This window comes from Meriones unguiculatus, chromosome 20, assembly GCF_030254825.1.
Source record: "Meriones unguiculatus strain TT.TT164.6M chromosome 20, Bangor_MerUng_6.1, whole genome shotgun sequence".
In the NCBI taxonomy this organism is placed as follows: domain Eukaryota; kingdom Metazoa; phylum Chordata; class Mammalia; order Rodentia; family Muridae; genus Meriones; species Meriones unguiculatus.
In genome coordinates this window covers 38,226,200-38,293,147 of record NC_083367.1, presented here as the reverse complement: position 1 = coordinate 38,293,147, position 66,948 = coordinate 38,226,200, and the positions used below count along the sequence as shown (strand labels likewise).

Below are 66,948 nucleotides of genomic sequence, written 5' to 3'. Positions count from 1 at the left end.
ATGACCTTTGCTTCCAGATTTGAAAATGATTTTTAATGTCCACTCTCTTAAGCAGAAACACACTATCATTTAGATATGCAAGCTTTCTTTGTAAGTGGTTTTTGTTATTTTTGAAGATGAAATAAGGGTTAAGATTAGTTAAAATGTGGGAGAAAAAAAAAAGTAGATGTTTCACATTTTGAAACAACTTGTGTTTTAGTCCGAATCCTAGGCAAATAATGTCAAATAAAATTATCATGTAATCAACTTCCTACAAATAGAGTAATTCATTTTACCAAATAATTGTTGACATTTTTAATATGAAGCAGCTACTAATGGCCTACACTACAAACTTCTACTATAAGCAACAAAAGCAGACTGACCAAGTGCAAAAGAACTTACTAGAACAATTCATAGAAATTCACAGAATCAAAGGAAAAACTGACAAGTTTGGTGAGAACAGTGTTGTAGTAATATAAAAAGACTGTTTAGCTATATAATGTTTATTATTAGTATTTTACCTATGATTATCTAACCCTCTATCACAAATAATAAGAAGCACCTGTTAGATTTTATAATTGCATTATTTACAGGCAGATACCTGAATCACCTCATCATCCATCACCCAGCCCCCATCCAATGCCATTCTCCTTAACCATCCTATATTCCATCCATAACCTTATAAATATTTGCTTTTATTCTTTGTCTGGGCCTCTTCATGCCATTATTGGAGTCCTTCCTCCCATGCCCCACGTGTTTTTTTCTCCAGGCGAACCTATCTTGGCATCCTCCTTCTTCCTCTCTCCCAGTCCCTCAGTTTCCTGTGATTCTCTCAGAAGCCCAGGAATCTTAGCCACCCCTACTCCATTTTGCCTTGTCCAGGTATAGGCCATTTAAGGAACCAATCAGGTATAATATTTTAGGCAGGTTTTCACAAACAAGGATGGGTGTATCCTGCGGGCAGTATCCAGATCTTGAGTGCCAATAATTAGCAATTGACCAACCTCCAAAAGAACAGTGTGTTACCTTCCTCGCAGTAGAATGAAATACCTAGGAGATGAACAAATAATCAGCTGGGAAGGTTTGTTTGGTTCATGGTTTCTGAGCCATGATCGAATGGTTATTTGGTGTGAGCATGTAGTGGAGGAGACCTTGTTCACCTCTTGGCAACCAGGAAGGAGAGAGAGAAGGAAGCCAACTAACTTGACATATTTTCAACTAACCTCCAACCAGCTAACTTCCTTCATCTACTCTCCACTGCTTCAGAGTTCCATCATTTCAACAGTGGCATAGTGGGTGGGGGTGGGTGGGTGAGGCTTTCAGGAGCTATTTCAGTTCCAAAGATGGGAGCCGGGGGTCAGAACTACTTAAGGGCCTTACACAGAAGTATGCAATGGAGATACCCTTAGCTTGTCCACAGCTCTCCTCTCTCTTGAGAATAAAGTGCCTTGTAATACTTTTAGAGTCTGTGTTCCTCCCCTTAAAATCTCTATCTTTGGGAGTGGTGGGGAAAGAAGACATTTGGCTTAGTTTGACATATATATTTGACTAGAGGACAGAAGGTCTTGAGAGTCCTACAAAATCCGAAAGAAAAGTAGAAGAGGAAGTGGAAATGAGTGCTGTGTTATCACAGATGTCTCTGCACAGTGCTTTGAGTTACATCCCTCAGTTTCTCCAAGTTAGCCACAGTCTGCGCTGTGCTTGCCTTCTGGTTTGCTGCACGCTCTTGAGGGTTGCTTGCCTGTGTATTGAGAAGCACCAGATGGCAGAATAGTTCTTTTCTGTCAGTTCATTTCTGGGTATAATTTGATTGTAAATGCAGTCGAAACCCCATTCAAGGTTAGCTTTTGCTCTCAGAGAAAATTTCTGTGCAATAGTTAAGGAAGTTTTTCATCAAATACCCCTCATGGCAGATAAGATAAATAGTAGGGATCATGAAGTTGAGCAAGGAAGCCACCAAAGATAGAACTTTTTTTCCACTGGCATGTTTTAAATTAAAATTTCACACAGATTAATACATAATTTAATTTACATTTATATTTTCTTTCTTCAAAATATTTATAAAAATTGAAATTCTTTGAGAGGAGTCCTATGTATATTTTGGTTTCTGAGACAACCCAGCACAGACGTTTCTTTCCCCAATGCAGAAATACATAAATAAGAGAATTTATGCACAATTTTCCTTACTATTACACAAGCTGGATCTATAGTTCTCTCCAAAGAAGATTACTTATGTGTGATGTGTAATCAGTTATGCGTTCTAACTCCTCCTGGGTATTTATTCTCAGTTCCCAAGCTGCAAGGGCTTGAGAATGAAGCTGGTCTTTTGCACATGGGGGAGCTGGCCTGGAGGGGTTCACAGACAGGGAGAGGCAGAGCCAGGGCTTGGTCACACTTGGGTTGTTTGTTTTCAGGGCTCCCCAGCACTGAGCCCAGAGTAGGATGCATGCTGACTAACGGCTTTACGGGGACACACCCCAAACCTGCATTGGCTTTTTGTCTGAGTGTGCCCTTCCACCATAGCATTTATTGCTGTGTGTGTGTGTGTGTGTGTGTGTGTGTGTGTGTAGAAACTGAACCTAGGGCCTTGCAGATTTTAGGCAAGTTGTCTCCTATTTATCAATTTCCCCATATCTTTTGAAATATTTTTTATTCAGAATCAAGATCTTATGTTGACCAAGTTAGTCTTAAACTCACACCGTAGTCCAGGCATGGTTTGAACTTGTGATCTTCTTGCCTACGCTTCTTGAGCTGGGATTACAAGCTTGCACAACCAAGCCCAGCTTACTTCTAAGGCTCTTATATAAGTTACATAAATTTTACCAGTGCTGAGAATTAATATATATATATATATACACACATATAACCCTTCCCACCTCTACACACACATATACACAGACACACTTTGTCAAGGATGATAGTTCAGTTATGTCTAACATCATTTAGTTAATTAGATAATTTACTCAGGAAAATTTGCTTAACCAAAAATACACATATCAATGAATCAATTACTATGCTTGTAAGTGACCCAGAAATTCCACATTTTTCTATCATATACTTGTAGTTTGGTGAATATTAAAAGCTGAATCGTTGCAAGAGTATTAACCCAAAAACTAGAGGGAATGGCACAAGTGGCCCAAAGCACAATTTATGAAAATAAACTTTATGTTACTGGTGACAACCCAGTCCTCATAATGGATTATCTTACCAGTTTGATGCACAGATTTTGTACTACTTCTGAGCCCTTGGTTTGCCTTCATTCTAGATGTATCTGTTTTTGACAAAGAATAACTCATATGGTAGATTTTTCTCTAAGGCAAAATATTATTTTAATATATTTCCACCAAACACTGTTCTTAGGAATCCAATATAGGGGACTTGATGTAATAACCATTATTCGAATTTCCAGGTAAGTCATCTTGATGACTAATGCTCAATGTCAGCTTGACGGGATTTAAAATTGTGTAGGAGCTCAAGCCGAAGGCATTTCCAAGAAGGATTAATTGGAGAGAGATTCATGCTGAATGTGGGTGGTTCAATCTCACGGTCTGGGTGGGACTCCAAAAAAGGAAGAAAGACCAAGAAAGGGCACCCCTTTCCTCTGCTTCCTGATCCCCCCAGATGTGAACAAGCCCCTGCCCCTTTGTTCCAGCTGTTGGACCACCATGAGGGTTATGCTCAGCTACAGCTGAAGTATACCCTTTCATTCATTTTCATATAAGCTGTTTCTTGTCTGGTCCTCAGTTACAGAAAAAAGAGAAGTAACTGAGACTGTCACTGACCAATGTCTGTACAATGTGGATGTTCATACCGGATCTAGCATAGGTTCAGAAAATACTTTATGGTCATTTGGCCTCAGCCATTTTCTTCCTAATAACTCCCACCCCTGTGCCTGGACTGGGTCACTGCTTCTACAGCTTATGCTAGTCATTTCTCCTCAGCCACTCTATTATTATTATTATTATTATTATTATTATTATTGTTATTATTATTATTACTGTTGGGTATTGAGCTCAAGACCTTGGGCAAATTGGGCAGGTGCTCCACTTCTGAGTTAATCCCCCAGCACTAACTCTTTTAATTAATCACAAAAGCTACTGCAAGCAACTTGAAGACACTGTAAGTGTCCATGAGTTATTTAAAATGTAGCTCATGGGCTGGAGAGATGGCTCAGCCAGTAAAGGCTAGGCTCACAACCATGAATATAAAATGTAGTTCATGATAATGATTCATCTGGCAATATGATGAAATTATGAAAAAGCTATTTACTTTACAGGCTGTGTATTGTTAATTTAATTGATTAAAGGTTATATTTATTAATTGTTTTTAGGTGCTATACAAAGTAAGGGGTTTTGATGTGAAATTTTCATACACATTCGTTATTATACTTGATACAATATTTATCTCTCTCCCAGACGTTCTACCCCTCTTGTTGGTCCTATTCTTCCCCCAGTGTCTCTCTCCCATATTCATGTCACATGTATCCCACTACCCTCTCTTAATTGCTATCTTTTTCCTGTTAGACTTTTTCTTGCCCTTTCACGGTTTCCTTTCTACAAGAGTTATATTTTGAAAGAAAATCTTACAAAAATTTTTTTCTCCCACGGTTATATTCATTCCTAAGGGGTGAATGTTAAGCTGTTTCCTCATCATTTCCTTTGTTTAGGGATGTAAAGAGTGAGTACTCACTATACCACTGTGCTTTTGGCTTACATATTGGTTGCATATGTCATTATGATAAAATATGGTTTAAGAGTTTTCATGAACATATCTTCCAGGCAACTCCATTTTGAGGAATGGATTCTATCAATATACTTATCTACTTAAGAAGCAGGCTATACACAAAGATATTAATTTGGTGATAGTAATAAAGTAAAAAGTTTATTGACAGAAAACTAAATAAATGTATAGGTATAGAGTGAGATTAACTAAAAAAAAAACAAAAACAAAAACAACCAAGGTGTAAAGTATGTGAATGATAACTCCATTACACACACGGACATACACACACACACACACACACACACACACACAGCCAAACAGCTGGGTCTTCATGAGGATTCCCTAGCAATTGGAGTGTCTGATATGGACTCTGTTGCCTGCCTTTGGATCACTTTCCCCTAGCCGGGCTGCCTTGTTTGGCAGTGGGGGAGGCATGAAACTGTCCTGATGAGACTTGATGTGCTGGGGCAGGTAGGGGGCTCCCCTTTACTGAAGAGAAGAGGAGGGGGGAAAGGGGGAAAGAAGATGGGAGGGTGGGACCGGGAGGAAAAGAGGGAGGGGGCTGTAATCTGGATATAAAGTGAATAAGTTAATTAATGAGAAAAATAATTGACTAATATCTCTCATTAACACAGATGTAAGCATTTCGAGAAAACGTTACTAAGTCAAATATAAGAATGTAAAGAAAGAATCATATATCTTGACCATATAAGGCTTAGTCTAGGGAAACAGCTGGTTTAGAATTCAAAAATCAACTAATGTGCCAGGTGTAGTGATGACTCCTGCAATTCCAACACTTGGGAGTTAGAAACAGGGGGGTCAGGGGTTCAAGACTACTTCGGGCTACATAGTGAATTGGAGGACAGCCTGAACTCCATGTGATCCTTTCACAAAACAAAAACAGAAAACCCCACAAAAAGTCAACAGATGTAATTGGTTATATCATTAAGATAAGGAAGAAAAACTAAAAACTCTTTTATACTGGCACATCGTGAAATTCCTTCCTGTGTCAAAGTCAAGCATCACATTTCCTTTTCCTTTTTCTTTCTTTCTTTTTGAGACAGGGTTTCTCTGTGTAGCCTTGACTGTGCTGGACTCACTTTGTAGACCAGGCTGGCCTCGAACTCACAGATATCCTCCTCTGCCTCTTGAGTACTGGGATTATAGGTACGCACCACTGCACCCTGCTAAGTATTATACACCAAATCTACTGAGATTTTTGGAAAACAACTTTTCCTCCTGCTACGGGTATGATCATAAATGGCTGCTAGAGTAGGACTTTAGTAAAAAAAATAACAATGTCAAGGTAATAAAAGTCAATCATTTTACATTAAACACAACCAATGTTTATAGGTTACATTGGGTTTATAAAGTTTAAGTTGTGAATCTAAAGGCTAATCAACTAATTTAAATATGTAAATCAATACTAGATGTCCTTAAAGAGTGCCAAAGATCGATCCAAAGTGTTTATTCCATACCTACATAATTTTAGGAATTCATCAAGTATACTGGGAAAGCAAAAATATTTCAAAAGTTGCATAATTTTTTTTAAAAAGTTCAAAGTTGACAAGAAGACATTTTTATCAAAAATAATTTTGCCTGGAATGAAATGTACTTGCAGCTCTCTTTTTTTTAATTTAATTTAATTTTTTTATTATTAGTTACATTTTATTAACTCTGTATCCCAGCTGTATCCCGCTCCCTCATTCCCTCCCAATCCCACCCTCCCTTCCTCATTTCCTCCCTGCCCCTTTCCAAGTCCACTCCTCCCCTTTCATCTGACCCTGTTTTATCAGGTATCTTCAGGACTGGCTCTTGCAGCTCTCTTAATGGTTATACTCACAGGTCTGTTCTCTTTTAGGGATGGGGGAAAAAGGCTCAAGAGAAAAAGAACCACATATTACATTGAATATTGAAAACACACTACACAGTCATGAATAAAATCACTTATGAATTGTTAATCTAGAAACAAAAAGAACAAAACTGCAAAGAAACACATTTCAGGATAGCTTTTTCTCTAAGGTCAGGACTGAGGCTGTCGTTTTCTCTTGTCACTTTTTTTTTTTCCCTCAAAATCATGTTGAAAGTGCTAGCTAATGCAATAAGACAGGAAATGAAAGCAGAACGAAGGCAGACATTGTGGATGACAGGGTTGAAGAGAGGTTGTGGAGAAAGGGGAACCCTCCTCCACTGCTGGTGGGAATGTAAACTGGTACAACCACTCTGGAAATCACTCTGGCGCTTTCTCAGACAACTAGGAATAGCGCTTCCTCAAGATCCAGCCATACCACTCCTAGGCATATATCCAAAAGAGGCTCAAGTACACAATAAGGACATTTGCTCAACCATGTTTGTAGCAGCTTTATTTGTAATAGCCAGAAGCTGGAAACAGCCCAGATGCCCCTCAACTGAAGAATGGATGCAGAAATTGTGGTACATCTACATAATGGACTATTACTCAGCAATGAAAAATAAGGAAATTATGAAATTTGCAGGTAAATGGTGGGACCTAGAAAGGATCATCCTGAGTGAGCTGTCCCAGAAGCAGAAAAAAACACACAGTATTACTCATATAGACATATAACATAAGATAAACCTACTAAAATCTGTACATCTAAAGAAACTAATCAAGAGAGAGGACCCTGACTAAAACGCTCAATCCCCATCCTGAAAGGCAAAGAGGATGGACATCAGAAGAAGAAGAAAACAGGAAACAACCTACGAACCTGCCACAGAGGGTCTCTGAAAGCCTCTGCCCTGCAGATTATCAAAGCAGACACAGACTTATGGCCAACTGTTGGGCAGAGTGCATGGAATCTTATGTAAGAAGTGGGAAATAGTAAGATCTGGAGAGGATGGGAACCCCACAAGGAGAGCAACAGAACCAGAAAATTTGAACACAGGGAACTTCCCAGAGACTCATACTCCAACCAAGGACTATTCATGGAGATAACCTAGAACCCCTGCACAGATGTAGCCCATGGCAGTTCAGTGTCCAAGTGGGTTACATAGTAATGGAAAGAGGGACTGCCTCTGACATAATCTGATTGGCCTGCTCTTTGATCGCCTCCCCCTGATGGGGGAGCAGCCTTACCAGGCCACAGAAGATGACAATGTAGCCACTCCTGATGTGATCTGATAGACTAAGATCAGAAGGAAGGAGAAGAGGACCTCCCCTATCTTGGGGAGGGGCATGCATGAAGAAGGGGGAGGGAGGATGGGATCAGCAAGGGAAGAGGGAGGGGCTTATGGGGGGGATACAAAGTGAATAAAGTGTAATTAATAAAAATAAAAAAATTTAAAAAAATCATGTTGAAAGTGCTAGCTAATGCAGTAAGACAGGAAATGAAAGCAGAACGAAGGAAGACATTTTGGATGGCAGAGTTGAGGGTATAGGGCATCCACAAAGCTATTACCGGAATAAGAAGGCACTGTAGCAGGGTTAACAGAGAAAGCTGGTCACTTCTTTATGTACCAGTGACAAAGAAGCGGGATTTGAAATTCACAACACAACACTGTTCATATTGGAATCCCAGTGAAATATTTAGGTATAAGCCCGGTGATGATGCCTGCTCCTTCTGGGTAGCAGAACTATAGCCATTTCTATAGGCCTAACAGCCACATAATCTCAGCTTGTTGCTCATATAGAAAAAAGAAAATCTCTGTACAAGGTCAGGTTGACCAAAAACTAGGTTTATGTTCAACATACTCTGTGACCTTGTTGTTCCCAGAAATTCCCCAACCATAAGCCCAGCTGGCCCTAACAATAAACTTTAATTGGGACCAAACTAAAGGTCAGCTACAACTGCTTTGTCTAGTTAGTTAGCAAAAATAACTTGAGTCAGAGATGACTATCCTGTTCCACTGTGCTCCCCGTCCCCCTACCCCCATGAGAGCTAATTGTGGTTTTCGCTCTTTAAATATGCAATACAGCTTCCCCTTGGAGACGTGCTTCAGATCCCAAACTGACCATCTCAGAAAATAAAGCTTTCATTTTAAGCTTCTGTATCTGAAGTGAGTTTTCTCAGCTTCCACTCTGAACCAATATGTTCATTGTCTGAAAGTGGATGAAGGAATGTAAAGGAGAGGGCTTGGGATTGTGGCTCAGTGGTGGAGCTCTTGCCCAGAAACTGCAACTCTCCAGCTCTCTGTCTCCTCCAAAAGATTATTCATCACAATGAGTTAAAAAAAAAAAACTTAAAAAGAAATTAGAGAAAAACTTACTGAAAAAAGAGATGGCTAATGATCTTGTAAAGGAAGACAATTTTGTCAAGAGCTGGAATTTTTTCTCAACCTGGTCTATAAATTCAACGATTTGATTCCCAATCGAAAATCTCACCAAATTATTTAATGGGTATTGACATTTTCCTCAAAAATAATCCTATCCTGGCCACATGACCTACCAGTTTAGTTGAGCAAGGATTGAGCTCTTTTTGTATTTACTCAAATAGGTTTGAATAATAGCTTTATCTATGAGTATCCTAATTTGGAAGTGATGAAGATGCTCTTCAGCAGGTGAACAGATACATCCATTCAGACCATGGACATTAACACTATAAAGAAATGAGTTATGGAATCATGGAAAATCAAGAACAACCTTAATCCATATTAAGCATATTAAGAAGGCACTATGAAAGCCTGTGCGACTTTAACTGCAGAACATTCTGGAAAAGAGACAACTGTGGAAACAGTAAAAGGATTAGTGGTTGCCAGAATTTAGATGGAAAGGGCTGGAATAGGTTGAGTACCATGAACTTTTAGGACAAAAGATGTTCCCTATTATAATACAATGATGGAAACATTGTATAGTTTTCAAAACCCAAGAGGGAGTCCTTAAGTCAACTGTAGCTTGTGGGAAACAATTATGTGTCAATACATAGTCATTTGCTGTGCTTAAGAAACTAAAGCTGAAGCCGGTGGAGCACTGGGGAGAAGCAGAGGCAGTCAGATCTCTGTGAGTTCCAGGCCAGCCTGTTCGGCTGTCCAGGACAGCCATGGCTACACAGGGAAACTCTGTCTCAACAAAACAACAACAACAAAGATATTGAAGCTGTGTCCGGCAGTGGTTACATGGGAGCTGTATGTACTGTGCGTCATTTTTATTTTCAAGAATTTTTTTGACAACCTCAGTATGTTGCTTCCATGCATTTTTTTTTCATTTTCACTTTCTTTTGAAAATTTTAAGTTTTCATTACCAAGGCTGTCATTACAAATATTAATTAAAACTCTCAGTTTTACTATGGGCACTGGCACGTTTGAAAAATTTCGTTTTAAAAATAATCTTCATTGTATTTATTTGTTTGTTTTTATTCTGGTTTCAACAAGAAAACAGGTGGTGGCTGGAAAGATGGCTCTGTGGTTAAGAGCACTATCTGCTCTTCCAGAGGTTCTGAGTTCAATTCCCAGCAACCAATGGCTCACAGTCATCTATAATGTGACTGATGCCTTCTTCTGGCATGTGGGTGTGCATGCAAAGAAAGCACTCATATACATAAAATAAATAAATAAATCTTAAAATAAAAAAATGAGAAAGAAAACAGGCGACTACTTAGAAACAAGAAGAGTGTTTCCCGGAGCAGTGGCCAAGGAGGGAGGAAGTGTGTGGGTTTACTCCCTTGTCAAAGCAGAAGCAGGACCCTCAGAGAAAGGACCAACTTCTCTCCTTTCAGAGAGAAGCCCAGACACCACCCACACTTAGGCAACTTTAGGACAGCAGCTGAGGGCGAGGTGAAGGCGCCAAAGGCTCGGCCAGAGAAAAGGTGGGTAGGAGTCCAGGAACCAGGCCCTCTAGGTGACATCACCATAGAGCATCATGGGCTGAGGACTCTGTAGACAAGGGCATCAGGAGAGCATAAAGCCGCTCAACACATGCCTGGTCTCCTCCGAATTCTGGGAGCTGGCAGAGCTGGCCACCCAAGCACACCTCTTCAGCTTAAGCATGAAGCTACATACACCAAAGAACATGGCAAAGAGATTGCATTAGTTGGGTCTTCTGAAGCTGGTTTGCACTCGCTGGGCCAGGCCAGGCTTATAACTCATCACTTTGTTGGGCCTCTGTGGGTCTGACATACTGTTGGTGGACATAGCAAACTGAAGAGGACGCTGCTCCTCTCTCACTTCGTAGTGCTTCTTTATTTTTACTAAGAGGTTTTTAACCACCTAGTGGGAGGGGAAAAAATTCATGTTAAAGGTTATTTGCAGGCATTCAGCCATAAGGTTACAGTTCTCTACAATAGATATTATGTAGATTGAAATTCAGTTTCTCTCTCTCCATTTTTTTTATTTTTATTTTTATTTTTTTTTTTTGCAGCTGATTAAATTACTGAGCACTCACCACAGATCAGACACAGGACACATTCTAAGCTCCCCATTACTTGAGTTCTAGGGACAATCAGAAGAAGCCAGGAGCACCATTAACCAGAAACCAGGAACATCATTAGGAACCTTCCCAGTGCTGTCTCTACTTTAACAAGGTTGAAGAAAAGAGTGTAAGGAGCTAAGTGGGCTGAATCAGGCCTGTCGAATCAGAGCTTGGCTCCATAGTCATCGTTCTTCGATTTCTAAACAAATATTTTTCAACATTTTATTTCTCACTTTTATGTGTGTGGGGTGTTTCGCCTGCATGTATGTCTCTGTACCACATTCATGCAGTACCCACAGAGGCCAGAAGACAGTGTCTGATCCCCTGGGACTGGAGTCACAGAAGGTTATGAGTGCCTGTGTGGGTGCTGGGAATAGAACCTTGGTTTTCTGGATGAACAGCCAGTGCTCTTGGCTACTGATCCATCTCTCCATCCCTTTGTTAACTATTCTTAGTTATCTGTAAACTGTAGGCAAAAAAAAATGCTTCCATCTGGTGTATACAGATTATTTGTTTATTGTGATAATTAAGTTAAGCAACACATCTTATAACTGAAAGGTAAAAAACACCGCTGTAATATTTGGAACTTCAGGCCTGTCTGAGGCTACATAACTCTACATCATCATTTATTTTTGCTCCTTGTCCAATTTAGGGTGTGTGAGGTTAAGTAAAGACTTTATTTTTTGAAATGTGAATTTCCTTAAAAGGTGACATTACAATAACAAAATAAAACATAAAAATATTAGAAAAAAGAAAACAATGCAGCATGAGGCATTCACTGTGGCTTTTCTGATATTTCAGAATATCAGCTGAGAGTGAAAAATATTCTCTGAGTGGAGAGATGAGCCGGGGCATGGGAATCACTGCCTGATGTAGAGTCACAGTGCTTTGGCCATGCCATACTACTGTGTCTTGGATGTACTTTTACTATTGCCCAAGTCTAATGAGGCAGAATGTACCCACACATCCAGTTACACAAGTCGCTTTTATTACAGGTAGGTAAGAGGCAACAGCAGAAGTCTAGGACTCATGATGTCTATCCCAAAAAGCTGTCCAGAGAGGATAGAATTTTACTTTCACTGCAGATGAGGCACTGCAGAAGGTGGCCTGTGCTGGATTTTATAACCTGTCCCACTTGCTAGGTTATATAGTACTGAAGGACATCATTTCTAGGGGACTATTAGAACAAAGGGCCAAGTGTTGAGACCTCAGTATCTCAAGATAATGTAACCAAACACATCTACAGTTATTTCTTAGAACTCTAGGGAAGAGGGAGAACTATGCCAGTGCAAAGTTACACAGAGAGCTGTCCTGCATAAGACAACTTCATCCCTTGTCTACTGAGAGGCACAAAAGCAGAACAGTGGTCCTCCTCTGCTGCAGGGTATTTGCTCACACTGGGAACCCGGAAGATTATAGTCTGGAAAAACCTGTTTCTAGTTGTGCTGTAGTTCAGCCCTAGCATACACCTTTATTCCAAAAACTCTGTTTAGTGTAAACAGGTAGTTGTGGTATGGCTCAGCCCTGGCACACAACTTTAATTCAAGAGCTTTCTGTAAACAGGATTAAATCAACACAACCGTCAGTCAAGAGGCAGAGCAATCAACCAGTGGACAGGGAGGGTACTCGGGGAAAAAAACCATAGATAGTGAGAGGTCTGGAGGACAGAGGGAGAAATACATAGGAAGTAGAAAGGAGGGACATTCAGTTTGAAGGGTTTTTAAAGACATCATGGAGAAGTAGAAAGAGCTTTCTCCTGCTAGGATGTCCACTGAGTAGGGAAGTCAGCTGAGTGCTTTCTCTGCCTCTCTGAACTAGTAGGCTTTCACCCCAGCATCTGGCTCCTGAGTCTTTATTAGTAAAATCAGACATTTGGGATTTTGTTTAAAAACAACACTCTGCCACTCTATCCCTTTAGGAGGCTGACCATCCCTAATATGGAGGAATCCTCAACTGGCTTCTGCTATTTTAGGAGGAAAACAGTTGCCAACAGGTGAAGGATGCACACATCAGAGGGTGATATCAGATGGAGACATGATGAGGACCCTCTTGCTTGAGTTTGTAATCCAGGGCAGTAGAGCTCCCATGCTGTGACAGATCTGAGAACTGCCCAACAGGATATGAGATCGATGGCTTTAATCTTGCCGCAGTAGCAAGCACAGGGAGCAAAGAACGGAGTACATCAGAGGAACATGAAGGGTGTTCAGGCTCAGTGAGAAATCAGAGATCATCTGGGCAGAAGAACATTAAGTGGCAGCCAGTTCACAAGACCACCTCTTGCTTTCCTCTCCCCCACTTCTTTATCTACTCTCAGAAGAGCTGTGCCTAGCTGACTAAGAGGGAGAGAAGTGTGCAGGGTATGCCTCAGACCTAGCTGGCACTTCCTCAGGTGGAGCTGCCAAACTCAGGAAAAACTTACAGATGGATATGAGATTCAAGTTTTAAACTAAAGCAAATCTTACGAACAGAAATGAAACCAATTGAAAAAGGTGACGATGTTTCCCAGTGGGAATAGAGGGGTATACAGAACATAAACTGGCTCTATTATGCAGATTCAAACATGTATGTCTATACATTGGTGTGAAAATGTAATACATACATATGCTATAGGAACACAAAGTAAGCCTAGAGAAATGGGTTGGGATTTGAATAACACCAAGCTGGGAAATGGGAATTCAGAAGGAAGAACCTAGGCAAAAGAGGCAGTAATTGCCCAGAACTGCTACAACGGAAGCTCAGAGCATCCTGAAGGATTAGTTTAAGTGACGACTGGCTAGAACTTAGGCCTCTAAAATAACAGAGCTGGAGGTCACTTTACATTAGGTGGTCATGGTGCCTGAGCTCAGGCATCGTTCCCATTTCCCCATCCACTGACAACCTAGTTCTTAACTGGAGGTCGGAATTAGTTTAGTGAATAAAGCGCCTGGGCCATCAGGTGGCAGGCCGCCTTTTGCGTACAAGCTGTGGCCAGCCAGTAAGGATTCCGTAATTAAGCTTTTCTGAGACACTTCTCTCCGACCTTGGCTGTTAGATTATTGAAACAAAATGGACCGCACAAAATTGGAATTTCCATAAGGGTCTTATGTTGAGAGAAGCAAAAGGCTGGAACTTGGAGCCAGAAGGGGCCTTGTCTCGGGGTGGGGGGGGAGGGGGAAGACTTCACACAACTTGCCAAACTCTTTTTTGGACTGGGTCTGCTGTGATGGATGGGTGGTACACCACCTTGACCAGGATTGCTTAGCTATACCTATCTCTTGTTTTCTAGCTGGGATGAAACTTCATTTAAGGATTGTGAAGATAAACACCACGTGCATAAGTTCTCGTGTATCTGGACTCTGATCTCTCTTCAGTGTGGCTGCATTGCATCAGGTTCCATTTTTTCTGCCCTTCACTGTCTACTGTTTCATTGTCTATTGAGGATGGGCCACCGGCAGAGCTTAATCTGTTAGGGATGCTAGGACCTGCTTCTGTCCCTAGCAATAATGCTATGGCAGTTCTGCTTCTGGGTCCTATACTGAAGGGCCTCATTCCCACTCCGGGAGGTTTTGTTCTGGTCGGAAGATTGGACAAAAACCTGGGATGAGACTTCTCCAAGAACACCCTAGACTTTGGGAACATTTTCTATTTGGGGACCTTGGTTGATTTCCAGCATTTTCACATGCTTGACGAGGTGGATTCCCTCTCTGTAATTTCCAGCTGGGAAACCGTTTGTCATGACCGTGAGAGGAGATGGGCAACAAGGGGATGCCTAGGTCATCTGGTCCAAGAAACACCCCAACCAGAGAGCCCAGAGTCGTTGGCGGTCGCCCTCCTCACCCCGAGGGGGCGCCAGCGTCCCGGAGCCCGCCTCATTCTCAAGAGCAAGCCCTCTCCAGCTGCGCCGCCGCGGTTCCAGCCTCGACTCCCGGTCGCGTCAGAGTTCCCCGGCAGCCAATCAGAACTGTCCATGTACTAACGGGGGCGGGGCTGCCGAGGGCGGAGGAAGATGGCGGCGGGGGCCAGCTGAGGTGTTGGCACTGGCGAGGGGCTCGGGCGCGGGGGTTGGGGGGACGCGGAGCGATGGCCCGCGCCGGCCGCCGGGGAGGATAAGACGCCGTCGCGCCGCGGGTGTGGGCCGGAGGGAGGAGACGGTGCCCGAGCGCCCCAGGAGTATGACGTGGCCGTACGAGCTGGTGTGGCGGGTGCTGCACGCGCTGCCCTGCCTGCACCGCACGCTCGCCTCCTGGCACCGCACGCTCGCCTCCTGGCTCCGCGTTCGCTTCGGCACCTGGAACTGGATCTGGAGGCGCTGCTGCCGCGCCGCCTCCGCCGCGGTCCTAGCGCCGCTCGGCTTCACGCTCCGCAAGCTCCTGGCCGTCGGCAGGAACCGGCGTCATCACCGGCACCCGCACGGGGGACCCGGACCGGCCGCCGCCCACCCCCGGCTGCGCTGGCGCGCGGACGGCCGGTCCCTGCAGAAGCTGCCGGTGCACATGGGCCTGGTGATCACCGAGGAGGAGCAGGAGCCCAGCTTCTCGGACATCGCGAGCCTCGTGGTGTGGTGCATGGCCGTGGGGATCTCCTACATTAGCGTCTACGACCACCAAGGTGAGGCCGGGTGGGAGATGGGGTGCCAGGGGCGCTTCCGGGTCTGGCCGGTTTGCCCCCGGTCGCCGTGCGAGGCCGCCGCCCTCCAGGCCCTGCGAGTTTCCGTGGCCCTTGGCCCTTAAGTATAAATCACGGCGCTGGCGCTTTCGAGGAAGGGAGATCAGTTTGATTGAACATTGGGTAAATCTTTGGTTTTGGTTAAGTGTATTTTTAACGTCTGGAAATACTTATTATAGTCCGTTATGTAGACGGTTATCTATTTGGCTTTGTTTCACAAAAGAGGGAGCTGATGTTCAAAACATTAACTGATTTGCCCAAGGTCACAAAAGTAGGCACGGGGAAATAATTATAACCAGTCTGTGTGCTCTTCCAAGTGTCTCTTCAAAGGGGTTCAGTGCACTCATCTTAAGTGAGACCAGGCAGTGGAGAATATACATGAGCCGCATCGTAGGTTTTCCAGATGAGTTCTTGGAGTTTGGTGGCATTTGAGTTGGGTTCCTGAAAAGTATGTGAGAGTTTAGAAAGGCCCGGAGCAACATGGGGCACCCCTGTCTCTGAAGCCTGGAATCACATGTCATCATTTTTCCTCAGCGGCCAGTACAGTACTTAAGGGCTTGTCTTTCTGGACGTTCTAATCGAGGCAACGAATGTCACCAGAGTTTTGTTAAGTACAAAACTAAACACTTAACTGCATGGTGACAGGCCTAAAGCACTATGCCAAATAGATCCCTTGGAATCTTGTCTTGGTCTCATGTGCTTTCTCTCAGGCTGGCGGGGAGGAAGGCCCACACTCACAGTGGTGATGGATGACATTTGGGGAGTATAGTTACTTCTAGAAAGGAGAGAAATTCGGAAGAGAGGAACTTGAGAGTTGGTGTAAAGAAGATGAAATTTGAGTAGGGCATTGAAGAGCAGGAGCGAGGTAGAGTGGAGGCTTCTAAATGTCAGGCTTGGATTTCGGTTAATTCTCAATGCATTGGTGTTTCCTTAAAGATAAAGATGTGCCAAGGAGGGGGTTAGGAGGATTGGTATGCAGGAAAGAGAAATGACTGCTTTATTCCTGATTCGGTAAGTTTCCTGCGTGCTCCAGAGCAGCAATTTGAGTTTTACCTTTAAATCTCTCTCCCTTAGCTGGATATTTAAGTGTAGGGTTGGTGAGGGTAAGTAGTTATCACTGACACCTCATCATCTTTCTTACAGCTAGCAAGGAGAGCCCATCCTGAAATGACGATTTGCCCTACAGGGTACCGCTTACTTCATTCAGAGACTGACAGTACAGGACTTCCTGAAGGACTCAGGAGAGCAGTAGAAGTCAAGGCGATGACAACCTTCCCTTCCTGAGCCAGTGCAGTCAGTGGTGTGGGATATACTAAGGGAGTAAAAAATGAAAGTTTAAGAGTTAAGTGATGTGTGTTGACTTACATCCAGTAGGAAGGAATAGATAACAGCTGATTTGTTTGACTAGACTGCCTCGGAGCAGGATTACAATACAGTCACACTTCCTTGTTCCTGCTATTCCTGTTACTGAATTTCTGCTGTGACTCAAATCCTGTGTCATACGCTCTTAGAGGGAAAATTATGGGCAATGAAAAGATGTCGACTTAAACCAAGTTTTGAGTGAGAACTGAATGGAGATTTAAGGAACAGTTTTTACTGAATAGACTTCAAGGATTTTGTGTGCTACTAGAAAAACATTTTTATGTGATAATTTCATAGTTTGAATAAGGAATCTTTAATTTACCTATCCTGGCTTTTGACCGATTCATTTATTCAGCAAGCCACAGTTGGGTATTTTTAAATACCATACCTTTCCAGGCATGAGTATTCAGGAGCAAATGAAAACAAAAGCTAATATTTTAGTAAAAGTCCGGTATCTAATATAAATGTGTTGGAAAGTATCTAGTTTTAGACACATAATGAGGAAAAATAAGGGAGGGGAGAGGAGATGATAGCTGAAAGGCAGTGATATAGGAAGAGGTACAGTGACCAAGGGACAAAGACTTGACTAGATAAAGATATTTAAACTTTATTTTATTTTCTTCAGTATGCTTCTATTTAAGCTTGTTTTTGTATACTTAGAGAAATTTGTATTTAGATATTTAGAAAAACATATACATCAATGCTGCATTCATACCTGCCTTGGTGTAGCAGCCTGCGATATGAAGAAATAAGGGTAAGAAATGATATAACATTCAAAGAAGGATGTCTACTATGAATTAATGCCACACTGCTACATAAATCAGAAATGACACGTGAGCATGAAGGACTTTATTTAGGGAGAGGAAGGGGAAATTCCCTTAGAAGTGCTCTTAGCCTGGGTGGCTCTAGGAAAGAGGGAAGGTGACATGTGCATTGGAACTAGCAAAGGTAGATAGGGCTTGGGGCTTGAGCACTACCCTGTCCCTGTATGTGAATTGGAAATGCCAGCTCTTTGGTGGTTGTAACAGATAAGTTTCTTAAACAGAGTGTTGGGAAATAAGGTAAGGTGAATGCTCAGATAGCTGTTTTATGTATACATTGTTTGGTAGAAATCTACCCCAAAGTTCAGTGTTTTAAGTAATTATGTGTTGACTGTACTGTTGGGCAGTTTCCCTTGGGGTCACTTACATAGACTGTAGTCAGATAACTGGCGGGGACATAAAGGTTGTCATTATGTGTCATCTATTTTATGCCTGGTTTGTAATGGCTGCAATAGGAGAGAGATGGCCGCCTGTCTTCATATGGTTCCCACATGGCTACTCTAGGCTTCCTTATGTAATAGAGACCTCAAAATGATCAGGTTGCCTTCAGATCACGTGTTCCCAGAATCAGACCAAAGCTGTAAGGTGGCAGGACTTAGTTTAAGCAAGCAGTCACTCATCTATCTTGGTGAAAAAAGTTGAGTATACTTCTCAGTGGAAAAAAGGCTTGTGCCTCAAGTAACAGGAGTTGCTAGCAGCCACCATGGAGACAAGCTTATTGATTTAATTTTCTCCTAGCCTACAGCTCTTCAACCTCCTGTCTGTATTTAAGTACCATTCATTCTGATTATGATGGGTTATAGGTTGCTTTTAAATGTTAGACTAAAATATCTATTGATACTTACCTACTTTGCATTGTGTCTTCCTGTGAGCTGATGACAAGATCTTGGTAAGTTGGCCTTTAAGTAAGGCTCTCTTGCCTCAGTCTTCTCTAGTGCTGAGATTACAGGCATGTGTCCAAATGTGGCTTGTTTGGTTTTGAAATTTCTTTTAAATTGAGTTCTTATGCTGCCCAAATACCTGGACTCGCATGATTTTACTGCACTACCTTCCTAAAGCTGGAACTGTTCACCTCATCTAGCCTGGTTTAAAAACAAACAGCAGCAGCAGCAGCAACAGCAAACACGTTTAAAAGGGCTAGAACTATATCCATTTTTTTTTCTTTTTTTGGTGGTGGTGGTTCTGGGAATCAAACTCTGGGCTGAGATACTCAGTTAAGCCTTACTTTTTCATTATACTTGCAGACTTTTTTGATTATGTTAATTTCTGCTGTATTCATTCTTTGGAAATTGAAGTTTACTTAAGAGATTGGTCAGGAATTTTTGAGCTCAGTTCTCGTAAGGAGAATTGACTATTTTTGTCTGAATGGTTATGACTTAGGAAATGATTAGGACAGGAACTGTGTTTAAAAAAACTGTTTAAGTGTATTTGGTGTTCCAGCCTTAGGGCTGTTATGCTTTCCTGTGTTCACTTGAAGTGCACAGTGCTCCAAATTGTTTGGATGGGTACCTGTTCTTACTGCCAGGTTGTGTTGGTACCATGCTTACTGTAGGGCTGTTTAGAAGCATTTTAGAATGAATCCTTGAATGTTTATAGGAAATACTGATTCATCACACTTACCGATCAGCTGAATTGAGGTAGTCCGACACAGGCATCTCTATTTTTATCAAACTACTTATGTGGTGTTTCTGCACAGTAGAGTTTGACCTTAACACAGAACAAAAGGTGCTCTGCCACTTGCCTTACGTAACAGTTTCATGGGCAGGATGGAGATGTAGCTTAGTGGATGTGATACGGAGACCCTGCACACATCCACCACACACACTTCCTCTTTCTCACTGCTATTGATGCCTGAGGATAACTTGGGAGTAGTGTTACTTATAAAATGAAATGAGTCAGCAGGGCATTATTTTCTATATGAGATTCAGCAACAGGATAGCAAAAAATATTTTGTTCTTTCTGCATTTATCTCTTTACTTGTAAATCTCTCCTATGCAGTAGTTTTTGGTTAATTTTTCTCACACTAGCCCTGAAGGGATTGCCCAGTGATGCCCCAGCCTTCACAACCTAGTTCTCCCCGATCTCTGTCCCTCATATTACATCCACCTTTAGGTTATTTGCTATCACCTCCTCCTGGAGTGCTCACTTTCTTCTGTGCAAATGGCTGTATCTCTTGGATCCTTGTGAGCCCACCCTTTCATTTCCTGTTACTGTCTCTTGCCTCTTGGTAGTCAGTCTTGTGTCTGTCTTACTTTGTTCCTAGATCTACTTATAATGTTGGGTACCTCTAAGGGTACTTGTATTTTCTTAGTGTGTATCTGCACTTGAAGCTCCACAGGTATCTCTTTCCCTTTTTGCTCCTCTTAGGGCATGCTGGGCAGAGCACATTCTCTGACTCGAGAGAGCTATGCTTCCCACACACAAGGGTGAGGCACTCTGACTCTAGAGAGAGCTATGCTTCCCACACACAAGTGTGAGGAACTGAGGTGCAGCCAGAACCCTTCAGAAAAGTAAATTCGTCTGTTTTACTTTGGCCTGTGACTTAGATACTAGCAGAAGGTATAATAACTCTTGGTTTTTCAAGACAGAGTTTCTCTGAGTAGCCTTGGCTATTCTGGAGCTCATTCTGTAAATCAGGCCGGCCTCTTAATTCACAGAAATCCACCTGCCTCTGCATCCTGAGTGTTGGGATTAAAAGTGTGTGCCACCATGCCCTGCTGGAGGTATAACTCAATATGATTGTTCTCCTTATGTTGAATTATAGAGATGGCAGACATATTGAAAGTCCTGTTGCATTCATGATTGTATTTGATAACTGAACAGTGAACATGGAGCGCTTGTTGTAGAAGGGAACCTTGGTTCCTACTCCGCACCTTTTTCTTACTTTTTCCTAGAACTTTGCATTTTATCTGACCATCCTGAGATGTCCTTGACTGCTTTTTCTTGCAAAGGACTTTTTTTATCAAAACCCTGTCCAGCCAAGGCCACCTCCTTTGTAGGCTCTTTACATTATTTCATCCCTATCTTGCTTTATCTCTGAAAGGTTCTATCCTGCTTTGTTTTTTGATGTGAGGAATGATTTTGTTCTTAATACTCTGTTATTAAACTATAGTATTAGGTCTATGAATTAAGCCTTTTTTTTTTTTAAAGATTTCATTTATTTATTTTATGCATATTAGTGCTCTAAGAGAGCAGTAGAGGATCTAGATGGTTGTGAGCCACCATGTAGTTGCTGGGAATTGAACTCAGGACCTCTCGAAGAGCAGACAGTGCTCTTAACTGCTGAGCCATCTCTCCAGCCCCGAATTAAGCCTTTTTAAAGATTTATTATTTTTAATTTGTGTATGAGCTCCTCAAGTGTAGGTATTCTTGGAGGCCAGAAGAGGGCAGTAGAGCCTCTGAAGCCAGGTTAAAGGCAGCTAGCTGTATTGGTGCTGGGAAGTGAATTTGGGTTCTCTGCATGAGCCATGTATACTTTTAACCACTGAGCTATCTTTTCAGCCCCTTGTATTAAATTTTAATAGTAACATTTTTTTTGTTTGTTTGTTTAAAAAAAAAGTTATTTGGTATGGAGCTGTATGTATTACAGCACATTTATGGATGTTAAACAACCTGCAGGAGTTGGTTCTCTTCTTCCACCATGTGAGGCCTAGGGGGATTGAACTTGGGTCTCCAGGCTCAAAGACAAGAACCTCTACTTACTGAGCCATCTCACCATCTCCTTTGTTGAATTCTTAATGTATACTACATGCTAGAATTTGAACTAAATTTTATTTAAAAGCTTTTGTTCTTGTAACTTTAATGTTGATTTTCATCATTTAGAGAACAGACAATAGTCTCTTTATGTACTGACTGTATTGCATCAGTTTGGGTCTTGGCATCATGGTATTTACATACAGATGATAGAAACTTTTTGTAAAATGCATTTTAAGGCAGATAGTTTTCCTTATCTTAGCTGATCTACGTGTTCACCCTGAGCTTTAGGATGCCTGTTTAATCACCACAGTTTGACTCTATGGAGCACTTGCTCTCCATTGACCTGTGCATCAGATAAACAGAGTTAGGAAGACATTCCTACTTCACAATGGCAACTTTAGCTGGAGATGTTGTTTGTGGGTGGGTGCTTGCCTCGTGTGAAGCCCTGTGCTTGTTGTTGCATCCCCCATATTGATGAAACAGACACATAAAATACAGTGCAGCTGGGGCTGAGAAAATCTGTCCATCTTCTTCAGCTAACATTCTTATGTTGAAGGGCTTAAAGCCATTCACGAAGGCACCAGTACATGCTTGTTTCCATGCTGCAGTATGTTAGCATTCCAGCACTCTCCGTTAAAATCAAATAGTTCAATGGCTTATAAGGGTTTGTGTTTATGGCTCTGGTAGTCATGTGAAAGTTTAATATTTCTTTTCACTTAAAATACTTGTACTATTACATATATGTTTTCTTCTCCAAAGAGTCCTCTCCAGTAGTGTGATGGTTGTGTGTTACAGAGGTTAAATGAAGGCAAGCAACAGGTAATTTAGATCTCTAGGCATCGTATTTAAGGATATATTACCTTCATTGCATAGCTTGAAGGAGCTTAATAACTAGGAGAGACAGTTTCAGTGTTATTTTTCTTTCTTTTTCCTAGAAATCCTTTTTGCCAGATGTTTTTTAAAAAGATCTGCTTCTACAGAAGAAATAATTGTAAAAATTCTAACATCAAAAGATATGTTAAATATGTATTTTAAAAGTCATTTTATAGGGTTGAGAAGCATTTCACATGAGTTGTGAAAGAACCTTTAAGTACAGTCAAGATTTGGTGAATGAATACTTGTTTAAACTCCTTGTTTCCTGGTTCTCTTAATTTGGACAGGTGTTTATGTCATGTCTTGTTGCCCAGTTAGTGTGCACATGCTTGGGCATATGAGTGTGGAGACCTGTACATGATACCAGAATGTCATTTTCCTTTCAGAGTAGAGATTCTGGAAGACTTCACTGAGGAGTCTGAGAGCAGTTTTGTACACTTATAGGTAGACGGGTGGACTTAATTGTGTTTGAAATGTGGTGTGCCTGGTTTCTGTAGCACTATGTTTGCTTGGATTTCTTGATTCATATCTACCTACTGAGTCTCATGCCTGGCTTCTCCTTTGTTTCTCTTCTAAATGTGAGGTACATGTGAGTCCTTGTCTTTCTGCTCAACTTGGCCATGATCAGCTGGGTAAGTGGATATGGGCGGCTTAGTGCTGCCTCAGGTGTCTCTCCTGGTCATGATTTTAAGTATCCCTGTAGTTTGTACAGTTAGCCCCCACTGCCTCATAACTTCAGACTCTCTATCTTCAATATTACACGTTCAAAACAATAATCTTGAAAATCCTCCCAAATTTGCCCTCTATATTTTCCTCCATGCTGGAAAATAAGACTCACTTTCATCAAGCTATTGATGTTGCAAGCGCAGCTGAGTATTCTGTTGAAGGTGTAGCTCACCATTAGCCCTTCTCAGCCTGTACAGCTTAGTTGTCCCACTTACCTTGGTGTCACCTGTCCCACCCAAATTTCAGTTGCCATCATCTTTCACTTGTGTTACTAGCCCCCTGATTGGTCTTTATTTAAATTCCGACCCCTCTATAATTCGTTCTTCACCTATCAGAAAAATAATTTTCTGATGTGTCATAGGTTGAGGTTGAAGACCTGTCAGTACTCAGCCACCATGCTGTTTTTAGCTCTTGATATTTTTCTGAGAAAGCATCTCGCTCTAGCTCAGGCTAGCTTTGAGTTCACTATGTTGTCGAAGGGGACCTTGAACTCAACATTTTTTAGCATCCCAGGCTTAATGTGATATGATAGGTATACACAATGCCTGGCTGTAGTCTGTTTTATTTTTATATAACCTCGTTCAAACTCTGAAGAAAACACTCTAGTAGATTCCTATTGTACTTAGAATGCTTTATTCACTACCTGGACTAATTTGCCACCTCCTTGAGTTGTATTCTTTTCAGTTTCTCTTTTCTCACATGATATCCCAGTTTCGGTTTCATCTCTGTTGCTGTAATAAAGCACTGTGACCAAAAGCAACTCAGAGTAGGAAAGGGTTTATTTGGTTTATACTTAAAATTTACAGTTCATCATTGGAGGAAGTCAGGGCATGAACTCAACCTGAAGCCTGCTGGTTCTATCATAGGCTCGAGCTTAGCTACCTTCTTTGGGCCTAGGACCATCTTAGGGAATGGTGCCACTCATGGTGTGCTGTACCTTCCTGTAGCTGCTACCAATCAAGTGAGTCTCCCACTGACATGTCCATAGGTCAGTCTGATCTGTGTGACCCCTCAGTTGAAACTTTGCAGGTGACTCTTGGCTGTGCCAAAATGATAATTAAGTCAACTGGGGCAACACTCTCCACTTTCTTGTTAATGTTCATATTGGTATTCCTCTTTCCTTTAAAAGATGGACTGTGAATGCTCAGAGAATATACAGAGCTATCTCTATAATAGCCAGCCTCTGAGGAAATCCTGATTTCATGTTTGGCTGATGTTTGTGGTACCTGAGATTCAAAACCAGGGCCTTAGAGCATGCTAGGCCAGTGTTCTACCTCTGAACTACATTTTCCAGAGCCATAAATACCAACTTCTCTATTTTGAGACCGGAAGAGAATCGGCCAAAACGTTTTTGGTAACATACCATGACTGAGAGATCCAAGAGAATGAAGCAAGGAAGGCTATATGGTGCATCAGTGACAGAGCAGTACAAACTGCGTGGCCACTGACTACAGGAGTGTTGGGTTTAGACATGCACCAGGCACATGTCCAAAAGCAGAAGGAACACGTGTGTTATTAAGGGGTAGGGTAGGAACATTCCAGTGTGTTATGGTGGAAGGTCAGAGAACATTTTCTTGTTGTCTAAACTTTGCATTTAGTTTTTAGAACCACAGTTACAAACATTTCTTAGAATATAAAAAGAAACACAGCTCCCAAAGCACATAGCTCATGTTTATCAAGAAACACACACATGCACATGCACGCACACGCACACACCCACACCCCCACACACACACACACACACAGCACCTACTTTCCCCCCACCCCAAGATGCAACCTTTGTAGAATAAGTGTTTTTCTTTCATGGAAATTGGATGTGTGTGTCCTTATGTACATGCATGTGTTTTCAGTCTTTCACGAACCTTTTCTGTTGATATTCCTCTGGGAATTCAAGCCTTTGTAACATAGTTATAGAGGAACAAAATGGAAATTCCTTACATCATTACAAAACCTACCTTAGATTCCCAGCTTATTTTGCAAGAATACTTCTGTGCCCTGTGAACCTTCTCAAGTCTTTAGAAAAATAAATAAATAAAGAAAAGTGCTATGTGATAGCTACTTCTGTTGCTGTGATACTCCTGTGTGGCATTCTTCCTACAGCAAGACCACACCTCCTAAGCCTCCCCACACAGAGTCACTATTTGAGGACCAGCTGTTCAAATACATCAGTCCCGGGAGAGGGGAACGTTCTCGTTCAAACCACCATGTACCATAGTTCTCGATTTTTCAAAAGTTAATCCTTGTGGGCTCAGACAGCCCAGCTAATGTGATTGCTGCTACACCTGACAACCTAAGTTGCATCGACAGAACCCTTGGCAAAGTGGAAAATCCGCTCTACACAGTTGTCCTCTGACTTGTATAAACATGGAGAGTGCACCCATACACCAACTATAATAAATACTGAATGAGTAGTCTTTAGACCTAGATTTCAGATCAAATCCTTTAACACCTAAGGACAATTGCTTGACCATCCAGAGTATTTCCCAATGGTTAAAGGGTAGGATAATTTTTTTTTTCAGTCTTATTATGTATCTCAGGCTGGTTCTGAATTCTCAGTCCTTCTGCCACAGCCTCCTAACTGCTGGGATTATAGTCATTCACCACCAAGTTTGGCTTAAAATAAATAGTTAAATTATAATACTACTGTTTTCTCAAAATTGGGTTTTCCTTAAATTGGTTAACTCCAAATGGAAATAAGGGCTTATCTTTTTCATTCCATCTTCTTAGATCAGTCAGTTTAAGTTGTAGGAGGCAAATAAGGTAGATTATAACATGAGAAAAAAAACCTTCCACATGCCTTGTGCTATGTGGAAAATCTATGTCAGTCAAAGCCAGCCTTCTGTCTTGTGGCCTTTCTTGTGTATCATGTGACGTTTGTAGGCTGTGATTGCTACAGAGAAACGAAAGCCAGCAGTACTTATATACTTTATGGATGAAATAAATGCCATAGAATAAGATCAGCTATAGGGGCCGAGCTCTGCAGCATTAGGAATCATTTTCCTCATTGTCTGTTTCATGTAAGCCTCAGACAGAAACTATTTTAGCTGTTAGACATGTCTGATCAGTTCAGCCCAGAGCAAGGTTCTAAGTTTCTTCAAAGTCTTTATAGAGAGACTTTGTTATTGTCCAGCTCTACTGCTCTTTCTTGTGAATTCTGCATGCAAGCAGGAAGTGTCTGTTTGTGTTGAGAGGTTCCTGGAAACCAAAGTTTCCATTCAGTGATCTGTCCCTTTAGGCTTTGTTGTTAGTTGGACTTTGTGCACTGATAATTTACTAGGTAAACCCTGAGCTTCTTTTATATGGAAGCTGACTTGGGGAAAGAGATGACTACTGTAGCAACTCACAGGTAGGAATGCATTTCAGCAGTGGAGATGTTAGTTAAGTTAGTGCTACTTTATAAAATGCAATATTAAGTTTATGAAGGCATTTGAACAAAATTCACTAGAGGAGCTGGGGGAAGAATGGGACACTGGAAAGGTCTCAGGAGAGGAATGACGCTTCAGCTTCCCTGTTAAGAATTGGGAGAATTGTACAAGGGTAAGCCAGTGAGGTCACACAAAGGATAGGGGTTGGGGTGACTCCATCTGTTCGAGAAGCATAAGGCAGTTCTTAATTTTGCTAATTATAGAGCTACAAAGAAATAGGTTGACTTATTTCCTAACCATGTATTATTTTTACCTGTTTTCTGTGGAAGCATAGACAGCAGTGTTTATATTGATTGGTTTATTACATTTTGGAGCTTTGAAGATGCTGAAGTTGGAATGAACCAAGATATACCCAAGGCCAAGTAATCTGGTAGCCCCATGAAACATGCTGAAAGGGCAGGGAAACCTGCTGGAAGGTATTTGTGAGGTCACACAGAAGGCTGTGGTGACCAGAAACTGCAGTGACAGTGGACAAAAGGAACGAGGGTGTAGAAACCATTGCTGTAGAGGAGCCAGGGGTCTTAGCTTATTAGTGGCGTGAGGGTGATGATGCTACAGAGTAGAGGTGAGAGGTCATGCTGTCTTAGAAACAGAACTGCAAGCCTTCCCACCTGCCCACCCACCTTTGTCATCCATTTACAGCTTTCACTGTGCCTGTTCTCCATGTCTTAACCCGAAATGCATTCGTCTTAGGCTTACTATTACAGCCCTCCACCCCCTTTTAGATGAGGTCTCAGCCTTAAGCTGTTGCCAAGCTATCTTGGATTTAGACTAGGCTGGCTTCAAACCCACAGTGACCATACTTGTCTTAGCTTCCTAAGTGCTGGTGTTACAGGTGTGAGCTGCGGTGTGCTCCTCTATGCCCGATTTGCTCCAGTTGTTTTGAGGGCCAGCCTTTTAAGACACACTACCAAGTGTTCACTCTGCTCATGTTTACTTGTTTACAGACCTTCAAGGTAGAAGTGGGCGTTGGAGTCACCTGGACATATTAGCAACAAAACAATACCTTCTTACTTAAAATTTGAATGTTTATCCAACATGGATGCCTTTACATTAATTTTACAGACATGCTGCATTATTTTCTTACTAGGTTTCTTGGCATACCTTTTAATATGCACCCTAAATTGTGCCATGCTTATTTTCCCCTTGTCCTGCCCCCTAGTGGTTTAAAGATTTCTCATTGACCAGACTCATTCACTGTACATGGGCAGTGAGCCAGCTGAGGAGTTCTGTCCATTTGGGGTGGTAGGAGGACAAAGGGTTCAGTGGAAAGGAAAAGGAAGATGTTCAGGGAGCACTGATGGTTTACCATCAACAGAGAGGGCGAAAGGAAGCAGATGCTGATGCCAGTGCATCAGAGAAGTTGAGAAGGGAAAAGTAAAGACTGGGACGAGCTAGGGTCTACTTTGGTGACTGAGTATACCATCCATACCTGGGATTCCAGCACCATGGAGGCAGAGGCAAGGAGACGCAAGCTCTGGGCAGAACCGAGCATGTGGCATTAGAGTGTTTTCCTAGAATGCAGGAGGCTCTGGGATGCCTTCAAGGTAGCAAGATTGTTTATAGCACCTTTGCATAACTGCATTATGTGTGGAATCCTGTAGTGGTCTGCTGCCTATCTCTACATTGCTTGTAAACTGTTGGATACATATTTGGCAAGCAGTATGAAATAAAAATTAGCCTCGCCCCACTCCTTTTCTCATAATATTTGCATCAGCAGCCTTTGTGTGTATTTCACACATTCCAGGCTATGCTTAGTCTTAGCATTTGCCCTATCTTTTTTTTTTTCCTTAAAGGTTTATTTATTATTTATACAACATTCTGCCTGCACAACAGATCTTACTATAGATGGTTATGAGCCACCATGTGGTTGCTGGGATTGAACTCAGGACCTTTGGAAGAACAGCAAGTGTTCTTAACCTCTGAGCCATCTCTCCAGCCTCATTTACCCTGTCTTAATGCCCTCACTGTATACATCTTTTTTATTTCCTAGATTCAGTGTAGCTCAAATCTTGCTTAAAAAAAAAAAGTCCTACATTATTTATTTATTTATTTATTTATTATTTATTTATTTGTGTGTGTGTGTGTGTGTGTGTGTGTGTGTGTGTGTGTGGTTGTTTGTCAGTGAATATGTGCCAGAGCATGTATGAGCAGGTCAGAAGACAATTGTGGGAGTTGGCTTTTTCCACCGTGTGGGCTTTTGGGATTAAACTCATAGCAAGCATCTTTGTCCAAATGCTGAGATACCTTGTGGGCCCCTAAGTCTTGCTTCTTCTACTAAGCCCTTTTCCTTTAGAATATACTGCTTTTTATTACTCCTTGTCTTTGTCAGTTTTCTCTTCGTTGGAGCTAGTTTATGTTTCAGAGGTTTAGTCCATTATCATCATGGTGGGAAGCCTGGTTGCATGCAGGCAGACATGGTGCTGGAGAAGTAGTTATGAGATCTACACCTGGATAGACAGGCAGCCGGAAGGAGAGTGAACCACTGGGCCTAGCTTCAGCTTCTGAGAGCTCAAAAACCCACCGCCAGTGGCACACTACCTCTAAGAAAGCCACAACTATTTCAACAAGGCCACCACATCCTAATATTTTCGAATAATACCACTACCTGTGAGAACCATCATACTGCTTTTACATGGATAAGTCTTCCCCTTCTTCCCTTCTCTTTCTGACCCATTCACCCCTACCCCCACTTCTAATTTTCTTTATAAGTTAGATAATTAAATGCGTGCTACATAGTTTTATTTTCATTGTAAGGGATGTGATGGTAACACATTAGCGTCTGTGTATGGTTGGAAGAGCAAAAACTTTTTTTTCCTGTACTTTGATTTAAATTTTCTTTTTAAATTTTTTTATATTAATTACAGTATATTCACTTTGTATTCCAGCTGTAGTCCCCTCCCTCATTCCCTTCCCAACCCACCCTGTCTCCCTCATCTCCCCAAGTCCACTGATAGGGGAGGTCCTCCTCCCCTTCCCTCTGACCCTAGTCTATCAGGTCTCATCAGGAATGGCTGCATTGTCTTTTTCTGTGGCCTGGTAAGGCCGCTTCCCCCTCAGGGGGAGGTGATCAAAGAGCCAGCCACTGAGTTCATGTCAGAGACAGTCCCTGTTCCCCTTACTAGGGAAACTCAGTTGGAGACTCAACTGCCATGGGCTACATCTGTGTAGGGGTTCTAGGTTCTCTCCATGCATGGTCCTGGGTTGGAGTATCAATCTCAGAAAAGACCCCTGTGCCCAGATTTTTTGGTTCTGTTGCTCTCCTTGTGAAATTCCTGTCCCCTCCAGGTCTTTCTTTCTCCCCCTTCTTTCATAAGACTCCCTGCACCCTGCCCAAAGTTTAGCTATGAGTCTCAGCATCTGCTTTGATATCCTGCTGGGTAGAATCTTTCAGAGGCCCTCTGTGATAGGTTCCTGTCCTGTTCCCTGCTTTCTCCCTATTCTGATGTCTGTTGCATTTGCCTTTCTGAGTGAGGATTGATCATCTCAGCCAGGGTCCTCCTTCTTGCTTAGCTTTTTTAGGTGTACAGATTTTAATATGTTTATCCTATATTATATGTCTAATATCCACTTATAAGTGAGTATATATCATGTGTGTCTTTCTGCTTCTGAGATACCTCACTCAGGATGATCTTTTCTAGTTCCCACCATTTACCTGCAAACTTCCATGATTTCCTTGTTTTTAATTGCTGAGTAGTATTCCATTGTGTAAATGTACCACAATTTCTGTATCCATTCCTCAGTTGAGGGGCATCTGGGTTGTTTCCAGATTCTGGCTATTACAAGTAAAGCTGCTATGAACATGATTGAACAAATGTCCTTGTTGTGTACTTGAGCATCTTTTGGATACATGCCTAGGAGTGGTATAGCTGGATCTTGAGGAAGGAAGCGCTATTCATAATTGTCTGAGAAAGCACCAGATTGATTTCCAAAGTGGTTATACAAGTTTACATTCCCACCAGCAATGGAGGAGGGGGTTCCCCTTTCTCCACATCCTCTCCTGCATGTATTGTCACTTGGGTTTTTGATCTTAGCCATTCTGATGGGTGTAAGGTCAAATCTCAGGGTCATTTTGATTTGCATTTTCCTGATGACTAAGGATGTTGAACATTTCTTTAAGTGTTTCTCTGTCATTCGAAATTCCTCTATTGAGAATTTTCTGTTTAGTACAGGATTACTTGATTTTTTTACTGTTTAACTTCTTGAGTTCTTTATTGGTGAAGATCCTTTTCCAGTCTGTAGGCTGTTCTTTTGTTCTGATGACAGTGTCCTTTGCATTACAGAAGGTTTTTGATCTCATGAGGTCCCAATTATTGATTGTTGATCTTAGAGCCTGTGCTGTTGGTGTTCTGTTTAGGAAGTTGTCTCCTGTGCCAATGAGTCCTAGGCTCTGCCCCACTTTTTCTTCTAACAGATTTAGTGTGTCTGGTTTTATGTTGAGGTCTTTGATCCATTTGTATTTTAGTTTTGTGCAGGGTGATAAATATAGATCTATTTGTGTTTTTCTACATGTATATATCCAGTTAGACCAGCACCATTTGTTAAAGATGCTGTCTTTTTTTTCCCATTGTATGGTTTTGGCTTCTTTGTCTAAAATCAAGTATCTGTAGGTGTGTGGGTTTATTTCTGGGTCTTCTGTTTTATTCCATTGATCCACCGTTCTGTTTCTATGCCAGTTTTTATTACTATTTTTTATTACTATTGCTCTGTAGTACAGCTTGAGATCAGGGATGGAGATATCTCCAGATGATCTGTTATTGTACAGGATTGTTTTAGCAATTCTGGGTTTTTTTGTTTTTCCATATGAAGTTGAGAATTTTTCTTTCAAGGTCTGTAAAGAATTGTGTTGGTATTTTGATGAGAATTGCGTTGAATCAGTAGATTGCTTTTGGCAAGATGACTATATTCACCATCTTAATCCTACCAGTCCTTGAGCATGGGAGATCTTTCCATCTTCTGATATCTTCTTTAATATCTTTCTTCAGAGACTTGAAGTTTTTTTCAAACAGGTCTTTTACTTGGTTGGTTAGAGTCACCCCAAGGTACTTTATGTTGCTAGTGGTTATTGTGAAGGGTGTAGTTCTCTAATTTTTTTCTCAGCCCTTTTGTCTTTTGTATACAGGAGGGCTACTGATTATTTTGAGTTAATTTTGTATCCAGTTAATTTTGTTTATCAGCTGAAAGAGTTACCTGGTAGAATTTTTGGGGTCACTCATGTATACTATCATATCATCTGCAAATAGTGATACTTTGACATCTTCCTTTCCAAATTGTATCCCCTTGATCTCCTTCAATTGTCTTATTGCTCTAGCTAGAACTTCCAGTACTATATTGAATAGATATGGAGAGAGTGGGCAGCCTTGCCTTATCCCTGATTTCAGTGGGATTGATTTAAGTTTCTTTCTGTTTAGTTTGATGTTGACTATAGGCTTGCTGTATATTGTCTTTACTATGTTTAGGTATGTGCCTTGACTTTAAACATGAATGGTGTTGGAATTTGTCAAATGACTTTTTGGTCTCTAAGTAGATGATCATGTGATTTTCGATTTAAATTTTCTAAATTTTGCACTTAATTTTTTTTCTCTGCACATAACTTGAACTACTTTCTCTTATTAAAAAAGAAATCAAATTGAGGCAGTAACATTTACTGTATATAATAAACCTGCAAAGAAAAGATGTTAGACTGGGAATCAGGACCAAAGGCATTCTTAGACCAACCCCTTCCAGATGCTGAATTTCAGTTTCCTAGTATGTAAATAAAGGTCTCAAGTAAAGCCTCTTAAAACCTTCCCAGGTCTTTGTCCTGTTCACATATTCAAGATGCTTCCAAGCAGCTAGCCCTTGCTCCTTTTCTGACTGAGCCAAAAACCAGACTTGTATTAACCAGTGCTGATGTCATGCTTTCCTTTTATATCCTAGTTTGAGACTAGTCATTACTGATTCACTTGAAATTTATTTCTGGTCTGTTGTTGCATCCACAGCAGAAATCTATCAGTCATTGAAGAGCATCACCTTACCTGGTCGTGATTTATTTGCTCATAATTTTCTTTTTAAGGTATTTTCAAGAGAAATAATTCCAGATTGATGGATGAAATTTTAAAACAACAACAGGAACTTTTGGGCCTAGATTGTTCCAAATGTTCACCAGAGTTTGCAAATAGTAACGACAAAGACGATCAAGGTAAGTGTGTATGGGCATTTGGACACACGACAGGTTTCAGGTCAGATTTTGTCACATTCTTTAGTCTTGCTCTGTTGTTCTTTATTATCAATAAATTATCTTGGTAGAAGATAGTTTTCAGAAAATGATAAAATAACAATTGACATTAAAAAAAAAACGAATCCACATTAAAGAATGTATTTAACCAGGCAGATTTTATAGTCCTGTGAACAGCGATGCCCAGGAACAGATACATTTAAAATAGTGAGTTTATGAATCATGCAAAACTGCTTTTTGTACAGGGTAATATGAAAGAAGGTTTATAAGTAATACTTTTGCATTGCTATCAGTTATCTAGGGTTCTAACAGTTCTAAAGCAGCTTCCAGAGTCAGATGCGCATATGGACAGGGCACACAAAATCACTGAAAGACAGTTCTTTAGTCTGTAGTTCTCTTTAATGTTATAACTAAATTGACTATGGGTGTAGATGGCATTTTTAGATAAGCAGAAGTTGAAGGCAGCCTCTTGTAGATGGTTTATTCATTGTACAAAGTTACTTTTAGGATTTGGAAACAGTGCTGCATAAAAATAGGCCTGATCTCTCTCTCTCTCTCTCTCTCTCTCTCTCTCTCTCTCTATCTATCTATCTAATAGACCTGGGGTGCATGGCTCTGTTCAGAGGTGACTAGCAGGTGTGTTTGGATACTGACACTGAAGGGCTTGAGTGGTTCCTAGTTATCACAATTGTATCTTTGGTTTGAGCTTATTTCATTAAACTGATTTTGAAATAAATATGGAAAAGTGTGCTTTACCTATTATAGTGTCTGTTTTTTTTCCTCTCTAGTTTTAAATTGCCCTTCGGCAGTGAAGGTGCTGTCCCCAGAAGATGGAAAAGCGGATATCGTGAGAGCTGCCCAGGACTTCTGCCAGTTAGTAGCCCAGCAGCAAAGGAAACCCACAGATCTGGATGTAGATCTACTAGATGGCTTACTTAGTAAGTAAGAAATGTTTCCCCAAGACACAGATGAAAGTAAACCTGGGTTTTGCCCGCCCTGGTGGTTCATACCTTTAATCCCAGCATTCAGGAGGCAGAGGCAGGCGGATCTTTGGGGTCTAGGCTAGCTAAGCAGTACTACATAGTGAGACACCATCTTGGGGTGGGGAGAAAGGGAGGCTTTTATTGCTGAACCACTTACAGTTCTAAAGAAAAGTCTTTTTTATTTTATTTTGGGTATGTGAATTGGCACATGGGCAGTGGTAAGAATGATTGGTGGAGCACGTTGTCCTGGCCCTGTCTTTACACTGGGCTTTCTTCCCATGCTTTCCTTTTGTCCTTCCCTCCATGTGGGGATTTTGCCATATAGTCATGGCTGAAGGATTTTATGTGAGCGCCATTTCCAGGCTCTTCTGTTAGTGTCTGGACATTGAGCCTGTATCCTCAACCCAGTAGAACTGTGAGTGGTGCTATTCATCAGTCCCCTTAAGTTTCACACTTGTAGCTAGCAAAACTATGGACTTTGATTGTTCTCTGCTACAGGTACCTTCCAGCTGTCATTTCTGTCCACATCAGGGCAGTGAGAAGCAAATCCCCTCCAGGCGCTCTTTCTGCAGTTAATTGGGGTTAGAGGTGCCTGGGTTTGGAACAGTCCCAAACAAGAAAACAAGTTCTTAGTTGAAACTCTTATCTGCTTTAACAATTGTAGTTTTAAATGGTAATTGCCTGCCTTTGGACAGTATCCACTGCTCTTGAAAGACTGGTTTTGTTGAGTTATTTTAAGACTTTTTTTTTTTTTTAAATGAAGATCTGTTAGCTCCACATTTATCAGGCACCTCTCTCTTCCATCTCTCAGAAGAGAACTGCTTTGTATGTAGCAGTGAGTTTGGTTTCAGTGTTTCATATGTGTCTAGTATGAACTTTTTCTTTTTGCTTTTTTTTTAATTCTTTATTAATTACACTTTATTCACTTTGTACCCCCCCTGTGGTTCCCTCACTCCTCCTGTCCCAATCCCTCCCTTCCTCCACCCTCTTCACACATGCCCCTCCCCAAGTCCACTGATAGGGAGGAGGTCTTTTTTTCCTTCCTTCTGATCCTAGTCTATTAAGTTTCATCAGGAGTGGCTGCATTGTCTTCTTCTGTGGCCTGGTTATGCTGCTCCCCCTTCAGGGGGAGGTAATTAAAGAGCAGGCCAATCAGTTCATGTCAGAGACAGACCTTGTTCCTCTTACTATGGAATCCACTTGGACACTGAACTGCCATGGGCTACATCTGTGCAGGTGTCTTAGGTTCTCTCCATGCATGGTCCTTGGTTGGAGTATCAGTCTCAGGAAAGACCCCTGTGCTCAGATTTTTTGGTTCTGTTGCTCTCCTTGTGGAGTTCCTATCCTCTGCAGATCTTGCTGTTTCCCCCTTCTTTCATAAGGTTCCCTGCACTCTGCCCAAAGGTTGGCCATAAGTCTCAGCATCTGCTTTGATAGTCTGCAGGCAGAGCCTTTCAGAGGTCCTCTGTGTCAGACTCCTGATTTGTTCCCTGTTTTCTCCTTCTGATGTTCATCCTCTTTGCCTTTCTGGATAGGGATTGAGCATTTTAGCAAGAGTCCTCCCTCTTGATTAGTTTCTTTAGTTGTACAGATTTTAGTAGGTTTATACTATATTATATGTCTATATGAGTGAGTATATACTGTGTATGTCTTTCTGCTTCTGGGACAGCTCGCTCAGGATGATCCTTTCCAGGTCCTACCATTTACCTGAAAATTTCATGATTTCCTTATTTTTCATTGCTGAGTAGTACTCCAGTGTGTAGATGTCCCACAATTTCTTTATCCATTCATCAGTTGAGGGGCATCTGGGCTCTTTCAAGCTTCTGGCTATTACAAATAAAGCTGCTACAAACATGGTTGAGCAAATGTCCTTATTGTGTACTTGAGCCCCTTTTGGATATATGCCTAGGAGTGGTATGGCTGGATCTTGAGGAAGCGCTATTCCTAGTTGTCTGAGAAAGCGCCAGATTGATTTCCAGAGTGGTTGTACAAGTTTACATTCCCACCAGCAGTGGAGGAGGGTTCCCCTTTCTCCAGCATGTGTTGTCACTTGAGTTTTTGATCTTAGCCATTCTGATGGGTGTAAGGTGAAATTTCAGGGTCGTTTTGATTTGCATTTCCCTTATGACTAAGGATGTTGAACATTTCTTTAATAGCATGAACTTTTAAAGGGACTTTGTCAGAGAAATGATGGGTATTACTACTGGGTGAACTTGTGTAATCCAGTCTTCCCCATCTCCTCTTGGTTTTGGTGTTGGGCTAATCCTGCCCCATTACCAGCTCTGATCTCTTACTTGTCACAGAAGGACTGATCCTTGGAGAGATTTTTGAACCAGAGGAGTTGTGACAGAACTGAGTACACAGCAACTGTTGAAACATGGGTCTCTTGGATTATAGGGCAGCAACTGTTAGAACATGGGTCTCTTGGATTATAGGGTCGTAATTGTTGTACCAACTACTGTGTAGACTTTATTTTCACAGATGAAACATCCATATCTGCCCCTCCTCCAGCCAGGTCTCATGGAAGTGAATTCATAATACAGGTAGAAAAATGTTCATGTACTATTGAGGCCAGGGTCCACCTCTTGTTTCTCTGAATGCTGTTGGAGCTCTAGGGAACATTGAAGACATTTATATGGGTGGCTAGGAATTGGTTTTTCAGGTTCCCTACCAAAGATACGGGCATTGAATGAAAGGAGGTAGATAGATACCTTTTCCTCTTTCTTTTCTTTTTGTTGGTGTTGTGTTTTGTTTTTTGAGATAAGGTGCCACTGTATAGATTAGGTTGCCCTCAAAGTCAGAGATCTGCCTATTTCTGCCTCCTGAGTGGTCTTTGGTGTTTCTTTTTTTTTTTTTAAAGATTTATTTTTTATTAAAGTTTTTTTAAACACAAGAATGTGGGTACTCTGGGAATCTGGAAGCAGCTGTCAAACTCCTGAGAGCAGCAGTTGTGAGCTGCCTGATATGGATGCTGGGAACTGAACTCTGGTCTTCTGGAGGAACACTGTGGGCTCGTAAGCAGTGACCCACCTCTCCAGCTCCAAGATGGCTAATTCTTTATGAGCTTTTTATTTTCTATAGTTTCTCAGTTCTGGGGCCAGTATAAGCAGTTATGTCCCCCAAAGCAGTGTCCTTTCCAAGATGTTAAGAAAAAAGAGGGTTGGGAGAGGAAAAATGATATTATTTTAGAAGATAATCAGCACAGTTGGATGGACTTTTAGGAATTTGCATATTTGGAGTGAACCTAGTTCTCATATTTGTTTGGAGGGGGGTGGGTCTTGGGAGATGAGGTCTCTGAGGGCAATAGGCAGGGAGCCCCAGAAGCCCTTGTCATGTTTGTGTGTAAATGGTACATGTTAATTTCATGTATGTCTTTATTCTAAAGGTTCACATGGTTTCCCTGATCCTGATTTAGTGTTGAAGTTTGGTCCTGTGGACAGCACATTAGGCTTTCTTCCCTGGCAAATCAGATTGACTGAGATTATGTAAGTAACTGAAAGTATGTTGATTCTGTTCCTAGCATTGATCCTAGTATTGTACTAGATCTAATGGCAATACCTCATCTTTTATTTCAGGTGCTTAAGCATGAGTGGCAAAATAAAGGGTTGTAGATGAATTAGACAGTAATGTATGCGATTGTGCAGATGTTTGGTATTGACGGTAATTATATTAGGGGATCATTAATGAGCAATATCTGAGTGCTAGAGTTGTTGCTGAACAGAAAAGGTAGGCGTATACCCAGGCATGATCCTGATATCACAGTGACAGTGGAAAGAGAAGCAAAAGAAATAATGGTGTTTAGAGATGTGAATGAAACGAGGCCTAGGGCTTTAGAGTCTAATGGTTTTAATAACAAAATGAGTAGGCTGGGAGTGGAAACAGCTGGAACCCGTAGCTAGTACTGGAATGGTAATATTGGAAAGTTTGGCCATTATGCCTAAGAGTAGGTCTAAGGAAAAACATAAATTAAAAAGACAGTTGAAGCAGTCATACCTATGATTTTGGGACAATGAAGGGAACAAAATTACTTATATAGAATAGGGTTTGCACACTTCTAAATGGCCAGAAAATAAGTATATTAGATTTTCAGGTCATATAGTATCTTTCTACTTAATCATTAAATTTGCCTGACTCAGCAGGTACAGGTAAATCACAGACATCTCATGAACAAGTATGGCTTTTATTTATAAAAATAAACTGTTAAGTTGGGCATGCCTATTAGTTTTCTGTACCTGGGAGGCTGAGGGGGGGTGGCGGGGGTGGCGGGGGGAGAAGGTTGAGGCCAGCCTCTGGACAAGCCTGAAACCTTGTCTAACAAACAAAACAGTTAAGCAAACAAAGAGTGTTATTTTTGACCCTGGTTTAGAATAAAAGAAAGATTCCCCTCCTCCCCCAGACAGGGTTTTTCTGTGTAGCTTTGACTGTCCTGAAATCTCACTCTGTAGACCAGGCTGTCCTCAAATTCAGATCTACCTATCTGTTCCTTGAGTGCTGGGAGTAAAGATATGTGCCACCACGTCTGGCTAGAATAAAAGAGACTTAACAGCTTTAAATATATTCCACTTCTCCATTATGAGTGGAAAAATACTAGAAATCATCTGTGCTACGAGAATTATTTACCAAGTGTGACTACGAACCCTAGTGCTTTACTAATTGTGGTAAAGCTTCAGAGAGGAAGTGCAGTGACTCCCAAGGTTTTAAGCTGAATGGAAGAATTGTTTTGAGAGGAAATCTCAAAGTAAAGGGAATCCTCACTTAGAAAGGGGAGGTGCAGATGATTTCAAGGCTGTAGACTTTTTAATGGACTGCTTAGTAGGACACACGTATGCAGGGAATTGGTGATTGGATAAGGTTAAAAAATGAAAGAATCACCAGTGTCCTAGAAATGGTTGACCCTGTCAAAATAAAGGATCTCTCCAAAGTACCCTTTAAGAAATGCAAGTTCACTAAAAGAAAAGAGCTATCAAGTGAAGAGGCTTGAGAGCACTGTTAGAGTGTGGGTGACTGTCCTGCCACCTCACTCACTGCACAAAGATGAAAGGGTAAACAGGCTGGGTCGAGTCCATTTTTCAGGCCTGGTTATGCTATGAGAGGCCTGTGTCTATTGTCACCAAGGTTTTCCAAGACCTCCCAGGAACTTCTCAGGTCAGTGTCAGGAAGTTATCTGGAAGGTGGTTCTGAGAGAAGACTGTTAAGAGCAGGTAGGTCTTGTCTCAGCTGTGTAGCTCAGTAATGCAGCTTGGCAAAATTGGACTAATCTATCATTATTGTTATTATTAAGATAGGGATCGTTTTAGGCCTGGCATTTCTGTATAGACCAGGCTGGCCTTGCACAACAGAGATCTGCCTGCCTTTGCCTCTCGAGTGATAGAATTAAAGGCATGCACCACCACACCTGGCTACTGTTATTTTTTTAAATGAGCATTTTAATGTAGAGTTGAGGATTTAAATAGCACAGGTGACAGATACCTAGCACATAACAGGTTGTCCAGTGTACCTGTGTCTATGCATTTGTCCTAGGACTCATATTTTATTGAGTTTTGTTTGTATTTGTGTGCCATCTAGAAGACTAAGACCATGATGTCAGATAATCTGAGATGTCAGGCATCTCAATTCTAAAGTGAGCATGCCAAGAAGCATTCAGTAACATTTGAGACAGCGAGGGTAGTGGCACACAGTGCTTCCTGAAGACTGGTAAATAGGGCAGTTGCTAAAAATGTGGAAGATGGGGGATGCTAGAGGTTTAAGGGGGACAGGAAGCAAATTTTAGGAAGAATGCTATCAAATATCATTTGACTAGATACAGTAGGACAAGATTGGCAACAGAGATTATTATTTTCATTTGATGTTAAGAGACTAGAAGGAAAGTTGGTCACTTTAAAAATTCTTGGCAGTTGGAGGAAGGATAGTAAAGAGCTGTAGTGGAAGAGAACTGTAGGGTCAGGGATCAGGTAGGAGGGTTTTTATAGTAGGGTATATTTGTGTGGGGGGGGGGTTGTGGTGTGTGATGTGGAACTCTGAATGTAAATCTGACCATGTGTTTGACTCTTACATTTTTGAGTATACAAGCCTCATATGAAGATGTACAAAGTAGAGGGCTTTTTTTTATGTCAGTTATTGAAAATTATTTCACATAAAGTACTTGGAGCCCTCTTGTAGTGTGTTCATCATGCCTTTCACATGCTTGTCTTCACAGTGTGGGTGTTCCTGTAGCAGTTGGCAGTGGTTACAGTTCATTGATTGGTTGCTCGCTGTATCACTGTGTGGGAGTGCATGCAGCTCTAGCTGAGCCTAAGCCTGGCTCCCACAAACTGTCCTGGCTTCACTGTGGCCATGTCAAGTTCTTACAGTGAATCTGAGTACATTGTTAATACAGATTTTTTAACCTTAACATAGGTTTCTGCATTAATGCATTGTGAATCTAACACACTGTAAATGACTTTTCTCTTGAATAGAGAAGGGCAGATTATGTTTGCTTGAACTATCTTTCAGTGAGGTTGATAAGAAGATTAAACTATTCTGCAGATAATTTGCTTTTTTCTGCCCTTAGCTTTCTTTCTTGGCTAAGATACCCCCTCTCCATATTACAGTGTATCATCTAATTCCCTTTCGGTTACCCTCTCTCCATATTACAGTATATCATCTAATCCCCTTCTTGTGTTTTGTTTTTTCTTTCCAGCTCTTTGCCTTCTCATCTAAACATCAGTTACGAGGACTTTTTCTCCGCTCTTCGGCAGTATGCAGCTTGTGAACAGCGTCTGGGAAAGTAATGGTCCCTGACTCCGTATTATGATTTCAGGCTTTTGGAGAAAAGGACCCAAGTGACTCTGATGTTTACAAAATACCTATAAAACCCTGTACACACCTAGTTCATATTCCTCATAATTTATCAACAAACACAAAAAAGTGTCTTACTTGAGAGCGAATGAGTGTGTGCGTGTGTGTGTGCATGTGTGGATGAAAATAAATTTATAAATGGGGGCACATTGGAGTATATAGACCTACAGTTCAAGCAAGTAGCAGCAGTGTGTGTCTTAGCAGTGGAGAGATTTCGGGCGTAAAGGCTTCAGCTCCTGCTACTTCCCTGTTTTTGTGGGGAGTATAGGGAGTGAGTACAGCTGTTCTAGTTGTTTTTTGGGGGGAGATAATTTTTGTTTAGTCTTTCTTAATGACCAAACTTTAATTTCTAAGAATAATATATTGAGTTACTGAGGGGAAGTATTCTCATTGTGAGCGGCATTCAGAGGCTCTGGATGTTCACTCGTTGAACTTTGCTCACTTGCAGAGTGAAGGGAACATCCTCAGATTTCCGTCCATTTCATTTCTTCATTACAGTAAACAGTATGACTTGAGAGGACTGGTTTGGTGTCTCTTCTGGGTTATAAAGATCATATTGAAGTATAGAATATAAAACTTTTACATTCTGAATTAGGCCGTTAAAAACCAAAAAGGTAAATAAGCAGTCATCTTAAAGATGCAAAACTTCCGAAAGAACAGTTTGGATTTTCTTATTTGTGTGATGAGTAGTATGGTATATAGTACCCAAAGCATTTTAAAAAATGTTTCCATTATCTTTTTATTTAAAATAGACATTTGTGAGAAGTTACCAAGGCAGCTTTACCTCAGAAGTAACCTGCTCCTCTCAAGTGGCACTGGGATTTTCTCTTCCCAGTTAGTCTCGTGACAACTGCATGAGGGTTAAGTGGGATGGGGGCTTGTCTGAGCATAACTGAACTTGATCTTTTGTGTTCTCTTGTATTACAGAGAACAGCACTGGTTCTGACAGAATTGAATTCTTGACAGGTTAATGGTTTTTTTTTTCTACACTACTAATCTTTGGATAGAAACCATTCTTTATATTTGATGGATAGTTTTCAGAAAACTTTTATCAACAAACATACAAGAGTCATGTGCATTTAGAATAGAGTGGTTTAAATACTAGGCCTCAGAAATCTGAAAAAAATAGCAAAGGAAATGGATTTGGAAAATATGGTCTGGAACTGCTTGTCAGACTCTGAAGAATACATGTTTCAGCTTTGGATTACAAACCCCATTTATGATTTTTAAACTATACTTGAAATAAAATGATTAAAATGAATTTTGGTCCAGTGACATTACTTTGCACTTCAGTTTTTTTTTTTTGTACAAAATTTTAAAGTCTTAATTTATTGCCAAAATTTTGTGTGAAGCTACAATGTATCTAAAGGTTATTAGCGAATTCTCTGTTTCTGTTCCCCTGTGCTGTGTGTGATTTGTATTCCTCTTGTTTTATTCCAACATGGCAGGGTTAATTTAAGGCAGTTTAAGGCCTTTTATAAACATGATAGGCCATTATAGACTATGCACAGCTTTAATAAATTAAATTTACTGGGTCCAATTGAAATAAGAGGATTCAAGGTTTGTTAAAATGAAGTTTGCCAAGTTACCCTTTGGAACAGAGCCAAAATCCTCAAGAGTTGAGTTTTTATACTTTCTTCCTTCTGAAGTGTAACAGCAAAGCAAATCCATAGCACATGACCCAAGACTGTCGTGGCTTTAGGAAAAATTTCATAAGCAAGCTGAGGGTTTTGAATTTAAATCTAAGCATTCAGGAATCGTCTCAGATCAGATCAACTGCCAATGCAGTCTCCACAACCTGAAAAGCACTGGGCATTCTTCAGTTCCTACCACAATCATCCCGAGGTGGCTGTCATCAAAACTCTCTTTGTGCTCCCAAGGAACTTCGTGTCCATGTGTACTAAAGGTTTTCTCTTTAAATTGTTTCTCCTTGACACACTCCACAATGGAAAAGACACCAAATCAAAGCTACTCAACAGATGGTGTGTGGCATATAAAGAGGTTGGAGGGATTAACTTCATGTTGGAGTCTGATTGTAGATTGAGCCTTGAAACTGAATAGTTAATTGTTGGAAGTTGAAAAGCTGATTATAATGTGAATAGCAAATTCTGGTATGTTGTGACTAAGGCTTAAGAATGCCTGTTTCTGACAAAATATTCCAATATTAGTGAACAGTGCCAAATACACTGTGCATATCGGTAATTTCCCATTTGAATGTATGAATGTGTGTTAATTAGCTGCTCCCATCTGTATGAAGGTTGGTCCCATGCTTAGAGTCAGTGAAGTCCTTGTGATGTTTGTTATGCCTGTAGATTTTGGCGACATGTAAATAATGTATACAGCAAGTTTTTATGATTAAGGAATCAAATTTATTGAATTTTATTATTGAAAGTTGAAATAAAGATGTATGAACCAAAAAAATCAATAAAAGAATATACTCTTTTCATGGACTGTAGTATTATGTGAATATTACATTTGGTCTGTACATTTGGGGATTCTGAAGTGTATGACCAGATAGCAATCCTGGAATGCATTCTCATTTTTACCTGGTTAAACATTTGCAATCTTACTTTGCTTTTTATTTAATAATAGAGTGACATTCAGCTCTTTCTTGGTGGGATTGTCAGGTTTCACAGAAACTAAAAGTTAAATTTTCAGTGAACATAGGAATGTTAATTTGAAAATAAATGTAGTGTATCTTTTTAAGAAGTGCTTTGATTTGAAGAGAAGAGCTGCCATGTCTTATGCAGCATAGTGTTCCCTTTCTTAAGACCTCATTGTAAGACACCTTTGTATGCATAGTATTCACCTAGATCCAGGATTCACCAAAGGTCACATTTTAACTCTTCATAGGAAATGCCTTTAACAAAAGTGACCTCATTGCACAATAGTAGTGCATCTGACTCCCAAAAGTGACTGTAGGAGATGGTTTGAAGGAGAACCCAGGGCAGGTGTTAGCCATTACTCAAGATTCCAATCTATATCTGTAAAGTGATAAAATTTGTGGAAACGCAGAATGTGAAAAGAATTTGCTTGAGGCACAGCATATGTCATGAAGAATAATAAAATTTAAACAATTCAGGGAACAAAGAGGAAGACCTCTTGAATACATTTTAGATGACAATCCTTTCAGGACTCTTTTGTACTTTTATTTTAAAATGTGATACCATGCCAGGCTTAATAAAGAGATTCTTTTGAACTATACACCTAGAATTTGAGTTTTTCTGCTTGGTATTTGGTTATTTTTTTTAGATATAAGTGGTGATATCTCATTAGCTATGTGGAAAAAAAGACAGTCCACATTCATTTTAATGAGTATTTAATCTTCATCCAAAGTTTGAAAATTTGTGTTCATTTTTTTAAATTTATCTTTTAACAATTTAGGGAGTAGAAATTAAGTACTAGATATAAAGGAGTGCAAAAAATAAAAATGAAAGGTAATCTCAGCTTTTTTGTTGTTGACCATTCCCTTTCTTTAGAACTAGTTCTGTTAAGAAGACAAGAAACTGGAGCTTAGGAAAGTGAGGAAAAAGAATTGTCAGCTCAAGTCTGTAGGAAATGGGTGTGGTAGTTTGAATAGGAATGGCCCCCTTAGACTCAAGTGTTTGAATGCTTGGCCCCTGGTGAGTGGCACTCTTAGAGGAGACTGTCACCTTGTTGGAGTAGGTGTGGCCTTAGAGGAAGTGTGCCGCTGTGGGGCAGGCTTTGAGGTCTTCCATGCTCAAGCTAGGCCTAATGTCACTTTTAATTCTGCTGCCTCCCAGTCCAGATGTGGAACTCTCAGCTCCTTCACCACCGTGTGTGCCTGCCTGCTTTCATGTTTACCTGCATGACGATAATGGACTAAACCTGTGAAACTGTAAGCCGGACCCAATTAAGTGCTTTCCTTTATGGGAGCTGCCGTGGTCATAGTGCCTCTTCATAGCAATAAAAACCGTAACTAAGACAATGGGTGTCAGCTCAAGTCTGTAGGAGATGGTTAAGTGTCAGGTCTGTCAAGGAGTATGTCCACGGTGGTTGATATAGTACTTTTATCTTGTATGGGTTTGGTTAGAGCTTGGAGCCTGTTATTTTCTAAGTACTCCTAACAATGCTAGTTCCTTAGGCTACACAGGAGCATGTTAAATTCACTCTATTTAATGGAGAAAAGTGGGGGATTGTAACAGTAACCAAGTATTTCTGCAGTAGATTTCAGATAACTTGAAAGAAAATAGGACATCAAGAAAAATGTAAAAGTGTTTATCTGGGGCGGTTGGACATAAAGTTTGTCTAATGCTTTGCGTCTCAGTGGAGACATTTCTTGCCACTTTGATCAAGAGGGCATGACTGTCTTTATTAGAAAACAACGAAGAGGCTAGGCATGCACAGCCCTCCCATCAGAGTCACCCACCCTTAGAGCTGAGTAGAATCTACGGATAAATATGGTTTCTAGAGTTTTGTCTTTTTTTTTTCTTCTTCTTTCTTTCTTTAGTTTGGGGAGGAGTAATACCAGATGTTACCCAGAGTCATCTGTTGAGTGGTTTGGTTTATACTAAACTTTTTTTTTTAATGTGTTCTTTAAAGAGATGAGCCACACTTGGTAGTTAGGCTTAGCTTCTTTTCCAAGTCTAAATCTCTTCCTCTATGTCCTGTCTTACATTTCTCTGTCCGTATGTTTGTGTGTGCCACATCACACTCACACGTGGCAGTCAGAGGGTGGCATTGAGAAGTCAGTTCTTCCACCACATGGACCCTGGGGATAGAACTCAAGTCCTTACCTTGGTAGCAATCACCTTTACGCACTAAGCCATCTTGGTGGCTCCAAATCTTTATTTTCACAACTAATGACTTCTAATGTTCCTCTTGTCAGCAACTTTTTCCCCCTCCTGTTTTCTGTGTGTTAAATTCTTTGCCTTAGCTATAAAATGAACTTGGACTTTCAGTCTTTGTAATTCGTTCAAGTGGTTGTCTATCACCCTTCACTGGTAAAATAGCCCCGAAACTTCCTTTCTTACCACCTCAAAATTCTTGACCTCTTAATTAGTTCTAGTATCATGTCATCCTTTCATTTAGTTCTGTGTGATTCATTTAATTATGGAACTGTTTGCACAGCTTGCTCGTTGGCAGGGCATAGCAACACAGTGACTCGAGATGATGTGTGTACACCGGAATGGTTGAGGGAAGCTAACCATTCCAGTGATTATTGGCACATTTAGTGTGTGTGTGTGGTGAGAGTAGTCATTTTCAAGAAAATCCATTGTGATTCAGTTACCATGCCATACAATAGATGTCTTTATTCTTTTTAAAAATAATAACATGTTTTGCATGTGTGTATGTCTATGGAGCACATGCATGCCAGGTACCCAGGGAGGCCAGAAAAGGCCATTGAATCCCCCAGGACTGGAGTTACAGATGGTTGTAAGCTGCCATTTGGGTTCTGAGAATGGAATCCAGGTCCTGTGAAAGAGCAGCTAATGAGTGCTTGTAACCGCTTAAGCCCATCTCCAGCCCTACTTTATTCTTCATGACTGAAACTTTGTGCCCTCAGACAGTCTTTGTCCTCCCCAGTCCCCACTCCACCAGGCTAGCCATCACTTCACTCTATGCTTCTCTGAGCTAAACTTTATTTGTTAATGGTTTTATTCAAAAGCTCTTGTCTCTATAACTTAAAAAGATACTTTTCTGCCACAGAATTTCTCCCAGCTCTTTGAAGGAGTATCACAATTTGTTGTGTGACAAAACTTTCCTGAGGACACACAAAATACATGTCTACTCACCACTAATAGGGAATCTGTGACAGGTCAAAGTACAGATATCACCAGAGTCCAACCTGGTGAACCGTAGGTTTTATTTTTTTAATGAATTTTTTTATTATTACAGTTCATTCACTTTGTATTCCAGCTGTGGCCCCCACCCTTGTCCTCTCCTAATCCCACCTTCTCTCCCTCCCTCCCTCATCTCCTCCATGCCCCTCTCCAAGTCCACTGATAGGGGAGGACTTTCTCTCCTTCCATCTGACCCTAGCCCATCAGCTCTCATCAGGGCTGTCTTTCATAGTCTTCCTCTGTGGCCTGGTAAAGCTGCTCCCCCATTAGGGGGAGGTGATCAAAGTGAGCTCAACTTTTATATACTACATGTAAGTGAGATCATGCCACATTTGTCTTTCTGTGTCTGTTTCATTTAACATAATGGCTCCTATGTAATCCACCTTAGCATAAAAGTATTACCTTTGTGCATTTATACCACATAGATTGGTTATATATCTTACTGTGGCTAATGAACATGATGTCAGATGTCTCAGTGCATTCATTTCCTCTGATACATGTCTCCTGGTGGGATTCTATAGTACTTTGGCTTTCATCATGCTTCTGTTATTCTGCCACCAACATGCAAGGTTTTCATTTCCAACACATTTCATTTTCTCTCTCTCCAAGCAATGTGGGCATTTTAGCAATGTTGATTACTCCAGTCTGCTAATTTATTTGTATCTTTTAAAAATTATTTTCTTTTATTTTTATTAATTACAGTTTATTCACTTTGTAGCCCAGCTTAGCCCTTCTCATCTCCTCCTGATTCCACCCTCCCTCCCTCTTCTCCTATGACCTAACCCCATTCCAATGATAGGGGAGGTCCTCCCCTTCCATCTGACCCTAGTCTATCAGGTCTTATCAGGACTGGCTTCTTTGTTTTCCTCTGTGGACTGGTAAGGCTGCCTTAGGTGAAGATGATAAAAAAAAAAAAAATTCACAAATCTTTTGCAGTTTCCAGTGTACATATCTTTTATCTCCTTGTTGAACTTTTATCAAGTATTTACTTTTTGTAGTTTTGTAGTAGGATTGTTTTTCTGGATTTTCCTTTGACAGCTAATTGCTGGTGTGTGGAAACACTGTTAATGCTTTTATGCTTTTATGCTGACTTAAACAGGACAGGAACTTACTTTGTTCAGGCATCAGGCTTAGTATTTGTTTAATTAATGAGAATCTAAGGACTCTTTGAAATCTAATTTGCCAGCTTATAAAGTTAGCCTGAATGTTACTAAAACCAAATCTATACTTTTGTTATTTTTCTTTTTGAGATAGGGTCTCATTATGTAACACTGGCTAATGGGCCATCTGACTCACAGAGATCTGATTGCCTCCCAGGTGCTGAGATAAAAGGCTGGACACAGCACCTGTCTCTAACAAGTCCTTATTCCATTTAACACACCTTTCTGCCTGTGAGTTTTTAAATATTTCTTAGTTTCTATACTTAATTTATTGGAATTTATTATTTACTTCTTTTTCTAAAACCTTGAGTCCCAGAGAACCATAAGAATTAAGTGTTTAACCTGTCTGCCATGTTTCAGTTAAAAAGTTAGTTTATTTTGTCTGCACTTTCCTATCACGATTCATGATTGGAAGCAGTCAGGGTAGGAACTTGAAGGCAGTAGCAGATGCAGAGGCCATGGGGAGTGCTGATTACTGGAAAGTTTGCTTCTCCTGGCTTGGTCATCCTGTAGAACCCAGGACCACCAACCCAGGGATGGCACCACCCACAGTGGTCTGGCCCCTCCCACACCAAGCACTAATTAATAAAATGCTCTACAATCTTGCCTGTAGGCTGTTTTGTGGAGGCATGTTTTTCAGTTGAGGTTGTCTCTCAGATGACTTTGGCTTGTGTAGAGTTAACATAAGAACTAATCAGCATATTCACCTAACCCAAAATATCACCGTGTTCAAAAGACTAAAGAGACTGTCTGCAATTTCATTTTTATTCTCTTGAGTCATTGTACCTTTCAAATCTGTTTTGTTAGAACTGTACATGCCCTGACCCCCAGTTGTACCTTATTGTTAGATTGTGATAAATTTCTCTTTTCCAAAACTGGCCTTTTCTACTTGTTATGATCAGTTAGGTCATTGTTTTGTTTTCCTGAACTATTACAGTAGCCCCCTGTTATGGGCAAAATTGTATCATACTTCTTGTCTAATTCTTATCCTGAAGCAATTCATCCACCCCACCTTCTTTAGGAAGTGTTATGTAGAAATAGAGCCTGTAGAGGAGTAATTGAGGTTAAATAGGTCATAAGGGTAGACCTGGAATCCAACAGAATTGGTGCCATTTGAAGAAGAAGATGGTATGCTAGAGCTGAAGGAGGTAGCCATCTGATGCAAGTCAAGAAGAGATCCCTCAGCTAGATGGTGCTTTGATTTGAGAGCTCCAGTCTCCAGAAAAGAAAACTTGATCTTTGTTTTATACACTCAGTGTGTGGTATTTTGTTGTGGCAGCCCGAGGAGACTAACATAGCTCTCAGTGTTTATCCCACCTATCTTAGTTACTGTTCTGTTGTTGTGAAGGGATGACCAAGGAAACTAGAGAAGAAAGCATTTAATTGGGGCCTTCTTAGAGTTTCAGAGGGTGAGTTTCACAGTGGGGAGCATGGCAGCGGGCAGGCAGGCATTGTGCTGGAGCAGTAGCTGCGAGCTTACATCTTACCCACAGGTTGGAGGCTGGGTGGGTGAGGATGCAGAGGGAGGGTGACTGACTGGGAATGGCATGGGTTTCTCAAGCCCCAGAACATACTTCATTGGCACACCTCCAACACCACACCTAATACTTCCTAAACAATCCACTGTCTGGAAACCAAACATTCAGGGACCCTGCCTCCAATACAACAGAATACCCAAAAAATGGCTGTAGCCGTAGTATAATCACGCACCATTTGCTCTTGTTTATGATACACTGCAACTTTGGTCAGATTATTAGATTTAGTAGGAATGCTCTTTCATTTCTGCCTGTTAGAATCCTTTACCTTTCCATTGGACAAGGCTGTGGCTTCTCTGATGTCTTCTCCATTTCTCCCAACTCGATGTAGCTTTGTGTTCATAAATTCTGCCACATAGAATTTTCCCTTTTTTGGCCGACACATTTCCCCTGTCTGACATGCAATAGTTTCTCAATGAATATTTTAATTCATTATGGGTATATATATATATATATATATATATGAAATTTGTTGTTTCTAACTCCTACAGTATTTAACAGTGTAGGGAGTAAGTTTAAATTCTATTGGTGCCATTAGGACTCCTTGTTTGTGTTACATAATGCTTTGTAGAACAGACCTTTAATGTAATTTTCTTACAGACTATTTCCTCTAGTCCATTATATCAAGGAAATTCCTAAACTGTACATTCAAGTCCAGGCACACCATACTTTCCGAAACATTGGTTTCTCACTTGTTTAAAAGAAGGAGAAGGAAGGGAGAATGCCCTTGAGAACAAGAGACTGCTCTGAATGCTGGCAGTCCTAGTTAGCCTTGACACACAGGGGATGAACAAACATCAGCTGAGGCATTGCCTCCGTCCGATTGGCCTATGGACACTCCTGGGAGGCATTTTCTTGAATGCTGCCTGATGGCGGAGAGCCTTGCCATGCCTGAGCGCTTAGCCCTGGGTTAGATAATGAAGTTGTCAGAGAAGAACAAACAGCCAGTAAGCAGCGTTCTTCTGTGGTGCTGTAGGCTTCAGTTCTTGACTCCAGGTTCCTGCTTGCCTGAGCTCCTGCCTTGACTTACCCCGACGATATAGACCCGTTTATATAGACCCCTTCCTTCCCAAGTTGTTTCTGGTCTGTATTTCACACAGCCACAGAAAGAAAACTGGGACAGCAGTATTGATATAATTGTATGCAAATTCTTACTTAGGTTTTTGTTTTTTTTTTTAAATTAGTTTGTTGTTATTTTTCTTGTTTTTCAGATATTAGGTCATGCAGTCGGCGAACACAGCTTTAACTCGTCTTTTTTTCCTTTTTAAATTCATCTTTCAAGTGTATGTTATTGACATCCAAGTTGTTTTCCTCCTCATTTCCTGTTTGTGTTCAGTCTCCCCCGACTCCACCCTCCTCCTGACCCCCACCTCCTGATCTTCCTGTCCATCCGTGAATCATTTCTTCTAATGCTTAATGTTTATGACCTACATTTTTAATTCATTTTGCTACTTTGTTCCTAAATAATTATTTATTCCTTTTGCTTACTACATTTTTCTTTTACCTGTCTTTATTGCTATTTTATAGCTTTTAAAACTAAGAAATATGCCAGACGCTGTGGCCCATGCCTGTAATCCCAGCACTCGGGGAGGCAGAGGCAGGCGGGTTGCTATGAGTTCAAGGCCAGCTTGGTCTATAGAGTGAGTCCAAAACAAAAATATATATATTTCTTTTTTGTGGTTTTCTTGAGACAGGATTTCTCTGTGTAGCCATGGCTCTCTCCTGGACTCACTTTGTATATGAGGCTGCCATTGAATGCAAAGGAAACTCACGCCCGACTCATATATTTTAATATCTAACTTCTATTGGAATTTTTAAAAGTATTATTTATTTATTATATATACAATGTTCTGTCTGCATGTACACTGCATACCCAGAAGACACCAGATCTCATTAGAGATGGTTATGAGCCACCATGTGGTTGCTGGGAATTGAACTCAGGACCTTTAGGAAGAACAGCCAGTGCTCTTAACCTCTGAGACATCTCTCCAGCCCCTTTATTGGAATTTTTGTAAGTATCTGTCAGTCTTGATTTTTGTGTTCTCTTATTTGCCTGAATTGTATATAAGTTCATTTGTTTGCTTGTTTGCTTTGAGACGGGCTCTACTATATAGCCTGTGCTTGCTCAGATTCGCAGTCCTCCTCTGCTAGCCTCTGAAGTACTAGGATATATGCGTGTGCCATATCTGTTTCTAGATTTTAATTTCTTTTGATGTGTGCATTTTATTTTATATGTGTGTGTTTCTGGTGCCTGTGGAGGTCAGAAGAAGGAGTCAGATCCCCTGCAACTGGAGGTACAGACCATGTGGGTACTAGGACCAGAATTCAGGTTCTTTTATAACAGGAGCAAATGCTCATACCTCCTGTGCCATCTCGCCAACCTCTGTTGTTAGTTTTGGGTTTTTTGTTTTTGTTTTTTACATTTGTTTTTATTTATGTGTATGTCTGTATTTTTATTTGAGTGAATGCCATGTTTGTGCTGGGCTAATGGAGGCCAGAAGAAGGTGTCAGAACCCCTGGAGCTGGAGTTACCGTCAATTGCCAGCCAACTGATGTGGGACCTCTGGAAGAGCAGGAAGTCTTAATGCTGAGCCATCTCTTCAGCTATAGTTTTTACTTAACAAATTATTAGCTTCTAAATTGACAGTGTTGTGATCAGAGACTGTTGCAGGCACTCTTTCTAGTTTCTGCATCTCTGAAGCTTTCTTTGTGATATGTCAATTTCTTTGGATCTATAACATTATTCAAAAAGAACAGATTCTCTGATGTCAGGGTATGGTTTTGAAGATTTATAATATGCACCTTATTAACATTTCATTAGGCCTTTTATATATGTAACATATATTTTCTTGATTTCTTCTGTACTGGTATAATGAATTACTAGTGTGTTTCTGCTGATTCTGCCTTGCCTATATTGTAGTCTATTTTATGAAGGTGCTATACCTAGTTTATATTTAGATACTCAGAACTGTTATGTTTTTGCTTTGGATTCTGGCCACTTACTGTAAAGGTGTCTTTATTTCTTGTGGTGCTTTGGGGCCTGAATTCTCCTATATGAGCTCTCAGGCATTCAAGTCTGCTTCATTTGCAAGTGCCCAGCCTCTTTGCCTATTCTCTTATTTTTAACCTTTGTGAACAAGGCAAATGAGTTAAGCTCATTTACATTTATTGATCCAGCTTACTATCGAGTGTCTTAGAGGAATGAGCTTGACTTGCAAATGCACTATTAGAGCCACCTTGGTGGTTTACAGCGCCGTGGGGAAGACGTTGTAAACACAGCTCATGTCAATGATCCTGTCTATGTTTACTACATTTGTATAATTAAGAATACTTGGCAGTTTTGAGTCCAGGCCAGCCAGGGCTCTGCTACACAGAGAAACCGTGTTTAAAAAAAGAAAAAATTATTTGGCAGTTTTATGAAAAAACGTGACTATTCTAAGCCAACAACTTGAATGTTTCAAAATTATCTGACGTCCCTGGGTGACATGGTGTTGTGCCTTCTACCAAGTGTGGGTCCCAGGGATCAAACTCAGGTCAGTGGGACCTTTACCTGCTGTACCATCTCATGGGCTCTAATGTATACTTCCCCCCCCCCCTTCTTTAAGGGTTTCTCTATGTAGCCCTGGCTGTTCTGGCTGGTCTCAGATCCACCTGTCTCTGCCTCCCTGGTACTGGGCTCAAAGGTGTGCGCTACCACTGACGGGCTCCTGATGTGTACTCTTTAAAGGAACACCTTCATTCAGAAAATCTTACCGGTTTCTTAAGGCAATCTCACCAGTACAGCTCGGTGGGAAACAAGGAGAATCTTCATACAGAAGTGTAGAATAAAAATAAAGGAGTATGCCTTAAGTTTTGTGAAAGAATTGCCAGAAGCATCTGTTTAGGCTGCTGCTGCCTGTGTACTGTTCTTTAGCCCAGAGGTGTTTCCCCCCTTTAGTATGGTGGCTAAATATGCCATATAGAGGGAACGGATAGTCTCTAGCACAAATTTAAATTTCTGAAATCTCCTTTCTTCATTAGTTTTCATGTGCCTCAGTTTTCTCTGTTCTGTAATTTTCTGTTTATTGCCATATTTCCTCATCTCTCTTTCTGGCCCTAGTTTTTGCTTCGTTGCTTTTTGGATTGTTGTTTTTTCTGTCTTTTGAGACAGAGTTTCATTACATAGGCAAGGCTGATGTTAAACTTATAATTCTTTTCCCTAGTGCTGGGTACAAGTGTGTGCTACCATACCTGGCTTAGGTAGTCATTTTAAACCATACACACACACACACACACACACACACACACGCACACGCACACGCACATGCACACGCACACGCACGCACACAAATACTCTTCTGCTTGAGTAAACCTTGAATAGGTACCAATTAAAGTATCTGGAGTCTTGGTTGAAGAAAAGGATGTGGCTTACTGCATCTCAGAACATGCCACCAGAGCTCAGAAGTGCTTCCTACCCCTGGCCCAGCCTCCTCCCTCTGCTCCTGTTCTCTGAATTGATTAGACGTCACCACATAGTCAAAGCTGGGGAAAGGTAACTAAAGTCATGGCTTCCTTATACAAATGTGGTCCTGCTGTGGCCTGGGAGATAAAGCCAGTCTCCCCTGCACTTAAACCATTGTGTTAAGGGTGGGTGGATGTCCAAACAAGATCAGGATGTTAGGAACAGTCATGGAAAACAAAGGTGCCTGCTAAATTCCATTTGTACAAATGAGTTTATTTATGGTAATCTTGGAAAACAAGAAATAGCAATGAATCTGGCACTGAAACAGATACTACACCGAAAGATATGCTTGCTTGTCTGGGGAGAAGTAAATGGAGCAGAGGCTGGGAAGTGGTGAACTCCAGGTAGGGACAGGATCAGAAAGGATTCAGGTAAAGATCAAGCCCGGAAGGTATTTCTAAAGGGAGGAAAGCAAACTTCAAGGGCCAGCTTGGCTGGCTGCAGATTTTGCCTTAGGTCATCACACTCTATTGTTTGTATAGCTCATAAATAAACCAGCAGCTCTGGATACTTGAGCACAGTTGGAAGCTGAGGTCGGAACTGCAAGCATTTCTTTCTTAATTGAGTCATCTGGGAAATCACCTCTGGTTGTTTGTGGGGTCTTCGGACAAAAAGGGAATGCATAAGCATGTGATGGTGAAGAGCAGGGTCAGCAGTGTGGTTTGCAGGGCTCAGTGCAAAGTGAAAACTCAGGGCTCCTTGCTAAAAACTTAGTAAGAGCTTGCAGATGTTGACAGCCTTAGCCACACACTCATGAAGACCCCCACCCTTTTTCAGTGAGGAATAGTGCTTCTTGTAGAATCGAAAAGGGCAAGTGGTTCCCTGCCATCCCTTCAAAGCCCCTTGCTGTGTAGCTTTACCGTGGCTGTGTAGCACCGTCTGAGTGTGCTCTCTGTTGGGTCACAAAGAAACCTGGAACAAATGGCTAACCGTGGTGTCTATTGCTATACCCAAACACACGCTGGCCTGTAGGCTCTCTCAGCGTCTCGAGTACCTGTTACCAAGTTCTAGCTCATCTTAGCTCTTCTCACCATGCCCCTTACCCTACACCTCTCCAGCCCAAGAGTTTTGCTTCCCTTCCTCCAGCTTCTCTTTCCATATAACCCTGCCATTTCAGCTGTGTGCTCTTCTTGACACCCTCCTCTCTTGGTTTTCTTGGTCCTTGGCTCCTCTCTTGGTCCACTTGCCCTCTTTCCTCTTCCTCTCTCACCATGGCCCAGTTTAGGCTGCACTCTCCCTCATATCCACAATAAAATCCTTCTCTTCAACTGTACTTTGGAGCTGTCATGTCTCCATTTCATTTAGTATATGAAAATCTATTTTTATAGATAATATATACTAAATAATACGTATTTAGTATATAATTATAAAGCAGTTCCTTGACTCCAGTTCTGCAGCTGAGGACAAAGCATTTAAAATTTCTCAGGCTTTACTGTTTTCATTTGTTATGAGTGGTCTAGACCAATAGTATTTGAATCTGTTATTTTAATGCTATAGACTCATTTTTTTCCCTTAAAACAAAGAAAAAAACGTTCAGAGTTTGATATGGTCCAAACTAGTGTTGAAACCTAATCTCCAGTGTGATGATATTAAGAAGTAGAGCCTTTAGGAGGTGACTGTGTCATGCAGATGGATCCTTCATGAATGGAATTAGTGTCTTTATAAAGGGCTGAAGAGACCAGGGTTATTCCCTCTCCCCATGTGAGGTCACAGCAGATAGATGGCCATAGTATGAGGAAGTGGGTTTCGCCAGACACCCCTTCTTCAAGCATCTTGACCTTGAACTTCCCATTTGTGATGGTTAATCCCAGTTGTCATTTCGATGGAATCTGGAATCTTAAGAGATACCACTCTATGCCAGTCTGTGAGATTATGTCCTGCAACGGTTAACTAAGTTGGGAAGACCCTTCCCCATAGTGGCAGCACCTTCTGGCAGCCAAGATATAAGAGGTCTGAGAGAAAAGCAGAGCTGCTTTTGCCTGCCTGCCTTCACCCCTTGCTGGAGAGTGCATCTACTTTGTTGGTGCTGCCGCCTCCATCCTCTGCTGATCAAAGCATAATTTCTTCAGCCTTTGAACATAGATCAAAGACCAGTGGATCCGCTGGACACCTCTAGGTCTTCCCTGCCAGATTAGGATGTCTGAGACATCCATCCTTGTAGATTGAGCAGCTGCTGGGTTCTCAGCCTCTTCAACATGCACAAAGCCATGTTTAGAACATCTGGGATCTGTCATTCTATTGGTTTTGTTTTTCTGTTGGATTCTATCTAATACACTAACTGTTAGAACCATAAAAAAATAAGTTTCTAGTATTTTGTTATGGTAGCCTAACTGGACTAAAACAGAGCTCCAAGCGCAAAGTGGTACTTTTCTGATTAAAATCTCCTCTCTTGTAGAAGGTTCTGGGATTCACAGAAAAATCTGGTATTTTTATTTAGATCAGAGTTGCAAATTGCATCCTTCAGATCACACCTGTCCACCCTGTGTCTTTGTGCATAAAGTTTTATTAGAAAATAGCTACACGTATTTGTTTTTAAATTTTGTTTTGTTTTTTCAAGACAGGGTTTCTCTGTGTAGTCTTGGCTGTCCTGGATTCACTTTGTAGACCAGGTTGGCCTCTGCCTTCCTGAGTTTTGGGACTACAGACATGTGCTCCTGTACCCGGCTATTTATTTGTTCTTATATTGGTTAGCAGAGCTGATAATACTCCATAGGTTACTTTTTGAGGAGACTTGTTGCGTTGCCTTGATATCACTATGTAGACCAGGCTGGTCCTAGCTTGTGGCAATTTTCCTGTCCTAGCTTGTGAATTTACATGTATGTGATATTGTTCCTAATTTACTCATTATTTCTTAACTGAAAACCTTTGCTTTTTAACCTAAATGATTTATTCCAGTGATGGGAAGATGCCAACTACTGGGCTTGGAGCAATGGACAAGAAAGGGAGGCAAGAAGTTAGCTAGACAGGAAGAGGTATGTGGCCCATGGATATAGATACTGAAACCAAGGCAGGAGCCCTGTTGCTAACACAGAGATACAAGAATGATGTGACAAGTAGCAAGTTTGTCTTACATTTAGCTTTTTTAAAACTATGAATTATTCTAGGACTTTCTCTCTATACAAGTCTGGATCCTCGATCCTTGTGGGAGAATAGAGGTGGAGAATGGAGAAATATGGGGGCAGGACCCAGGTGAGTCCTCATCAAAGTTAGAGAGATGAGAAGGTAATGGTCCCACAGAACATGACAGTGAAATACTCATGTCTACAGTGAACTGAATATTGAGACTAAATAGAAGGGAAAATCTCAGAAGGGTATAGTAATGACTGATTGAAAACAAAACAGTCTGTTTCCTAAACACTTGGGGTGGGTACTGTAAAAGAAATGGAATTGCACAGGTGCACAAATCAATTTCTGAGTGTGTGTAACAAATATTTCTAGAATGTTTCTACTAGAAATACTTTTGCAGGAAAATAAAATGGCTATGGAGAATAATTCTGTGTGTTTTAGGTTCCCTGTGGTAGTTCTAAACAAAGATTCCAAGGTAAGTTTTTCAAACCCACTGAACCTGTACATGAGGCTTTGGCAGACATTGTGAGCTGAATTTAGATGCATTCAATTAATGTACTGAAAGCATGACCCCTAGTAACTCCAAGTATCACTGTGTTTGCAAATAGGACCTTCAAAGAGGTGGGTAAGTTAAAATCATGTCAGCAATTTGGATGGCTGAAAAAGGTGTAAGGAATCATACTATTTACCTAAACAAACAAACAAACAAACAAACAACCCTACTTAATTCAGCATACAAATATATATATATATATATTTGTTCTTTTAATATATATTAGTATATTTTATATTGCTATATATTAAATTAACTTTTATCTTTTGGTTTGACGGTGCTTCCTCCCAGAGCAGAAGACCACCTAACAAAAACCACAATCCTAAACTGGGCATAATGGCACATGATTTTAATTCCAGTACTTGTGAGGCAGAGAGGCAGGCTGATCTCTTTGAATTTGAGGACAGCCTGGTCTGCATAGTTCCAGGACAGCTAGGGCTACAGACTTTTTTTTTGTCTCAAAGTTAAAATAACAACAACAAAAATATCAATACCAGACATGAAAAGCCCCCCTTTGAATTGTTGGCTAGTAGTCTCAAAGAGACTCCCCCAAACACCCAGCCTATTGCTGTTGCTCTTAGTTAACCCCTACTTCCCACCCAGAAATAGGGCTGAGAAGCCCTTGAGGTAAAACTGACCTGAGTGCCTACTTCTTAAGAGGTAACAAAAGCCATTGATTCCATGTCAGCAATAGTCTCTGTTCCCCTTACTAGGGTGCCCACTTGGATACTGAGCTACCATGGGCTACATCTAAGCAGGGGTTCTAGGTTATATCCATACATGGTCCTTGGTTGGAGAAACAGTCTCATAAAAGATGCCTGTGCCCAGATATATTTGGTCCTTGTGGAGCTCTCATTCTCTCCAGGACATACTAACTCCCCCTTCTTTCATATGATTCCCTGTACTCTGCCAAAGGTTTGGTTATGAGTCTCAGTATCTGCTTTGATACACTGCTAGGTAGAGACTTTCAGAGGCCCTCAGTGGTAGGCTCCTGTCCTGTTACTTGTTTTCTCCTACATCCAGTGTCCATCCCATTTGACATGAACTCAATGGCTGGCTCTTTGACCTCCCCCCCACCCAAGGGAGGAGCAGCCCTGCTAGGCCAAAGAGGAGGACTTGTGGCCAGGTCTGAAGATACCTGATAAAACAGGGTCAGATGAAAGGCGAGGAGGTCCTCCTCAATCAGTGGACTTAGAAAGGGTTAAGGAGAAGATGAGGGAAGGAGGGTGGGATTGGGAGGGAATGAGGTAGTGGGATACAGCTGGGATACAAAGTTAATAAACTGTAACTAATATTAAAAAAATAAAAATTTAATTAAAAAAAAAGTAACAAAAGGCACCTAGTGAGTGTCCAAAGGAGAGAGGCAACCTGTGGTTTCACCCAGCTGTGACACCTATGAACTACATCAATAGTCATCATGGCATGATAACTCTACAGGTCCAGCAGTGATGGTAACCAACAGTTCTGATTGGAGGTAAGACCTGTTCAATAAGTGGATACCTGGTCCAGAAAACCTAGCTAACTCATCAGTGCTAGCAAAATGGAAAATAAGTAAATAAAAGGAGAACATGACAGCTCCTAGTTATGGAACAGGAGAAAGTTTATTGTAGGTATGAGGGAGAGCATAGCGGGAGGCAGAGACATCTGGAGGAGTCCAGACTGGATATGACCAGCAAACTGAACTAGGTCATGTGATAAGAGACTGGAGGAGAGAAGAAAAGAGAGGAAGCTGGAGTAGTGACCAAGAGGCCAAAATGGCCAAAAAGGACCCTGTGGCCAAAATGGCTGGCTTATATAGGGGAAGAACAGCTGAGGAAAGGGCATCCCATCCCAGTCCCTGGACTGGAGAGGTTTAGGGGGTAAAATATGCCAGCCAGGAGGTCCCTGTAACAGGTAGAGTCTGAGGGATGCTGGGAGAAACTGGTGGCCAGCCTCAGCTTTGGTATGTTAATAGCGACCTCAGTTAGCTGTTTGTCCCAGGTTTGAGACCTAACACTAGTGAAATCATGCTTATTGGATGAGAATCTACAACCACTGAACCCAGCATAATACCTAAGAACAATCAATGAACATTTGCCTCTCTCTCCACAGATAAGGATAGTCTTCACTCCTCATCAAGGACGTTTTTCTTTGCAAGAAAGACCACTACAGAAAGCTACAACCCATCAAAATGCAGAGTTGTGGAACCTATCCCAATGTATATATCTACAAAACACTTGCACACACAAGGCTCAGGGGACATTGTACAAGACAGGTCAAAAAGATTGCAAGAGCCGGATGATCCAGGACTTGGCTGGGAGATTGTGTCTCCTAGTAACATCAGAAGCTGTAAAGTCTCACCCATGTGACCTTCCAAATGTGAGCTAAACAAGGACACACACATTCCAAACTGGATGGGGGAAAGCCTGAGACGCCTCAACACTACACAAAGAAATACAGGCAACTAAATTATGCTAGGTGCAGGAAAGGTGGCCCTTCCCAGGGAGCAGCACACTGATTAAGTTATCTAGTGCCTTAAATGGCTAGCTCTTATCTAGCATAGGTAGAAAACTATATGGACTTAACAGAGTATATTTGGGGATATATATATGATATACAAATACATATATGCATGCAATAACAATTGATGAAAAGAGAGGCCATAGTTTGAAGGAGAGTGGGGAGGGGTACATGGGAGGGTTTGGAGTGAGGAAAGGGAAGGGAGAAATCTTGTAATCAAAATACAATATCAAAAATAAAAGAAAAAAATGAGTAATCCAATTTGACCAGTATCTTTGTGTAAAGTAGAAATTCTGGTATAGAGACACCAGGATATACTTTCAGAGTGATGACCATTTGAGGTCCCAGAGAAGGCAGCCACCTGCCAGTCAAGGAGGCCTCCAAAGAAAATATGTCCCAGGGGCTTCTGTGGAGGCTGGTGCACCAAACAAGGACCATGCATGGAGAGGACCCAGGCTCCCTGCTCAGATGTAGCCTATAGGCAGCTCAGTCTCCATATAGATCACCTAGTAAGGGGACCAAGGGTTGTCTATGACATGGACTCTGTTGCCTGCTCTTTGATTACTTCCCCTGGTGAAGTGGCCTTGTAGGCCACATAGGAAGAGGATGCAGGTAGTCCTGAGGAGACTTGATTGTCTGGGGTCAGTTGGTAAGGAAGGAGGGCTCCCCCTTTCTGAGGACTAGGGGATGAAGATGGGGAAGAGGGAGGGAAGGAGGGTGGGATTGGGAGGAGACAAGGGAAGGGGCTATGATCGAGGTGTAAAAATGATTAAATTAATAACAATAATAAAAGAATTGGAAAAAGAAAATATATGTCAACATTTAAAAAATTAAAATAATGGTTATTTTATGTGCGTGTATGTGTGTCGAGAGCATATGTAAGCACAAAAGCAGAGAACAATTTTTCAGGAGTCAATTCTGTCCTTATGAAATAGAGTCTGAGGATTGAGCTCAGGTCATCATGTTTGCACTGTAAGTATTTATATCCCCTGCACCATCTCACTGTCCCTAAATCTGTCAATTTTTTTGATATACAGGTAACAATAACAAATGAATTTATTACATGTGACCTTTGAAAGTCTACACAGATGATTCTGATAGTCACAATGGTTGAGAATCACTTGGCTTAAGTTAGGATATAAACCCAGGAGGAAGAAAATTGGAGAGTGCCAAAAATATGGGAAGCATTGTCTATCTAATAAATATCGAAGAATAATAAGCTTGAGCTTGTGTTGCCCAACGGGGCTTTCGTTTTTTGTTTGCTGTGTACATGAAGCACTTTCTATGCCACTCTAGCATATCTTGTGTTTGAGGTTGAACAAGTTTCATCTTTTTTGGGGAACCTTGCCTCCAGCCAATCAGAGCAGGCACATTTCTGATTTGTGTTCTGTTCTTGTCTCCCATCTGTTCTCATGTACAAGACACAAAAGCCAAAATACGAAGGACTGTCTTTTAAGCTAAGTGCCATTTTCAGTCCCATAATCACGGTGTTCTCCATAGCTTGTATCAATTCCATTTCTCAAAGAGTTGCAGCAGCTTGTTTAGATCAGAGAAGCACTTATTAAGCACATTTGGCTCTGATGAAGACAAATTCATGTTCTAATGATCTTTATCTGTCTGAAAATAGCAAGTCTCCACTATGTTAGTTTCTGCGCAGAGAATATTAATGTTTACTCTTCTTCACTGATAATGAATTGAAATGGCTTTTGACAAATCACCCTGTTCTTCTACAATCCCTCCCCCACCCAACTCCTTAACCTCTTGAGTCTGGAATTTCCTCTGTAGATCAAGGTGGCCTTCAATGTGCAGATTCTGGAAATTCACCTGCTTCTGCCTCCTGAGTGCTAATGTTAAAGGCGTATCCCAACATGCCAGACATGAAAGGCCTCTTCCTTTCTCTTATTGTTTAACATGGGCTGTGCCTCTGCATCAGAAAAATAAAAAGACCCTTCCAATATCTGCCACGTGGCAGGTGGTGTGATTCTTCCACTGGTGGGACCACTACAGCCATTGTGATACTGAATCACAGTCCTCCACAACTCTCACCGTGGAGGTCATCCTGAGGTGTGCCGTTGTGGCTGCCAGAGGTTGGCTCTCCTGGCAGCCTCTACCCTGAAAACTACACACTCCTAATTTCCAGAGCCCTCACTCTACTTCCTCTCTCCCCTTCTGAGCATTTCCAGGTGCTCCTACAGTGGGTCCTTCAGCTCTTAGGATGAGCATGGCTACTGCATACACAACAAATGACCCCAGCCTTACCAGCACGTAAGCAGCTATGGCTGGGCTCTAGAACATAAGTATGCTGCCATCCCCAGTATACCCTGACTCGCATTACTGGGGTCCTTCATGCCTGCAGTTGCATATGGCAGCTGAGATCATATATGCTGCTCAGACCCAACCTATGTTGCCACATAAGTGGCACATGCTGGCTCTATGATCAAGCACATATGGATCACTGGACCTTGTGTTCCTATTGGCTCTTGTCCTTTGCTTGTTTGCATTGCCCTTTGCTCTCAAAGTGGACTCCTTGTATTTCTCACCACGGAGCACGATGTAGCTGTTAGTGTCGTGGACCAGGCATCTTAAGCTGATATAGCTGTGCCCCACAGCCTTAACTGAGACTCGTGCCAGTATGGAAGATTCCTTCAAATATGCACAGACCTATGCAAGTCTACATGGACCACAAAGAATTAGAGAAACATGACACTGACAAAGTAACACAGTAAACCCAACATCTATTTGACTTTTAACTCCTAAGAGATGGGACTTTACAAACTGCCTGATAAAGTCAAAATAGTTGATCTAAAGAAGTCCAGTGAGTTCTCAGGACATAGCTCTTTGTCAGTGAGTCAAAATTCCAGTATGGACACAAAAGATACATTTGAGGCCAGACCCTCAAGAAGCTATTGGGAATTGATAGCTGCTGAGGGAAAGAGTCATTTTTCTTTGGGGATATTGCCTTGGTAGGTTGTACCTAGTTCACACTCATGTGCATATGGGTGGCACTAATTGGACCCAGTGGGTTATTAAAGGAGAGAACATGAAGTTGGGAGAGAGACATATTGAGGAGAACATATTGGATGGGTCAATGAGGTTGTATATATATGTGTGTTTGTGAAATGTTCAAAGAGTAAATAAAATTATTTAAAAAGTGAAAGGATAAAATAAAAGGCTGAAGAAACTTTTTGAAGTTTTATTAAGTTTAATATTTTTATTAATTCTTTGAGAATTTAATACATGTGTACATGCATTTTGATAATATTAACTCCATTCTTCCCCTACTATCTCTTCCCAGATTTACACCCACCTCCTATTCCCTTCACTACTTCTTATCCTCTTTTATTTTCATTTTTTTTTACTAGCCCACTAAATTTAGTTTTTAGTACCTGTATGCTTGTGGGACATTTGAAATTTTGAGGCATCGCTCACAGCTAACATTTGCATTCGAGGATCACAGAAGGGAATAGAGAATGAAACAAACCAAAACAAAGCAAACCAAACAAATCAAAATCACAACCAAGCTTATTTAAAGAAATATTCCCAAGACTTTCCAAGCTTGGAAAAATACATGGATATTTAGGTACATAGAGCTCAAAGTTCCCATAGAAGACTTCACTGAGATATATTACAATCAAACTATAAAACATTTAGGACAAGAGAGGGAATTTTGAAAGCAACAAAAGCAAAGAAACATCACATATAAGAAAGCTTTTATATTGTAATCAAAAGACTTCTCAGCACAAACCTTGTAGTTTGAGAGAGCATGAGATGTTATATTTAAAGTGATGAAAGAAAGCAACTGTCTAGTGAAAAGTTTTGTTGCTGTTTTGTTTTCTGGCAAAACTGTCATTCACAATGGAAAGTTAAGGACTTTCTCAGACAAAAGCTGAGGGAGGACCTCTTATGCATATTCTATAATCAATGGCAATGGTTAGTAACTTATTGTATATTTATTATTTGGTAAGAAATTAGGTCTTATGTTTTCACCACAAAAACACAGCACAGGCAGGTATTCGAAGTTGTGGATATTAATTTAGTTGTGCAAATTATTTCTGAATGTGAATATTTATCAAATATCATGTACATGTATCAAACACACGTACAACATCCTTAGTCAGACCTAAGGAAACCTAGAAAATAAGGACCATTTGTGCTTCTCAGTTCCCCCATGATGTTTCTCTACCGACCCTGCATATTCAGTCTTCATGCCACAGGCTCTGTTATCCCTTTGCATTCACTGCTAGGATGATCAGAACCAGATCAGGACTTCCATTTTCTACTGAGCATATTATAAACTCATCATTCATGCTATGTTTTCCACTTATCACCATTCCCTCTTCACTTGTTTCACTTTCTGTAAAGTTTAATTAGGCATATTGAAGTCTTGAAAGAAGCAGATCTTACCTCCTCCAGCATTAAACTGAAGAGTAAGTAGTAAAGAAACAACGGGACTGCTTCTAGGTTTCAGAAACATGAGAACATTTCCCTCATGGGAACAATAAACAAATCAATCTGGTCCTTGCCTTTGTACTTCCTCCTGGTGGCTTCAAATGCTTATCCACCTGTTACAGACACATTCCCCCTCTCCCCCCCCGACATTTATCTGTCTATCTGTCTGTCTCTCTTTCTGCACCTAAGCAAATGCTTTTTGTTGCAGGATATTTGATTCCCATTGTGAATTCCGAGATTGTGAACTATAAAAACCTGTTCCTAATTGTGGTATAGCTCAGTCTTTATCCTAGAGATTTCTGTTTGCTATAAACAAGTACTTGTGGTGTGACTCAGCCCTAGCACACACCTTTAATTCAAGAGCTTTCTGTAAATAGAATTAAATAAAGTTAACCCAGGATCAAGAGTTAGAGCAATCAACCAGATTGACCAGAAGTGAACATGGGAAAAAAAAAACATAGAGAGTGAGAGGAAGTTTGGAGGATGGATAGAGAGATGCACAGGAAATAGTAAGGAGGGGCATTCAGTTTGAAGGGTTTTTAAGACATTGTGGAGAAAAATAAAGGGCTTTTACCTTCTGTGATATCAACTGACTAGGAGGGTCAGCTGGGTGCTTTCTCTGCCTTGCTGAGCTAGCAGGTTTTCACCCCAGCATCTGATTCCCAAGTCTTTATTGGGTTTTTCATTCTTTATAACAGCCTTCAGTTGTTTTTTTTTTTTTTTTAAGATTTTCTCACTGCCTCCCTCTCCCTATTCACATCAATGCTTGGAAATAAATGTTTCAGCTCACAAACTGCACTACTTTACTAAATCTCTTAGTTTAGCAAGATCCAGATTCTGAGGATCTCTACAGTGTACCACAGAACCGTCTCTCCCTCCAGTTTTACACGAGATCCATGGAGATGTTCCCATTTCAGATGCTCTGTGCGGTGTTCTCTCATTCCCCACCTCCACTCTCTGCCTCTCTCTCCCTCTTTCTTACCATTATAAAGCTCCAAGGTATCCCCACCAGGGCACATTTCTGATGGTGAAATCCCTGTGGTTTTCTTTCTTCTGACTCACATGCTATTTTTAGGATGTCAATGGAAATAGCTCAGTTAATTTCCTGACCCTTCGATGAACACATACTTCTTGGGGAAACACTCTGTACTGATAACTTCTTAGGAAAACTACAAGAGTCCTGGTCCTTTACAGATTGAAGAAAAAAATTAATAAACTTTTTTTTTTCACTAAGTCTTCTCAAACAATATAAGAAAAATGTAATTTTAGAAAGTTTTCCAATCATGAAGTACCTCCATTACATTTTATTTAAGTTTCTTCAATTTAATGCTGAAATTTATGTAATACAACTGTAGTCTATGAAATAAGATATTGCTCCTAATTACAAGATATTTTAAAGTAATATATTTGTCCTTACGTGTGGCTAAATATAACAGCTTTTAAAGGAGGAATTAAAAACATAATTCTCAGTGTCCAGTTCCCAAGAATCCTAATGTAAGTGTCTTAAGAAGGACTTCCGGGCAGTTTTGGAAAAAATACTAAGAATACAGCCAGAATTAAGGTAGGAGCATGAGCTTTGGGTAGAACACCCAACAATAAATATGAATGTAATTAACCTGTGATAGGATAGTTGCCAAGTGCTAAGATAACATCCATATTCTCCATGGCTTTCTTACAATCCACCTGCCATTCCCTATTCTCTGTCTTCTGGGTTAGTTTTCCAACTGTTTTTTTTTTTTTTTGTGAAGTGAAACCAAGACCTTATATATGCTAAGTAAGCACTCTACTGCTCACTTACACCTCCATTTCTTCCTAATCTTCTACAGTTCCATAGGATTTTGGTGGATTGATCTCTCTCTCTTTCTCATGTATTTTTATCTATTCATCTATCAATCATTTATTTAATTTAATCTTATTGCCTTAAGGTTTTATTGGTGTGAAGAGACACTCTGACCACAGCAGTTCTTATAAAGGAAAACATTTAATTGGGGCTGGCTTGCACTTTCAGAGGTTTAGTCCACTATCATCATGGCAGGGAGTATGGCAGCATGGAGGCAGACATGGTACTGGAGAGGTAGCTGAGAGTTCTACATCTGGATCAGAAGGCAGCAGGAAGAGAGAGTGAGCTGGTGGGCCTAGCTTGAGCTTCTAAGATCTCAAAGCCCACACCCAGTGACACACTTCCTCCCACAAAGCCACACCTACTTCAACAAGGCCACACCTCTTAATAGTGCCACATCCTGGTAACCAAACATTCAAACTCATGAGTCTATGGTGGCCATGCCTATTCAAATCACTATACCTATCTATTGCTTATTGATCATCATCTATCTGTCTATCCATTCTTTATTTTCATCTATTTACTAATCAATCATCTACTTAATCTAATCCTTTCTGTCACCTGTTGACCTGCCCCATGGACAAAAAGGCAAAATCCTGGATCAGAGGATATGCTGAAGGCCTGTCTTAGGTACTAGAGGACTCCAGGTATCTGAGCTCAAGGGTAGTGCAAATAAAAATTTTCTCACTTTTATTACTAAAGTAAGCAAAACATGAGGTGACTGTTGCAGTTAACCTAAGCAAATACAAGTACAGCAAGCGAATGCATCTGGTGTTGTGTCTTGTGTCAAGTGAAAAGAGCCAAGAATATTCTTCTCAGGACTTTGACTTTCATAAGAGATAATGTGATATGCTAGAGAATTCCTTTTATGTCCTTGCTTCCAAGTGCATTTACT

At 41.0% G+C, this 66,948-nt stretch overlaps 2 protein-coding genes across 3 annotated transcripts in view; both read left to right on the top strand.

Annotated features, from left to right (window-relative positions):
* Positions 1–246, top strand: part of LOC110541275 (nephrocan) — an 11,397-nt gene extending 11,151 nt beyond the window's left edge. Inside the window, exon 3 of the mRNA XM_021628051.2 lies at positions 1–246. This exon is cut by the window's left edge and continues 450 nt beyond it. The gene's annotated coding sequence lies outside the window, so the exon portion shown is untranslated.
* A 14,782-nt stretch (positions 247–15,028) lies between these two features.
* On the top strand, positions 15,029–43,096 carry Nus1 (NUS1 dehydrodolichyl diphosphate synthase subunit). Of its 2 annotated transcripts, XR_002476000.2 has the most exons (6): positions 15,029–15,649; positions 32,665–32,790; positions 33,615–33,764; positions 36,291–36,352; positions 37,195–37,294; positions 40,489–43,096. XR_002476000.2 is itself a non-coding variant. In XM_021628052.2 (5 exons), the coding sequence occupies exons 1-5, from the start codon at positions 15,214–15,216 to the stop codon at positions 40,577–40,579; spliced, it is 903 nt and encodes a 300-aa protein (XP_021483727.1). In that variant the 5' UTR covers positions 15,029–15,213; the 3' UTR covers positions 40,580–43,096. The 2 variants fall into 2 exon arrangements, 1 of the variants encoding a protein (XP_021483727.1); XM_021628052.2 differs by lacking the exon at positions 36,291–36,352.
* Positions 43,097–66,948: the final 23,852 nt, after the last annotated feature.

What these genes read in the sequence shown, in the direction of transcription:
- Nus1 (XM_021628052.2), top strand. Translation starts at nt 15,214, where the DNA reads ATGACGTGGCCGTACGAGCTGGTGTGGCGGGTGCTGCACGCGCTGCCC. An exon ending in TAACGACAAAGACGATCAAG is followed by an intron (nt 32,791 to 33,614) that starts GTAAGTGTGTAT and finishes TTTCCTCTCTAG; the next exon opens with TTTTAAATTGCCCTTCGGCA. An exon ending in TCTACTAGATGGCTTACTTA is followed by an intron (nt 33,765 to 37,194) that starts GTAAGTAAGAAA and finishes TTTATTCTAAAG; the next exon opens with GTTCACATGGTTTCCCTGAT.